The 72,089-nt window shown below is 39.4% G+C and overlaps 3 protein-coding genes across 3 annotated transcripts in view; 1 reads left to right on the top strand and 2 right to left on the bottom strand.

Moving 5' to 3' along the window:
• Window positions 1-12,865: 12,865 nt before the first annotated feature.
• fam53b (family with sequence similarity 53 member B) lies at window positions 12,866-50,944 on the bottom strand. Its single transcript, XM_026915619.3, has 5 exons — window positions 50,686-50,944; window positions 30,737-30,974; window positions 28,394-28,448; window positions 22,356-22,963; window positions 12,866-13,945 (listed from the first exon to the last, which is right to left on the bottom strand). Exons 2-5 carry the CDS (start codon window positions 30,824-30,826, stop codon window positions 13,676-13,678), a joined length of 1,023 nt encoding a protein of 340 aa, XP_026771420.3. The 5' UTR covers window positions 30,827-30,974; window positions 50,686-50,944; the 3' UTR covers window positions 12,866-13,675.
• Window positions 50,945-64,034: 13,090 nt separating this feature from the next.
• hpdl (4-hydroxyphenylpyruvate dioxygenase-like) lies at window positions 64,035-69,899 on the bottom strand. Its single transcript, XM_026914779.3, has 5 exons — window positions 69,192-69,899; window positions 66,878-67,044; window positions 66,304-66,455; window positions 66,091-66,212; window positions 64,035-64,429 (listed from the first exon to the last, which is right to left on the bottom strand). Exons 1-5 carry the CDS (start codon window positions 69,866-69,868, stop codon window positions 64,231-64,233), a joined length of 1,317 nt encoding a protein of 438 aa, XP_026770580.3. The 5' UTR covers window positions 69,869-69,899; the 3' UTR covers window positions 64,035-64,230.
• A 1,029-nt stretch (window positions 69,900-70,928) lies between these two features.
• The window catches only part of zranb1a (zinc finger, RAN-binding domain containing 1a), a 21,879-nt gene continuing 20,718 nt past the window's right edge, over window positions 70,929-72,089 (top strand). Inside the window, exon 1 of the mRNA XM_034309474.2 lies at window positions 70,929-71,198. The gene's annotated coding sequence lies outside the window, so the exon portion shown is untranslated. The remainder of the gene's footprint in view (window positions 71,199-72,089) is intronic.

Raw genomic sequence — 72,089 nt, 5'->3', positions numbered from 1 at the left:
AGATTATTATAAAACAAAATTAAGATTGTTCAAACTATTTCTAGACATTTTTAATTTCAAGCTTGAAATTGCGTCATTCATATTTATTTCTGCATTTCTAGAAAAACACAATTATCAGAACAAGACAATTTCAGCTTTAGATTATAATGGCTAGAAATAGGATTAGTAATTATATTTAGTTTTAATTTAATGATTATATTTATCATAATCTCTAAATGTAAAAATATCAGATCAGTTTGGCTTTATTTGAGATATTTTCACGTAGCTAGCGTCAGTGATACGATATTACGATATATTTTCTTGATACACTTTTCTGATTGGTATCAGTCACTTAAATTTACGTCTTATTAAAAGTCACCATTTTTGGGCAAATGTTAATTTTAAAAATATTTTAAAAATATAATTTTTTCTGAAATTATAATTTTATATAACAGGCTTTTTTGCGTCACTGTTCTGTTGTTAAGAAAACTTTAGCAATGTTGTATCATGGTACATATCGTCTATCAGAAAGATTTTTTCCAAGTATTCATATATAAAATATTAAATATATGCCGTGTTTTTGATAAATCGTCAACACCTACTGTGTCATCCTGGTAATGTTAGCTAGCGTTAGCTAGGTTTTCCTGTACATACAAGTTATTGTACCTTGCTATACTTTTCATTTAATTAAATAGCTAAATATCCAACATTTATGTACTTATTTACATAAGTGTAGCTGGATCGTTATTTAATATCAAGCTATGTAAGTTAGCTAATCATACAAAGGCAGATTAAAATTAATGTTCACTTTAAATGTTAGCCTTAAAATTCTTCTAAATTTAAAAAATGTGGTGCTTTAATGATGAACACCTAGTATGGCTGATTCTGACTGTATACATTTAGCTTTTTGGGTTTATTTATTTATTTATTTTTGTTAAACTCACCATTTTATATTCGCTTTCACAGCACGTTGGTAGAAAACTGATTTGTGGGCGGGGCTATGGATGAGCTCAGTTTGTGATGTCACTAAAAAGAAAAAGTTCTGCCGCTTTGAACCAATATGAGATTAGTTCAAGAATGCCTTTTTTTTAAAACCTGTGTGCTAATCTGGCTAGCTCGCGTTAGTAATAAAGACATGGTGGTTGTTATGGTAACGATACTGAAATCCAGTTTTTGTCAAATCTTACTGTGAGAAATGTGAGCTAGTTTACTAGCATTTGACTAGCCAGCTTTGCTAATTTTGCTAATGTTAGCGATACTACGCTACCTTGAATGGCAGGAGGTCACGAGGAGGTTTTCAAATTTGCATATTTTTGCATATTCAAAGTTTCTGTCCTTGTACAGACGGTCTTAAGCCATTTTTAGTCGTTTCTTGGGCAATGAAAACATTTGAAACAATTTTTCCCACAGCCTGGCTCTGGAGTGTGTGTGTGTGTGTGTGTGTGTGTGTTTCAGTGGGAATGCAGCAGAGACTTTAACACTGTAAAGAATGTATGTTAAATGGACTGTACCATGTTGACATTTTGCTTCCCTGCGTTCAATTCCCTGCAGCCAGATTAGATGTGAGAGGGAAATGTGTGTGTGTGTGTGTGTGTGTGTGTGTGTAGATGTAGTGTGTGTGTGTGTGTATGTGTGAGTGAGATATATATATATATATATAGTTCACCACAATGTTATGATTCTGCCTGGGGAGGTTTCCATAGCATGCTTGGTTTAAAAAAAAAAAAAAAAGAAAGAAAGAAAGAAAGAAAAAAAGCCTACATCTACTGTATTTTGTTGTGTGCTAACAGCTTCTGGAGTAAGAAAATATGCACAATAAATGTAAATGTTTTTTAATCTGTACACAGATTTTAGGTCCTTCTAAACCACACACATGAATGCGTGTGTACGGAAAACTCTGTCTCTGAGAAATTGTTCGTTTTTACGCAGATGTTCTACAGTTGAAGTTGTAAAGATACGAACAGTAACCCGTAACTCACCGGTCAGCTCGTATGTAAGGAATAATATCCAGTGTGTTGTGCCGTTATAGTAAAATAATCAACAGCGGGGCGGTGTGATGAAGCGTGAACTCGATTATCTTCCTATAACAGCACGTCCTGAAGTGTTTTATTCCTCTTACACCACAGCAATTCACCAACAATTACACTTTTTAAAACCAAACATCCTACTTTTTATCCGTATATAGTTACATTTAGTGTTGGGGAACTTCGGTGAAACAAGTTAGTTCCTGTTCTCACTTACGTTATAGCAGCTGTAAACAGTTGTTTCATCAAAATGTCCTGAAGATGTCAGAAAACTTAAAGTTACAGCTTTACCTCTGTCTGTTACAAAGCGCTGACACTGGAGACTCCTTCCATGAGTATTACAGGAAACTCCACCGTATCAACGATTTTTAAAATCTGTTCATGTGAAGCGTCCGCTGTGAATGAGCTGTTACCATAGAAACAATAATGAATATAAACATGTGGATTGCAGCTGCACTACTGTCAGAGCTGCTGTTATAGAAAATTAATCAACACCTTCTGACCAATCACAATCCAGAATTCAACAGCGCTGTGGTGTAAATACTTATTACAGATTGTGAATCCATGTGATTCCCCCTTTCACTTTTCTGAGACAAACACATCATTATGTCATTTCCTGTTCGGCTTCACCATAGCCTCTGGGAGATCACAGGAAGCTGCATGTTTGTGTGTGTGTGTGTGTGTGTCTCTGCCTGTCTGTGTGTGTTTTTTTCCAGTAACGGAGCTTATCTCTAACGTCACACTGTTTACAGTCAACAGCTAATCCACAATAATATCGTTCCAACACAACACACCTGATATTGTTGGTTACGCTAAGAACTAAATGAGAACGCGCACACACACACACACACACACACACACACACACACACACAAACCATTAACGGGATACGTGCACACATATCTGACCCCACAACACACATGGCAGTGTCTTGCTAACCCCTGCAGCTTCTGAAGGCTTCCTGCCAAACAGGAAATGTATGCGTGTGTGTTGGTGGAGACACACACACACACACCTGCATTTGGGAGAGGCAGGTAACCTATAGCAACTCTGAGCAGCTGGGAAAACACTGAGCAGTGTTAGAGACACAGATCAGGCATGTGTGTGTGTGTGTGTGTACATATGTGTGTGTTTTTCCAGCTATGTAGATCTATGGTTGTTAGAGGCCCAAGGATGGTATGTAAAAGCCCCATGCTGGACATTAGAAGCCCATGGATGGGCATTAAAAACCACGGGCTAGGTGAGAGAGGTCCCAGACTGGGTAATAGAGGCCCTGGGCTGAACGGAAAAACCCTCAGGATAGAGGAAAGATAGAGGAAACCCATGGCTGTAAGGGAGAGGTCCCAGGCTGGACAAGCAAGGCCCCATTATGGAGAAGAGAGGCTACATGATGGCTGACAGAGGACCAAGGCTGGACATTAGAAGCCCCAGGCTGGATGTTAGAAATCCCAGACAGAGCAGTGAAAGCCCCAGGCTAGATGGGCGAGGTCTCAGGCTGGACAAGAGCAGCTTCAGGCTGAATATGAAAAGCCCCAGGCTGGATGAGGCCCTGGGCTGGACGGAAGAAACAGTAAGCTGGAGAGACAAAGTCTTTGGCTGGACAGAGGAGACCCAGGACCCCAGGCTGGTGGGAGGGAATTGACAGGTCACCGAATTAGGGAGAAAAAGGCTCAATGGGAGAAGTCCCAGGCTGAACATGAGAGATCTTAAAAAGCCCAAAGCAAGAGAAGGACACAAGCCGGACATTAGAAGTCCTAGTCTGGAAGGGTGAGGTCCCAGGCTGGAAGGGATAGGTCCCATGATGGTTCTTAGAGCCCAAAGGCTAGATGTTAGAAGTCCCAGGTTGGACAAAAGAGGCCTCGGGACAGAGGAGGTCCTGGACTGGACAGAATAAACTGCAGGCTGGATGGAGATGGGAGAAGCCCCAGGCTAGATGAAGGAAGCTCTAGGCTGGACAGAGGAAGGTCCAGGCTAGATGTAAAACACCTCAGGCTAAAGGAGGCCCTGTTCAGGACAAGAAAAGCCCTGGGATGGATGATAGAGGACCGAGGCTGGGCGGAAAAAGCCCCAGGATAGACAGAATGGACAAATGAAGCACCAGGCTGGGCATTAGAGGGCTAAATGATTGTTTCAAGTTTGCACATTTTACATGCACACACACTCTCACACAGACACACACACACTGGCCCTGATGTGTGTGTGTGTGTGTGTGTGTGTGTGTGTGTGTGTGTGTGTGTGTGTGTGTGTACAGAAAGGAACTCCTCTTTCCTCTGTCTCTCTCTGCTTTTGTTTTCCTCTCTCTCTTTCTATTTGACTCCCACTCACTCTGTTTTTCTTTCTCCCACGTTTCTCTTTCTCACTTTCTATCTCCCTCCCTTTTGCTTTACTCTCTCCTTTGCAGTCTTCTCTCTCTCTCTCTCTCTCTCTCTCTCTATCTATCCCCACCTCTCTTTCTCGATCAGTTTAAATTTTAAAGAACCTTTTTTTTTTAATGAGTCCACTAAATACCAAGAAGCTAAATGTTAAACACCTAATGGGTTCTAGGTATTAAGAAGTTAGTGTGTTTTAGTGTGTTTTAGTGTGTGTGTGTGTGTGTGTGTGTGTGTGTGTGTGTGTGTTAGTTCTCACCTCTCTCTGTCTCTCGTCATATCTCTCGGGTGATGTTAGATTTCTCTCTGTAAAGTAACGGCTTTCAGGTAGTGAGTTCACACTCTTTACTATCTGTCATTCAGTAGGACGACTTAAATGCAACACACACACACACACACAGAGTGTGTGAGAGGTGTGACTATGCAGCATTTGTAATACACTGAGAATCTCACATTCAGACTTTCTCACACACACACACACAAACACACACACACAAAACACTCAACTATGCTTGGTGTTGATCTGTAATAAGGCAAACAGATTAGTGTGTGTGTGTGTGTGTGTGTGTGTGTGTGTGTTTCTCATACAGTCACTAATAGACACCGCGGTCATCAAACACATCTGTGATCAAACTTGTGAAGGTCATAACTGTGAGAGAATAAAGCAGAGCCCAGGCTAGAGAAAGCCCCAGGGTAGATAGGAGAGGTTTCATGCTGGACAGAAGAGGTCCCAGGATGGACATAAGAAGGCTCAGGCTAGAGAAAAGAGCCTGCAGAATGGACAGAAGAAATCCAAGGGTGAATAAAAAAGACCAAAGTCTGGTCAAAAGTAGACCCAGTCTGGCTAGTGAAGTGGAGGCCCCAGACTGAACACAAGTGGCCCCAGAATGGACCGAAAATACCCCAGGCTATATGAATGAAACTCCAGGCTGGACAGAAGAAGCCCTATTCTGGCTAGTGGAATGAAGGCCCCAAGATGGACAGAAAAGTCCCCAGCTGGACAAAAGCAGCCCTAGGCTAGAAAAAAGAAGTCCCAGGTTAGACAGAACAGGCTCCAGTCTGGTTAGTGGATTGGATGCCCAGAATGGACAGAAAAAAAGCCCTGAGCTGGACAGAAGAAGCCCCAGACTAGCCCGTAGAGTGGAGGCTATATGCAGAACAAAAGAGGCCCCATGATGGATAGAAGAAGACTGGAAGGAAGAACACCCACAGATCTACCAGTGGAGTGGAGGCCCCAGGCTGAACAAAAGACCCCACAGCATGGACAGAAAAGGCCCCAGGCTGGAAAGATGATAACCCTGGCTGTTAAAAAGAGGCTACAGTCTGGCTAGTGGAGTGGAGGCCCCATAATGGCCAAAAAAAGGCCCCAGGATGGACAGAAAATACTCTAGGCTATAAGAACAAAGTCCCAGGCTGAACAAAGGAGGCTCCGGGATGGCCAGAAAAGACTCTAGGCTGGACGTTAGATACGTCAACCTGGACAGAAGACGCTCTCATTCTGGATAGCAGATGGTCCCAGGCTGGATGGGAGAAGCCCCAGGCTAGAGAAAGAAGCCCTACACTGAACAGAAGGAGCCCCGGACTGGAGGGAAGAATGCCTACAGGTTAGCCAGTGAAGTGGAAGCCCCAGACTGACCAACAGACACCCCCCCCAGCATGGACAGATAATACCCCAGGCTGGACAAAAGAAGCCCCAGGTGTTAAACTTTGGATGTATTTCTAATTTAAGTTTCAAAGGAAAATGCTTTAAAAGCTAAATAAATTGAAGAAATTCTTAATTATGTTATGTCTTAAAGGAAATAAGCTTACACTACTTGCAAAAAATTAGGGCACTAATATGTATCTATGTTCCCTCCATCTCTAATTTTCATTTCTACCTTCCATCAGGATGATCCCCAAACCCGAGGAAGAACTTTGTGTCGTTTTTATCCAGAAAATCAAAGTTACTTTTATACTGCTGTGAAAGTCAAGCAGATGGTGCGTGGGCGATGAGACAGAGCATCAGTACGATAGCGAGCGCTGCAGGAAGGTTAAACGCAGTCGCAATAAGCGCAGTCGCAACCCTGAGACAATAACGCAGCTCTGTTTTGCGGTGATCTGTGGTCTGAATGTCACAGTGTGTGACGCAGCGCTGAAAATGCTACATTATCATTTCAGCTATGCTATAGACTGACATGACACCACCACACGCCCACTACACAGACCTCCGGCGTAGAGGAAAGCAGTGTGTGTGTGGGAGAGACAGAGATATAAAGAGTGTCAGGTTACACCCTCGAGAGCACTTGTTCTCCGCAGAGTTCCCCAAACCACAGCGCTTAAAGGACTAATAGTCTCACAGCTTAACAGGCTACATTCTGACAGTTGCTTCTTGACACAATGCTAATACCCTACATACCTAGCAAGTAATAAAACACAAACTCTTTTCCAAAAATACAGTGATGAGAAAAAGAAAGTACACCTCTTTCAGTTCTATGGTTTTATATATCCAGATCTAATAAAACGTCATCTGGTCCTCATCCGGCCCTAAACTTAGTAGTAGATCTAACATGAGGGAACAAACAGCATATAAATTCTACTGTGTCATTATTTATTTAGCAAACAAGTAGAAATTGACACCTTCTAGCTACTCTAGCTAGCTCCTTCTAGCTACTAATTTGGTCTCAGATACTTTTCAAATGTACCTTGCCCATATTCACATCAATGCTAAAATGTAGTCAGTAATGTTACGATATTCTCGTAATGATATCTCAGAGGGGTGGACGGACAACCCGAAGACCTAATGCCTTCACCTAGCGCAAAAATCAGCCCATATTGTATAAGCCATGTGTAAACATATACGTACACCCTCACTGCTTCCACATCAATTAATGAGGTAATTTGCAGCCAGGAGCAATGATCTCAGAGTTGCTCCATATCAGTCTGGGAAGGAATTTCAAATCCAACACTCTATATTGAGAAGGATTCTTAAGAAATGGAGAATGTTTAAGAATGCTTCCTCTGGAGTGAACGTCCCAGCAAATTCATGCCAAGGTCAAACCTTTTGATGATCAGAGAAACTCCAAAGAACCCAAGAGGGATCTCCAGGCTTAAGTTAATATCCTAAGTGTTGATGTTTATGACACTATTATGAGAAAAAGACTTAACAAGTATGGCTTTTATGGTCACCATAAGAGAACGCCTCTTTTCCAAGGTTTGCAATGTTACATCTAAAGAAACCTCAACTTTTATGGAACAATGTCCTTTGGACAGATGAGACAAAAGTGCAGATGTTTTGTCATCATGCACAGCCCCATGTTTAGTGAAAGCTAAATGCAGCATATCACCGCAAACACCTCATGCCTAGTGTCAAGCATGGTGGTGCAGCGGTGATGATTTGGGTGTGTTTTGCAGCCACAGGTCCAGGGCATCTTACACTCATTGTGGCAACCATGAACTCTTTATTGTACCAAAGCACTCTGTAGGCAAATATCAGGCCATCTGTCCAGCAGATAAAAGTACAGCTGAATGTCAGGTTGTGCACAAGAGAAGCCCCATGCTGAAGGTCTGGGTTGAAAAAGCCTGTGGTTGGATGGCTGGATGGAAGAAGCCCCAGGCTGGATGTCAGGATCAAAGACCCTCAGGCAGGACGGCTAGACAGAAGAAGCCTCAGGTTGTACCTGTGGCTTGACAAAGCCCCAAGCTGGACGGCTGGCTCAAAAATGGCCCAGGCAGGGTGTCTGAATGGTTGAAGCCCCAGAATGGACATCATGGATGATGGGATGGAAGAAGCTGAAGCCTGAATGGAAGAAGCCCCTTGAAGTACCTCTTGACTTGAAGTACCTCAGGCAGGAGAGCAGGATGGAAGAAGCACAAGGATGGATGGCTGAATGGAAGAAGCCCTAAGCCGAAAGTCTGGATCGAAGAGCCAAAGGTTGGATGATGGGACGGAAGAAGCCCCAGGCTAGATGACGGAATGAAAGAAGCTTTAGACTGGATGGCTGAATACAAGAAGCCCCAGGATGGTCATGTGGATAGAAGAAGCTCCACAAAGGACAGTGGAATGGAAGAAGCGCCAGTCTAGACATCTGGATCTAAGAATCATTAAAGGAAACATTGTGTACATTTGGTTTTTCACTGTACTGTTTCTTTAACTGGCCAGACAAAGTATGTGTGTGTGTGTGTGTGTGTGAGGGTCTTTATTTCCCCCACTCCTCTGAGTAGGGAGAAAGTCATCTGTAAGTGATTCAGGACACAGCCTCCCACACTCTGCTATCCCACTCCGTCAAGAATATCCTGCTTTAATCAGCACTTTGGTAAAATGAAAAATAGACTAATTATTTTGTGATCTTTATCTCACCTTGTGTTTCATTTTACTTCATGCTCAAAAATCAGTTTTACAACATATTCAACATGTCCACAAGGACAGATTTGAAAGCCTAAGCTGGATGAAAAAAGAGAGAGGCTAGAGAAACCCCAGAATAGACATCACAAGCCCCAGTCTGGATGGTAGGCTCCCCAGGCTCGATTAACTGGATTCTGATTCCATCAGACTTGATGGAAATGGCCCCAGGTTGGACATTAGAAGCCCAAGACTAGACAGAACATTCCCCAGGCTGGATATTGGTAGCTCTAGGCTCGATGGAATGGCTGGATGGCCCAAGACTGGATGGGACAAGCCCCAGGTTGGATGTCAGAAGCCCCAGGCTGGATTGGAGAGGCACTAGACTGGACGAAGGAAGCCTCCACCTAGAATTCAGAAGACCCAGGCTGGACATTGTAAGCCCCACACTGGATGGAAGATGCTCAAAGTTGGATGGAAGAGGCCCCCAGCTGGACATCAAAAGCCCCGGCTGGACATTAGAAGCCTCAGCCTGGATGTCAGATTCATCAGCCTGGAAGGAATAGGCCCAAGACTGGATGGAGGAAGCCCCAGATTGGACATTAGAAGCCCCAGGTTAGCTAGGTATGTTATGCCGCTACTGTTGAGAGATGACGTTAACGTTAGCTAATCTACAGGTTAATTTTAGCACAGCACTGCGCTTGGATAGCTAACCTAGCCAAACTGTTATGCTTAACTCTAAATACTGTTTTATGTTGAGTAGTATTTCATGCTAATGAAGAAAAAAAATGATTAGCTAAACAAATTTGGTTTAAGCTCCGCCCTTGTTCACCCAGGAACAGCTGTAACTCGGACCCCCGCCTCTTGAATGCAGATGAGAGAACGTTAATAATAAGATTGTTCATTTTGAACATCACAGTGTATCAGATGACTGATGACACACCAGTCAGGGACTTGGATCAGGAAGTACAAATTCCTGCAGGTTTTAAAGCAACGTTTCACAAACCTTTCATAAAATATTCAGTTTTCCACAAACATGCAGTGTAAACAGGCTGAGAGACCACGGTGGGTCTGTTCACTTCCTAAACACACACACACACACACACACACACACACACACACACACACAGAGAGAGAGAGAGAGGGAGAGAGGGAGAGAGAGAGAGAGAGAGAGAGAGAGGAGTGTATAGAGCAGCTGAAGAGTTTAGAGGCCTGTTTGCATATTTGCTCCTGCTGACCGAGTTCACCGGCTTTATAAAGGCTCTTTGTGCAGAGCAAGAGTGTGTGTGTGTGTGTGTGTGTGTGCATGTGTGTGTGCGCAAGTGTGTGTGAGAGAGTGTGTGTGTGTGTGTGTGTGTGTGTGTGTGTGTGTGTGTGTGTGGGAGCAGCCATGTTGTCTAGGAACTGGGCAGCACATGAGAAAGATCCCAATGGGTCAGGTTACATCGAAATCCTTGAGCTAGCTCAAAGGGAGGTCCTCCATACCAACACACACACACACACACACACACACACACACAGTTTTCTCCCTTAACCTAGTGCCCAAGGACACACTCCCACAGTGTGTAAGACACAGACATTAGGACTGAATAAGTCAGTTTTAAACATTTATATTATTAACGTATCATATGTTACATTACAGCTGCACCTCCGCTTCATCACACTGCCCTGTCGTTGATTATTTTCTTATAGCAGCACAACACGGAGCGTTTTATTCCTTATTTAAGATGTTTCCTGTCACCTCAGATGTATTAAATCCATATCTTTAGTATCTCTCATTTTAAAAATAAATAAATGAAAGCGGCAGGTGGCTAACACTAGCCTGATCATGTCATTTACAATTCGGGGCGATGTAACACTTTTTTTAAATTTATAAAATGTAATTAGATTAATTACGAGCTTTAATGACCCACAGACATCCTGTATATAAAACATCCCTAATACACAACTAAAAGCAACCTACATACTGTGCGTCCTTATATATCCCATAATCCTGTGCGTCAGCCGGACTGTAACTCTGGTTACAAAAGTAAAGACAGAGAGAAAGTTTGTGTAATTGTTTTTTTTTTTCCACTTAAGATTGTGTAGTAATAATATTCGCTCGGTGTTAAATAGACCATTGAGTTTAACAGATCGTTGGCGTATCTTAGCAACGTTGTGACGTATCGCTGATTTTAAAAGAGGTCTTGCGCTGCCTTCTAAAGCAAGAGAGCAGGATATCAAACCAGCTGCCTTTTATTACAGACAAATTTCCAGTTGACATTTTGTCCAAGTCCTGATCCACGCTACAGGAAAATCAGTTTAGGGGCTCGCGAAAGTTGTCCCGATTTCTGAACAATTATCGTGGAGTGTGAAGCGTTCAGCGTGCGATCTTACGCTCTCCGATCCACACACAGTCCAGTCACGAAATCATCAGTATTCAAATATTTACGTTCTATATTTTCACGACTCAACCTGTGATGTGGTGGTCGTCCGCCATGTTTGTTTTTTACTGTAAATTCTATTTGTTGACGGGAAATCCCAGGTCCCCAGGAGCTTAACGTTAAAGTGTGTTTTCTTCTGGAAAAATCTTACGTAAAGAAAAATCCACCCTGAACTCGCATATTAAACTTTTTTAATTAACATGATCTTCAGCAGGGTGCAAAAGCATTACATAATGAACTTCTAAGTCAGTTTTCGTTATTTTTTTTTTTTAATAAACGTCTTTCGTCGACATGTTGCTCTACTTTCACTTTGGCTAACAGTTTCCTGCCATTCGGCTACTTGCTGATAAAAGCGCAGAAGGATTCATGCTGCATTCGTGACCGAGGAGGAAGTTTCCGGAAAGATCTGTTTGAACGGCTCTCTAACTCGTAATTCCTACTCTGAGTTTTTCGAGAGCTACGGCTCCTCAGAGTTGCGATTGCGTGACGGCGCTTCAAGATGGCGGCTTTCATAGCGCAAAGTAAGAACAAGACATAACAGCAATATTTTAAGGTTTTTAAGCCGTCTTTAGTGATTTCAAATATGAACAGAAACTCGAAAATTGAAATGTTAATTAGTTTTCTGCAAGATTTCTTGATCAAACTGCTCTTTCGTGTAAATTTCAGCGCTATTAACAGTGAATCATCACATCCACTTTAAAAATAAATTACGCACAGAAAACCAGTTTTTAGACGAGATGAGTTTTTAGATAAGGAAAGGACACAGCCCTTAAAGGTGCAATAGCCAACTTTTTAAATTTCTGACTTGTACGAATAACCTGGACGTTACGTAAAACATGATGTAATATAAAGGTTTTAGGCGTGGCTTCAGCACAAGTGTATTTAGTGGCTGAGAAAATCCGTTTGGAAAACTTGGGTAGATCCTGGTGGGCGGAGCTTTGTGAACATCGGTAGAAAATGTTAAAAAATAAATAAATAAAAAATTCAAATGTCGACTCCACCTTCTTAACTGTTAGAAACCTAATCTTACCTATTGCACCTTTAATGCTTCATCTTTACCTAAAGAGAGTGATGCAGCGGAGCTTTTGTCCTTTAGTTCATGTTAATACTTTCATCAACATCGTCTCGCTTGTCACTCTGTAGATCGCTAACTAGCTGAGCCGAGACTCTGCCACCGTTCGGCACAACTGCTTCGTAGAGCTGCACGGCATTCTGGGACTTTGGGTCCAGCGTTTGCATCAATTTCGGGATTTCTGCGTCACATGACATCACTGATAAATGGCGAGTGAGAAAAGAAGCTCTTGCTCTTTTTGTTTTTAGGAGTTAAACTTGGCACCGAAACTTGAATGTTATCCCTTAGGTCCGAGTTAAACGTTTTTTTCTCTCCTATTAAACACCAATGTAACTGCGCTAGCAATAACAGTGACCCCCCTTATATGACATCCGCTAACTTCTCACATGAATAACAAAAAAAAAATAAAATAAAGTACAGAGCAAAAAATATTCACTATTAACATTTAAGTGTTTCAGGGCGGAGTTTAACTTCATGGACCACTCTTGTGTCTTTAATTAGCTTTTAGAGTAATATTTTAAAAGATACACGCTAAGAGTACCACTAGGGTGACAAGCAAAGGTACCGTTTAGTACCCTTTTGAAATCGGAATTACGGGAATGAATAATGTGTTTTCACACTCACACACACACACACACACACACACACACACACACACACATACACAAGTCTGCAGCCAGTTTACAAACACACTTTAAACGCTGTTTATTCATATAGAAATAAGTACATTTTACGTTACACTTCGTAAAAAGAGGAATTAAACTCTATTAGCTTGAAATTATCATTCAACGTTATTAAAACCTGAAACCCTTTCCAAGCTTTTCACTGTGTGAGGTGTGTGTGTGTGTGTGTGTGTGTGTGAGAAAGATGTGTGTGTGTGTGTGAGGTGTGTGTAATGTGTGCATCAATGCCAGTGCAAGTTCAACAGTAAGTCCTCGTTTTTTTTTACGGCACTCGGCTCTCAGAACCTTCTTCTGTTTTTCCTTTCCGTCCTTCTTCGTGATGCCGTGTACTTTCGGATGAACGGAGTAAAAAAAAAAAAAAAAAAAAAAAAGAAAAAAAGAAAAGAATACATCCTTAAAAATATAGATTTATATTTTCCCCCGTTCACTCCTCATTCAGCACAGACAGGCAGGTCGGACTCTGAGAACGTACGCCGTCGTTTCATACTTCCTTTAGAGAAGAAGAAGAAGAAGAAGAAGGAATAAAAAGCTACAATATCTGCAACAGAGCGCGAGCAGAACCCCGATATCCCAGAATCCACTCTGTTTTTTTTTTTTTTTTTTTCGAGATTCAACCTGAGTCATCCTAACGTCCCACATTTCCGTTTGTGTGCGTCCGTTTCTCCTGAGTCCTATTTCATCCCCCACTTCAGCTCCCTCCCTGCTCCAAAAAGCACGAATCGCTACAGGATGTAGAGGAACGCGAGAACCGAGGGTGACGAGGACATAAAGACATCCTCCTCCTCCTCCAAAAAAAAAAAAAAAGTCTCAATTTCTCTCGATCTGCTCGATATCGAGTTCTCCGCCCAACACGTCCCTCCTCAACCCGCACAGCTCCGCCCACGGAGGCTCTCGCTCCTTCCCGCTGGTCCAGTCGCCGTCCGATTCGTCGATGACGGACGAGTCTTCTTTAGGGCTGAGGGGATACGCTTTCTCGCCCTGGTGGACGGGGCTGTCGAAAGTGGGCGGGGTCTGGCTTGATTGACAGCCGTCATCGCTGTTAAAGCGAGGGCAACTGAGGCTCTGGAAATTCTGTTTCTGTCGGGGGAAAAAAAAAAAACAACAATCATGAGTTTAACATCACGTATCAGTACGATCACGTTAATTACAAAATAGCTGCGTATCAGTACGATCACGTTAATTACAAAATAGCTGCAAGTCGACTGGAACGAACCGTTTCTGAATGAAACCTACGTCTAGTGTAATGAAGATAATCGACGCTGTTACGAGTTAAAGCATCGAATTCGCTTAAATTTTTTTTAGTGCACAAAAATTTGCATACGACTTTGCATATAATCTTGCGCAGGAAGTACACTCTCTGTGGAGTGGTACGATCCAAACATGGCAGGAATTGGAGTGCTGTTGTGGGAAAATAATCAACGACACGGTGATGTGATGAAGATAAAACTCTAACCGAAACAGGTTATTGCATCATAAAAAATAACAGCCAATCAGGTTCAGTATGCAAATGTAATCCATATACATAAAACAGCACTTAATGAGGAAAAGTGGGCGGGGCATGTAAGGATTGGGTGTTTTTATTTTTGAACATATTATTTAATATAGAAAAAAAAAAGCATTATGGTCTTCAAAGCAGGTTATTTGTTTACGAAATCGTTAAAAGTCAGATGGTTAGGGCAATTAAAAAAAAAAAAAAAAAAAAAAAAAAAAAAAAAAAAGACTGACGCCTACGTAATTTGTAACTAAAACCTTCACGAGAATGCTTTCACTGTTGCACATCTGTTACGGCACACAGGACTGACAGGAAAAGCCTGCTCGCTAAGCTCTACAGGTTTTCCGCTTTTGTTCCACCTGAGCGCTTTTATTTTAAGTAGATTCATTAAGCTGGTATTTTTATTTTTTTTTTTTAAAGGGATGGTGCTGTGAAAGATGATTTACAGCATTTCTTGATCAGCTTCAACACGTTCGGTTTCTGACGATCGTTCTTATTTCTTTCTCCTTCATCGCTAACAAGCAACAGATGTTGCTGGTTTGTCTCGGTAACACCATTCATACTTAACAGCACTATAAATCTGCTTTAGGCCACGCCTCCTATAGGCATGATGCTACTCACATAGGTATATAATGATGTAATATTCGTATCGTGATGAAACTTTTTTTTTTACGACACTTTTCTGAGACATGGCAGATTTCGTGATATTCTTTTTATAGCGAAAATAATTAGCTGGAAATTTCTTCGCAAACGTGTATCTTGCATTATTGTGTATCATAGATATCGTAAGTATTGTGATATATGACAAAAAAAAAATATCGTGCACTTATACACAAAGGCGTTCGTGATCGTGCAGAGAATCTGTCGTGCGTGAGAGGAGAGCACTTCAGTTCTGCGAGCACTGAGTACTGAGACACGCCCACTTCCTTTCGCCAGCGTCTACACTGTGGCTAGTCGTCCACTGTACGCGAATACGCGAAAATTTTCATCCTTGCTTGTACCGCTGACATATAGTTCTATAGTCTGGACGCCATGGAAGAAACGTTAATAACCTCCACACCTTCTCGCAGCTAATTCTGAGCGTTTCGTCTGTGTATTTATAAAGAAGTACTGTTTTCTTAATATGAGTGTCTTTGGAAGTGGCTTAAATAAATAGACGAAAAATAACTAAAGAATATTTTCATATCGATTTCTATTATATCGAAGTCTATTATACGAAACTAAACCATTTAATCCCGAATGCCTTTTGAGAATTTTACGAGAACTTGGATGAAATAATTTCATCATTTATTTAAAATCCATGATTGACAGGTTCATTCACGTCCTGAATCGTAGAGAGACGCAACTGGCGTACTGGCAAAAGGAGACGTTTGTTGCCTTTGTACGCAATTTGTGCGACTTCTAGCCTTTGTGCATGAGGGTGGGAGGGGCTTACTCTCTCCCTCCCCTGTCAATCACAGCCCTAGTAGCGCATCATGGGTGTCTGTGAGTTCAGGTATGTGGAAGAGGGCGGATAGCGCTTGCGTCGGAGTGTGTTACGCCGCCTGGCTGGTAGCCTTCACCCTCAGCTGTTGTGTGAAAGGGGAGATCTGGCCAGTGGGTGAGAATCGGCCAAGATTAAATTATGTTTAAATTAAAATATACTTAAAACAGAAAAACAGAGGCGGGGGGGGAGAGATAGACCGCAACATCTTAAACAAAAAATAAATAAATAAATAAAAAATCAGCATGAGGAGTTCATCACTAGCAGCACATCACAGCAACGAACATAAACAGAGCTAAATAAAATGTCCCATGAGGCCCCTAACTGCTTAGTACCATGTATTTATAAGTATTTCATTTTTATTTATTGGTATAAAAAATGGTGTTGATGCATCTGTAATGATGATGAGTATTAAAGATTAGCATTTGATAAGAGGCGACGATACCGGGCCTGAAACTGAACCTTGAGGGATACCGTATTGTACTATTAAACAAAAAAAAAAAATCTGCATTTATGCAAATTGATAAATTCATTAACAAATTGCTAACGGTTACCCCGCTAGCCACATCCGTCCCGTCTGTACTAGCTCACGAGTCAGACCAGCGTAGTTCATTTATTGATAGTGATGCGAGTGAGAGGAAAGTGACGACAAGCCGCCATCCTCCGACTTCACCGCTGTGTACCGCACCTACACCGGGGAAAACCCTGTTCACAGGTCTCGAGAATTTAAATGTCCAAAACGAGGAACAGTAAAAACAAAACTAACACATCGGTCAGGATTACACAGAGAGGGTGCGTGAGGTCAGATTAGGTGAGAACACCTACACAGAGGTGTTTATGATCACTTTCAGGCATCCGGTCTCTCTCTCTCTCTCTCACCTGCCACACACACACACACACACACACACACACACACACACACACACACACACACATACAGTGTACTAGCTATGGTCAAGCTTCGTTGCTTCAGAGACAGAATATTTGGTTTGTAAATCAGGCCATGTTTTACCTCCACCATTCTGTCCCTTATACACAGAGGAAACACACACGCTACACCCACACACACACACCACACACACTACACACACTGTACACACACACTTTTATCGTGTGTAACGAGCATGACAGAGAGAGAAAGCAACAGCTGGAACGACAAGACAGCTGCCATCACAGAAGTGTCGCTGGGAGGGAAAAAAAAAAACAAGAACTACTGTACACTCATTCATTTTCAGGTTCCTCCGAATTTAATTTGCATATTCATGCATATTCATAAATCTTCCTTGAGTGTTTTTTTGTTGTTGTTGTTGTTGTTGTTGTTTCTTAGGACAGGAACACGTATTAAACAGTTAAAGAACATGGATTAAACAGAAGCTGTGAGAGCGAGCAGTTTTTACTTTACGTCAGATATGAAGGACAAATAAAGTCTGCGTTCATTTCCACGGAAATGTTCGTTCATTCATTCATCCATCTTCAGTAACTGCTTATTTTATATTTTGGGAAACAGAACTGAGTAAATATGTTAGAAAATATCCAGTAGAGGTGAAGTCAGACATAATAAGCGCAGGATTGGTCAATGGCGTGAGCTGAAAGCAGTAACATGAAGCGCTGGTGTGAATCGAAACATAACCTCATCAAACTGTCTTTAAATTTATAGCTGAAAAATAAATAATTAATGACATTAAAACGTAACTGTTGTCACCATTCGGTCACGTGAGTCGCTTATCCGGACTAACTAACTAAACAAGAACTTTTATCACTCAACATTCTCATATTTAAAAAAAATATTTTTTTTTATTTGAGTTTAGAATTTGAATAAATTAATAATGTTCAGTCTTAAGAACCAAAACCTGCAACACCGACTTTTCTCATCTTCTGTATTTCTCGCTTCTGGTCTCCTCTCATATCCTGAACATCAGCACTCCAGCTTCAGGATCTTTCCTACACTGAGTGATCAGCCACAGGTCGAGTTCACGCGTAACCTATAAAACCGTTTGACTTTAACAGACGCTCGGAGATTTGTTTAAATTTCTGAAGTGAAAGCAGATCTAGAACAGATTTAGCCGTCTGTGTGAATGCAAAAACACGACTTGCGCCATTAATATTGTTTTTTAGAACAACGCAAACCGTGAGGCGTGACTGTGTGTGTGTGTGTGTGTTTGATCTTGAAAATCTATATTTAAAGCCTTTAATGTTTAACATGTTTTCTGTGTTTCAGCTGGAAGAAACCAGGAAAAAAATTTCATCAACTGCCTCATGAATAACGTGAGACAGCGAGAGAGAGAGAGAGTGTGAGAAAGAGAGAGAGAGAGAGAGAGTGTGAGAAAGAGAGAGAGCGAGAGAGTGTGTGAGAAAGAGAGAGAGCGAGAGAGTGTGTGAGAAAGAGAGAGAGCGAGAGAGTGTGTGAGAAAGAGAGAGAGTGTGTGAGAAAGTCACAGCGTGAGAGAGAGCCAGTGTGTGAGAGAGAGAGAAAGAGAGAGAGAGAGACAGCGAGAGAGAGAGCCAGTGTGTGAGAGAGAGAGAAAGAGAGAGAGAGAGACAGCGAGAGAGAGAGGCAGCGTGTGAGAGAGAGAGTGTGTGTGTGTGAGAGAGAGAGCGTGTGAGAGAGAGTGTGTGTGTGTGTGAGAGAGAGAGAGAGAGACAGCAAGAGAGAGAGAGACAGCAAGAGAGAGAGTGTGTGTGAGAGAGAGAGAGAGAGAGAGAGAGAGAGAGAGAGAGAGAGTGTGAGAGAGAGAGCAAGAGAGAGAGAGAGACAGCAAGAGAGAGAGTGTGTGAGAGAGAGAGAGTGTGTGTGTGAGAGAGAGAGAGAGAGTGTGTGAGAGAGAGAGAGAGAGAGAGTGTGTGTGAGAGAGAGTGTGTGTGTGAGAGAGAGAGAGAGAGAGAGAGAGAGAGAGTGTGTGAGAGTGTGTGTGTGTGTGAGAGAGAGAGACAGCAAGAGAGAGAGAGTGTGTGAGAGAGAGAGAGACAGCAAGAGAGAGAGTGTGTGAGAGAGAGAGAGTGTGTGTGTGAGAGAGAGAGACACAGAGAGAGAGTGTGTGTGAGAGAGAGAGAGAGAGATTAGAGGTCACAGGCTGTATGATGGATCTGAGTATTTCAGAGAGAGAGAGACAGAGAGAGAGAGAGAGAGAGAGAGAGAGAGAGTGTGTGTGAGAGAGAGAGAGAGAGAGAGAGAGAGAGAGATTAGAGGTCACAGGCTGTATGATGGATCTGAGTATTTCAGAGAGAGAGAGAGAGAGAGAGAGAGAGAGAGAGAGAGAGAGAGAGAGAGAGAGAGTGTGTGTGAGAGAGAGTGTGTGAGAGAGAGAGAGAGAGAGAGATTAGAGGTCACAGGCTGTATGATGGATCTGAGTATTTCAGAGAGAGGCAGGGTGAGAGGAGGAGGAGACTGCAGTGTTGGTGTAAGAGCCAGGTGTGTGCAGCCAGGTGTCACCTGTATCAGGTACATCAGCAAACTGGGACTGAATATTTCCACTCCATCACAAAGTGTGTTTATCAAACTGATCCTCCGACTAATCCTGTATATTTACACGCTAATTTTCACACATGATATTCCTGTATCAAAGCCACGCCCACTAGCACATTAACACCATCGCTGTACCTCATACACTTACACCACAGCCACGCCCACTTTCTCAAAAGTAACACAATTTAACAATACAAGTTAAAAATTAAAAATAAAAGACTAACTCGATGATACACGACCGAGAAGATGGCGAGCGGTAAAATAACAGTCAGGTATATTGTCAATATTTTGCTGCATGATTAGTCCTAGCTGTAAAATAGCACTTGGTCCAGCACAACTTGCGTTTTTTTTGTTTGTTTGTTTGTTTGTTTTTTAAATATATATTGTGTGTACAACTTAACGAAGTCATGGGTCACGTAATGTGACTGGCCAAATTAATAAAATAATTAATGTTTGTGTTAATTCGATTTGGAGAAGAAAGTCATGATATCAGCTATTACGTAAAAAAAGGTTACCATATTTTGAGAAAAGTCACATGATAAGCTTACTACAAGAAAAATGTCGCAATATTTCGAGGCGTAGCATTTTGAAAGAAGTAGTCATATTACAAGAAAACGAGTTGCAATGTTTCATGAAAAAAACTATAGCTGATATTACCCCAAAAAAAAAAAAAAAAAAAAAAATAAAAATAAAAGTCGCAATATTTTGAGAATAAAGTCGTAATATCTGATACAGCAAGGTTCGCGTGTTACAATGAGGGACGTCGAGGATTTGGTGAAGTTATACTTTAGTGTTGGTTTTACAATTTAAAAAAAAAAAAAAACAACTTTATTGTTAAAATTTAGCTAAACGCAACTAAACTAAACGCAACGTGTGTCATGGTCTAGTATCAGCTCAGCGCAAACAGCGTGTGAATGAAGCCTCGAGGCCCGAGTTTAGTCTCCACGCTTCGGCACACGGTTAATATTTACACTGACTTATAAATCAGGGACGTACGGCGGCTCGGTACACGAACGATCGTAAGCCCCGTCAGTCGCTTGCTGAATGAAGGAAAAAGAAAAAAAAAAAACACACACACACAGAGAGAAACACAGAGGAAGAAGCGCACTTGTGATGTGAAAGGTCGGGATGTGGCGTGCACACAAGCGTGCAACGAGCACTTCTGCCTTTCATACTCACTTCTTCCTTTCAGGTTTGGGTGTGAGCTCAATACACGATGCAAAAGAGGTTTCTGTTTTAATCAGAGTGAGTCAAAGCGGAGGGGGAAAAAAAAGATCAAAATGCACAGGCAGTTTAAAAAAAAAAAAAAAAAAAAAAAACCCACACACGGTTTGCAAAAACATTTCAGATTTCATATTCTAGATAATATATTCTCTAGATAACGGCGTGGAAACGATGCTGATGATATAATGCTGTAAGTTCACAGCTGTATTACATATTCGGCTTGGAAACGTAGTTAGTGTTTCATTTCCTAGCTAGAAAACTAGCAAACTTCCCTCATGAGCCTCTGGTTTTAATCTCCTGAAGTTAATAAGACTGAAAAAAAGAAAAAAATGAAGAGAGAGAGAAAAAAAAAAATGCAGCTTTTGTTACAAAGGAACCGCAAAGAAGCGGAAAAAAAAAACTCCTCTGTCTTAAAACTTACAGCTTTACCTCTGACTGTTACAAAGCAGCGCTGACACTGGAGACTCCTTCCATCAATGTTAAACAGACGTTAAATGTTAAATAGATCAGCGATTACGTGCTTGTCCCTGTGAATGAGCTGTTGCTATAGGAACGGTAGCGTATTAGAACGAGTGCGTTAATATAAACCTGCGATTTGTGGCTTCGCTACTGTCGAGAAGAGCGGTATCTAAAGCATGCAGATGGTGACTCAGAGTGACACACACACACACACACACACACACACACACACACACACACACAGGCATGGTAAAATATCATACTTTATGATACCCTCTGCAGTTTTTACACGTCTTCAGTCTTAGCCTCACCAGTTAACGCGTGTAGTGGACTGTATTTAGGCGGATACTCGAAAACGCGGTCGGCCATTTTGAAGCGTCGTTACTCGGATACCGTAATGACTACTCGAATATCAGACAGACAGCGAGCAGTAAAAATGAAAAAGGAAAGCATGACGTAAGGAGCAGCGTCGTTTTTTTGTGAAAAGTGTGGTCAGATATGAAGCTCGCCAGATGCCACAATATATATATATAGAAATAAACACATAAATTTTTTAAAAACGAGAGTGTTATGCGTAATTACACTGTTATCTGACGTTGTGACCAACAACAGTCGAATCCGAGCAAGAATGAGTTCATCGGCTGTGAATTATATCTATGACGTCATGACGATTTGATAAAAAAAAAATAAAAAAAAAATAAATAAAATAAAAAAAATGAAGCAGAAGTTGTACAGCAAGATAAATTTCAGGTTCACACAAACATTTCTCTTTAACGGTTATTCAAAATATCATCATGCCGCTAATGTTTTAGCGAACGTCGTTACTCGGAATAACATCGGTCGAGTTCAGGTACGCACGTGTCTCGTAAACGTTGACTTTGAAGCTGCAGATATCGTCAGAAAATGTTCCTGGTATCCTGATATGTTTAAGAAAATACAGCTGTTTCACGAATCATGAGGTAGCTAGCATGTCTGTTTGTTTACGAAAAAGTGTTGTTCAGCTAAGACTAAAATTCAACACTGATTTTAGAAAGCTAGCTGTAAATGTATCGCTCACAACTGACAGCTGATGAGGCTTTAGTTTTATAGCTGAGAAAGGCAACATTTGGATTTTTTCGTTTTCTTTACGTTTCTTTCTTACGCATATTTAAACACCAACGTGGACTTCTGCTTGAAAAGTTTCCTGATCTAAAAAAAAAACTCATCTGTTATAGTTTTAGAGTCGCTTGACTCGACGATTTTGGCTGGAATTTGTCAACCTTGATGTCGATAACAGCTGCAACCAAACATGGGCGGAGCTTAAGATTGAGAACATGAATATTTAGTAGCGTAACGTGAAACTTTTCAGTAAAAGCTTTAAGCTCACCTGGGTCATCTTAGCCAAGTCAAGTGAAGGCCTCTGTTTGTGGGGTTCGTCCTGTCGGCGGCGCTTCATCCCAATTTTCTGGTCGTTCAGTACGCAAGGCTGCGACTGGCTCCGTGCAAGTCCTACCGCCTCGGAGGCGGAGTCTGGAGAACCGGTCTCTGGGGCGGCGTCGATCTCAGCCAGGCAAATCCTCTCGTGAGAATAGCAGAGTGGGCGGGTCGGGTCGAAAGTCACGGCTGTGAACGATTGAGGAAATGGCGTCTCTGGAAGGTTGGAGCGGGTGGGGAAGCTGAAACTGGAGCTTCGCTGCATGCTGGAGAAGATGGAAGAGGATGAAGACGAAGACGAGGGCAAAATGGCCCCCCCGCTGTGGCAGCGCCGTTTTTCCACGGTGGTCCAAAGCCGCGAGGCCTGCGGACGCCACGGCGAACGCCAGCTCAGCTCGTCTGAGCAGGACCGCGAGCGGCACTGGCGCTTGCTGGGTGAAGGCGCTTCGCTCAGGCTCAGGTCCCGCAGGAGGCCGCTGATGGAGCTGGCGCTGCTCGCACCCGAGTCCCACAGACTCTCCAGACTCGAACCCACAGGACGCTGGCCAACGCTAACCAAGTCTGAAAACAAACGCAGACAAGGAATCAATAAGGACAGAGGGAGCAAAGTGTCTTGCATTGTGTAAGTTATCGGCTTCAGCTAGTCAGAATGTTCTGGTAAAATTCTCAGTACGGTTTTTTTGGTGTATATCACAGCTTTTTGTGTTTTTAAAGCAAAGAGAAGACATGGTTTCTTCTTTAGTCCTTTAAAGGAGTGTTTTAGCCACTAAACTTCAAACAACCTCAACTTCTGGAAGGCAGTGAGTCTACAACCACCACAACAGGACACCATCATCATCATCATCATCATCTCAACTTTTCCAACATTTGGAGGCGGGGCCTGTGGGAGACGTGGCTGTAAAACGTTACCAGTGAAACCCGCGACCACCGAGCAGCCAGTTTGTTAAAAAAGTACTAGTTTGGGTTTTTTTTGCCGTCCTGCAATCAACAAGATGGCCGCCTCCGTAACATAATTTCTCAGTTCGAACCATTTAGTTAAAATTTTTTCTCCGAGGTTGTTCTGAGGTTACAGCTTAGGCATGTGGATGGAGCTTTGCTTTTTTCTCAATCATACAAATCATACAAATCATCTCAGGAGTATAATGTTCAATATTTCACAGCTCTTTAGTGATAATTACCTGATAGGCAAAATAAATAAATAATTAAATAAATGTAGCAAGAATGCAAACCAGAGCACATGGAACTGTTCTCTTTTTTTGTTTAGTTCAGATATTTGTCTCAGCTTGTGCTGCAATTATCGATTTCGCTGCCTGGGCTACACCTTCCGCATGCGGACAGCGTTTTAGCTTCTTCAGAAAATCTGAATCATAAGCTGGCACGGGTTAGACGACATAGATTCCAGAGTTTGCTCCTGACAACGTGTCATTTATACATGTTTTTCATGTAAGACAACACTTCGCCATGGTAATACTCATAATAATGGAGAATTATCCAATATATAAACATGACATTGATGGATTAGGACAATCGTTACAGTCAAAGTTAACGCCCTTTAAACAGGAAGCCAGGAATGCTCATGAGTCTGGTGTATAAATCCCAGCACTGAGTCTGTGCAGTTACTTTTTCTATTCATTTTCCTGTTCTTCATTTTATTGATTTTCTTGTGTATTTTTTAAATGACCATTCTTGTTTCTCTTTTGACTCCTTTTTAAATTTTATTCCCATTTCTACTCATTTCCTGTTGAGATTCTATTCCAATCCTGTTTTCCTATTTCTATTCATACTCTATTCTTTCCTAGTCTCTTTTTGTTTATATTTCTATTCTTTTCTATTTCTATTTTATTCCAAATCTATTTTATCCTAATGTGTACTGGCATATTTCATTCCTATGTCTTTTTTTTAAATTAATTTCTATTTCTTTTTCTGTTCATTTTCCTGTTCTTCATTTTATTGATTTCTATTTTTATTTGTTCTATTCGAACAAATAAATAAATGAATAGAAAAATAAATGAATAGAAAAAGGAAGAAATGTTCAAATCTTTTAAGCTAATAAGAGTTTAGTCATTACAGTGAGATCATTAGGATACTGATCATGGTTAAGTTAAAAAAAAAAAGGAGTGGTTCATGTGCAATATTCTTTAGCTATTATCAGGTGAGAACTCTGATAATAGTGTTATTCAATGTCAATGTTCTGATTATGAGATCATTATTAACTAATTATTAACTAATTATAGACTTTTTTATGACATTTTTACTGCACTGGCTGATGACTTTACTTCTGCCAACAGACTTCCACCAAATTGATCTGGACAGATTAGAATGGAAATAGAGCAGAAATACATTAGTAGAAATAGAAATAGAATAAAAATATAAATAGAATATGATAGGACAGAAATAGGAATGGAATAGGAGAGCATGAAACAGAATAGAAATATAAATGGGAATAGTGTAGGCCTGAAGAGAATAGGGTAGAATAAGATAGAAAAGAATAGAAATATAAATAGGATGGAATACAACAGAATGGGTTCGAATAGAACAAATAAAAAAATAGAAATCAATAAAATGGAAACAAGGATAGAATAGGAAAATGAATAGAAAAGGAATAGAAAAGAAATAGAAATAAAATAAAATGAAAAGCAATACAAAAGACAGGAATGAAACACAATAGGATAAAATAGTTTTGGGATAAAAGGGAAATATAAGAAGGAATAGGAATGGAATAGAAAATAATAGAAATATAAATAGAAAGAGATTAGGAAAGAATAGAATATGAATAGAAACAGGATTGGAATAGAATAGCAATACAATAGGAAGCGAGTAGAAATAAATAGAAATGGGAATAAAATTTAAAAAAGGAATCGAAAGAGAAACAGAACTGGAAATTTAAAAATACAGGAATAGGAATAGAATAATATAGAAATAGAATAAAATTTTGGGGGCAGAGAAACAGGAGCTATATCAGGATGTTCTTTGCGCTAAGATATCGTTTTTGCTGCGTATAAACTTTAAATAAAATCGCTGAGCGTAATGTTGTTGGACGTTTATGAAGTCTCGGAAGATTTGGACATGATTTTGGGAGACTTTTTTTTTTTTTTTTAAATAAAATATTGAATAGAATAGAATAGAGTAGAATAAGACAATAGAAATAGGAAAGAATAGATTAGAAATATAAATAGGAATATAAATAGGATGGAATACAACAGAACAGGTTCGAATAGAACAAATAAAAATAGAAATCAATAAAATGAAGAACAGGAAAATGAATAGAAAAAGAAATAGAAATTAATTAAAAAAAAAAGACATAGGAATGAAATATGCCAGTACACATTAGGATAAAATAGATTTGGAATAAAATAGAAATAGAAAAGAATAGAAATATAAACAAAAAGAGACTAGGAAAGAATAGAGTATGAATAGAAATAGGAAAACAGGATTGGAATAGAATCTCAACAGGAAATGAGTAGAAATAAATAGAAATGGGAATAAAATTTAAAAAGGAGTCAAAAGAGAAACAAGAATGGTCATTTAAAAAATACACAAGAAAATCAATAAAATGAAGAACAGGAAAATGAATAGAAAAAGGAACAGATAAGAAAATAGAAATAAAATAAAATAAAAAAAAAGAGACAATGAAATAGAAATGAAATATACCAGTAAAGAATAAGATAAAACAGATTTGGAATAAGTTAGAAATATAAGTAGGAATACGAATGGAATTAAAATATCAATAGAATAGAAATAGAAAAGAAAAGAATAGAAATATAAACAGAAAGCGATTAGAAACGTTTTTTTTTGCTGCGTATAAACTTTAAATAAATGGACGTTTATGAAGTCTCGGAAGATTTGGACATGATTTTGGGAGACGTTTTGTTTTTTTAAAATATAAAATAGAGTAAAAACACCTTCATTTCTACCCCATTAGATCATTCAGAGGAATGTGAGGCTGAGAGAGACACTGAACAGCAGAAGGTTCTCAGCCGTGTTGTTCGCTCGCTCTTTCATTAAGAGCTGCTCGTAAACGTGAACGTGGGGGTTGGAGTGCGAAAAGGAAGAGTCTTTAAAAAAAAAAAAAAAAATCAGGCCGGATTTGTGCGAGTGAAACCGAGGCGTTACGAGACAGAAATAGCTGCGTCTGATTGGTGGCAGGCTGCCAGGACCGGAGGGAGGCCTCGTCCCAGTACGCGCCACAACATCTGTAGTAGTCTAGACACGTGAGCTTCACTCGCAAACGCCGCCCGATCGCTTGCACGGAGATTGAAACCGACGTTAGCGGAGCAGCACCTGGAAAACGTCAGCGCAACGTTAAAGCAAAGACAGAATGCTCTCCTGGTGAAAGTAATGCTTCTTCCTGTTTTTTTTTTTAAAAACCACAGACGACTTGTTGACGGACTGGCTTAGCAGAGTTCCCACTGAGGAAAACATCTGCTTTTATGACTTCTGCACGAGACACGATGTTCTCTAGGTCAGGGTTCAGCAGCACAAGGTAGTTCCTCAAGCTTAAATCTCCTCGCTAACGTCAAGCAGGAAATTAGCGCCTCACATTTTTAACTCAACACAAGGAAGGGTGAGTGGAGGAGGAGGAGGAGGGGGAGGAATTTTTCTGAAGTCAGAAACAAAAATGCCCCTGTGCTGGCGGACGTGGGGGTGAACAATAAGCGCCTGCGAGAGCACACGGCGACGTGGGCGTGGCGTTATGCACTGGCGTTCGTCTGCGTGGCTAGACGCTCGCACAAAAACGAAATGGCGTCATTCTGACCTTCGGTTTGTTTATTAGCTTTTCACATCCACATGCTCATATTTCACTTTCATATCCATCATATGCAATCTATACAGAAAAAATAAATTACGTAATTAAATGGCAGGATCTATGAATATTCATAAATATACAGTCTAATATCGGCTAACTCAGCTAACCGTCTAACTCTCATTAGTCACAGGTCGACATGAGTAACCTACAATACTGTTAGTCACTAATATTAACCAGATTAGCTAGCTAGCTAGCTAGTTAGCGTGTAGGTTTTGTGGCCAAATGTTTCCAGGTAGCACATCATCATCTGATAATCTGCATACTGGATGTGATTGGTTCGAAGTGGTATAGCTTATTTTGTGACATCACTAGCTGAGGTCATACGTAAACCCCGCCCCCAAATCAGTTACATACGTACATAAGTATTCAGAAAGGTTTAGAATAGAAAAACAATTACAATTCAATCAGGATCCGAGAAAAGTTAAAAGATTTAAACGTTACATATTTGAGTACAGTTAGGGATGTAACAAAGGCGTGAACCTATTATATCCGATATGCAAATTATTAAAGGATGCCAAAGTAATATATACAATTTTAGCCACAGAATCTTCGGAATAAGCTAGCTAGCTTTTTAACTTGGTGTTGTGGTTGCTATAGCAACCTCATATTTTAACAGGATCGGCTGCTCTTAAAAATTACAGAATGAAAATTACGATGCAAAACAAAACTCCGAAATCAGGTGATTTGCGAGATTCGTGAGGACGTCCTAACTGGCATATTGTTCACGCATATTCATGGATGTTTAATGAATGTGAAGTTTTTACTAGTTTCTTGGGCATCAAAATAATTTTTAATGGTTTACAAAGTGATGTCAGGAGTGTTTTCTTAGAGGCAGCAAATTCTATCCACTGCACTGAAGCAACTTTCACCTCAGGAGAACCTTATCGGAAGTGGTAACATCTGCGACATCACAGCGTTAAAGCTAACCGCTCTCAGGTGACAGGGCCAGGTGTTCAGTGTTCAGGGAGCCAAACAACACCGCACTTTTTATTTCAGGCTTTTCAGAGAGGTGGGGAAGAAAAAAAAAAAAAAAGTGTTCGTCTGTCCATTCCAGTGATCCGTCAAGCTGCCAAGCACGCGATTAAGACGCAGAGTGGATGCTAAGATGCTGGGATGTTGGACAACGATCAAAAAAGCAAGTACGGATGAAAGGGTAACACGAGAAACAGTGTTCCACCACTTACCCATGATTCCGCAGGAGAAGAGGGCCGTTCCCTGGCTCATGGTCGACGGCTCGCGCTGTGGAAACAAAACGTCCATTTTAGAAAACGGTTTAGAAAAACCGCCAGAAGGTTATGAGGTCAAATCCACGGACTTGCCCCTGAACCATCGATCCCAACCCCTAAACTTTTGACATTCTCCAAAGGAACCACACAATGGCTGAGGGTGACCTCTGACCCCAGCTTCCTTACAAGTCAGAACTTGTGAAACGCCAATTGTAGTTAATAAAAAGAGACAGCGTGAACAAATGGGACGATGTACCCGGCTAGGACGGGCAAGCGAAACCCCTCCGCCGTGGTGATGGTGATGGTGTGTGCACAATGAAGGCAGGAAACCGAAGCCTCCCACCCGCCGTTAGGTTCTGAAAAGCTCACAGCCAACAATGACGAGCTCAAGCAAACCACAATCGGCTCTCAGCCCGTGGAAACTGGTGCACTGAAAGCAGATGCTAGCTAGCAGGAGGAGAGAGACGCTCACTGGGTCTGGGGCTCGAGGTGTAGTTTTTGGATTAAATGCTTCACGTTTGGCCACGGTTAAAAGAGTCGTGGTTAAAGGGGGGGGGGGGGGGGGGGGGGGGGGGGTTGACTTGTATACATGAAAGAAAGTGCATACTGCAAAAATAGTGTCTTTTAATCTCCATTTTGAACACTGCGATGCGTTCAGGTTACGTTTGCAATTCCAAGATGGCAGCTCTGTGATTTTACCTTGGGGCTTAACTCCTTCCAAACCGAAAGTTGATATCGTCTGTATATTTCTTAAAAAAAAACAAAAAAAAACCCCAAAAAAACGAAAGTCGACATCGTCTACGTAATTCTGATTAAACTAGCTTAACTGTGGAAAGTGCCGCCATGTTTAGGTTGCGTTCATTTATAACGTGACCTCACAGAGCTCTCGATTGGTTTTTAGGAGTTCAACGAAAGACGCGAACGCTTCTTATAAACCGAAAAATCGTAATTAGTTAATTAATTTCCAACCATCGATTTTAGAACGAATGCCAACATGGCTGCCGACGTTAGCTAGCTATACAACAATGTCGTGCACGATATTAAAGAACTGACGAAAAACGTGTCGAGGGACGATTTTACTCATTATGTGTGATGAGAAAACAGAAATAGCACAAAAATAGCGTCTCTATAGCAGCTCTGCGATTGTATTCGGACTTAGCAATCGGGAATTAGTTGTTTCCACGGAAACGCGACCCACCATCTTAAGTTCTTTCAAACCGAAAGTTGATATCGTCGGTATGTTTCCTATGCAGACGATACTGTGCCATTAAAAACGACGTATATCCTGAGGTCTAAATGAGGTTTAGTAGCTAACAGCATGTTTCAATTGCTAATTAAATTGCGGAGTTCTATTTTTAATCATTATTATTGCGAAGCTGCTTTATAAAGATTGTACGAACCTTGTGTCAAATACGATTTACGCATTTTGAGCACTTTTTCAAACTTTATATAGGTCTTAATATAAGTCAAACGGCTTTGACGTAATTAGCTAGATAGCAAATATTATGATTTTGTAATGTACGTTATTTTATTTCAGTGCTTAAAAACGCTTTCTAGGAAGTTCGGAATGTTTTATACAAGGCAAGACCTAGTCGGTTTCTGTCTTACAGTACAGCAGCTAATTTGACGTTAAATATAACGTTAAATTTTTTTTTTTTGTCCAGCGTTGAGATCAGATTATAACGTCTAACAGTTAACGCCTTCATGGACACAACAAAACACGACTAAAATTTGTTACGGATCTATAAACACGCACTCTTATATCCAACATTGCACACATTTCGAATTTAGGAAACGAGAAATAAAGCATTTTTCAGACGTTCAGTTATCTGTATGAACCTTGTTGACACGTTTTAATCAGTTTCTCATTTTCCAACTGACTGGAAGTCTTGTTTGTAAGATTTCCAGGATGTGCCTGAGGCCCGAGTGAGTAATGAGTCAGATTGGTGTGGCCCAAAAGAAAGCACCATGTGATCAGGATTTCCAAAATTCCAGTCACTAGATGATAACAATTGCACTTATTACAGTGCAATCATGGCAAGCTGTTACAAAAACATGCCTTCTGTCCAACACAATATAAGCACAACGTAAGCAATTCCCACATCACTTCCTGTGGCTCGGGGCCTGTGGTTTTTCCCAAGAAAGTAAACTCTATTAGTGAAAATCCTTTGCAGTCGTATCTGCTTGTTCCTGCGAATTCCCTGAGGGAAATGAAGACGTCAGCTGCATGCAACGCTGTCTCATCATGTCATTACAGAAACATTCGTTAGCAATGGAGCGGTTCAGCCGCTTCAGTCTTACCAAGTCAAAGGTCGACTCTTTGGAGGTTACATCATCGACACCCTTCTTTTCCAGTGTTTTAGTGTGAATGATCACCATGGCCACACACATCTTTGCGAAAGCCCATTTCAGCGAGTGGAAAATCTACGAGCGTCCATCTTTACACACACACACGCACACGGCAGTAGATGATTTGCTTACGCTCCCATCTGGCCCCCTGGTACTTCTGGAATGTTCTTCGAGAGGAGCCCTCTTGACCCTGCGGACACAAAAGAAAAAGACGCGGGTTTAGCGTCCGGCTTCCCACGCCGCCATAAAAACAACAAAAGAAGGACCAGATCCACAAGAGGCTATGGCCTAAAATGTTGTCTCATTTTTTTCCCCCCCGCTGAGTGATACTTCTTGAGAGGAATAAAGCGTGACAGGGTGTGCTATTATAGGAAAATAATCAGTTCCGGGGTGGTGTGAAGAAGTGGGGTTACGGTTACCACCCCGAAGGTTATTGTTTTCCTATAAAAGCACGTCCCGAAGTGTTTTATTCCTCTGACACCACAACAATTCGTCGACAATTACAACTTTTTATTAATTAAAGAATGTCATTTTTTTAATCAGTTTATTGTTACGTTAAATGTTGGTGAATGTCCAGGAAACAAGTGTGTTCCTGTTCTCACTTATGTTACAGCAGCTATAAACACTCGTCCCCTTAAGACGACACAGTTCATCATGTTACCGATAAACCTAAACTCCTCCGTCCTGAAAACTTAAAGATACGGACTGTTACAAGGCGCTGACACTGGAGACTCCTTCCGAAAACGTTAAATAAACGTCTGCGTGCAGAACAACGAATACGCTCATTTTTTAATTCGTTTACGTGGCGTGTTCGCTGTGAATGAGCTGTTGCTATAGAAACGATGACGTATTCGAGCGAGCGCATTAATATAAACCTGTGATTTGGATTACTACTACGTTAAATCAACACCTTCTGACCAATCAGAGCCAAGAATTCGACTGCGCTGTGGTGTATAATATAATAAACTCATTTTGTTTCAGTCATTTCAGGGAATTTTTTTTTTGGAGATACAGACCTACTGTTTAGCCAAATGTCCATCAGGGTTAACTAAAAGAAACCTCAGTATCCTAACTGAAACCAAAGGTACTAAAAGCACTTTTAAGTCCTATCAAGCCTTTATGACAATGCCATAACTCAGTAAATACACCCTGACAGTCCACGATCTCGCTTGCTCGTGTAATCCTTCTTTATTGCGAGCCGATGTCCAGAGGTTAAGGCCGAGTCGTGTAATCAGCTCATCGGGACACGGGCTGAGAATAGCACTGACCCTGCGTTTATCAAAACACACACGCTTTCCTCAGTGAACTGAACACTCCTCATGCTGTAACCCTGCTGATTACTGCCATATGTACGTCGAAAGGTTCAACAATCACTCGGCTGTTTTCAGGACCGCCGCTCGCCTCGTCTCGTCTCGTCTGGTTACATCACCAAACGTTCGGGCAGAACCGGTCTTATTGAAACGTTCCAGCAAAAATACATACACACGCAGGACGTGATCCAGAAGGGTAACTGTTATGTAAACTTGGCATACGATGAATGATTTGAGCTTTCAAAGGAAAAGCATAGCGTGGAATAAATACTGAAATACACAACCAGGTTACTGGATAATAAACTCCATACTACAGCACAGCTACTTAAAACACGCCGACTAGCAGTAATGATCATATCAGGAAAATAACTGGGAATGAACATCAGGTTTACTGACTCTATACTGTAGGTTTGTGGAATTTTAAAATTAGTTACCAAATATTTGCGAATAAGTGATTACGTAATCATTCTGACACTTCTAGTTCGACGTTGCTGCTTTTAAAAAACACACAAAAGAAGACATAATTGAAGTAATAAAATAACTCAGGTGTTCCTTCGGACTCAAAACGTGTCACACCGTGTACACAGCTACGCGAAATCACGAATAAATAAATAAATACAAAAATTACGTCAGGATACTAGAGCAACAAAACGTTACTAGAAATAATGGATGCGTAATTAATTATAAATATTCTAGAAATAAATAAAACAGCAGTTCGGTGGCACGATAAAACACGCTGGTTTTTAACTCGCAGCTCGTAAAATTATTTGTCATGCCATTCTACTAACAAATGAAAGTTTTAAAGTTTTATCATTTAAAGTTTATGTACGTTGTTGACTATCTGACTTTTGCTTAAGTTAACAAAATCAAAGATTTAATGACAAAGTGCGAAGTCAAACTGACAGCGCGACATCGACGCGTAGTAACGTGACGAACTTCAGACATTTCTAACGGACGTTTGCGTAATGCTAAACTAGCTATATTCTTCCCTCGCTTGTTAGCGTTCAGACATTAAGCATGACTAAAAGTGATCAACTACATTTACTCAGAAATATTATGCACTTTTTAAAACCTCTGCGTGAACTCGAGTGAAGTCTGTGACGTCTTGATTGGCTCGTGATTGGCTCTGTTTACAGGAGGGGAGGGGCTTATGTACTACAGCCACTATGTTGAGTGTTACGTGTTACCTTGTTACTATCGTCTCTGGCTGAACTTTCCCAGAATGCACTGCAAGCTGAGGCACTTTTTCTTTTCAAAGCTTTCGAAGTAACTTTAGTATAACGTAATATATTTAAATATTTTGATACCTTTGACTGAAATTCGTTCAGACTGGGTTTTACGTAGCTCAACAGTCCATCTGTAGACGATATCCGACGTATATCGCGTTACTATGTCAGACCTTCGTGGTCAATGATATCGTGGTCACGATACTTGAAGACATGCGTATCACGATATAAAAGTTTGCTAATAAACTGCATTAAAAAAATGTAAAAAAAAATGTTGTAAAAGCAGAAAAGTGTTCGCTCGATTGTCCAGAGATTTGAGCCACAGCCACAATTTGCCGTGCTCTCTGGGTGGGCGGGGCATTCTCTCTTTCCCCTGTCAGTCACAGTGACAGCAGCCAATCATAGGCATCCGTGAGCTCATGTATGTGGAAGAGGGCAGATGGCTGACTTCAGGTGTCTCAGAGGAAACCGGATTGGAAAACCGGATTCACCCTCGCGGATTGGTAGCTGTCGTGTGATAGCGGAGATCTAACTGGTGGTTGATACTTTTATTTAACGTCTATAAAAAACAAATTATTCAACAAAACTTTGCAAAACTCTCTTTTTTTTTTTTTTTTTTTTTTTTTTTAAAGATTCAGACCAGTACAAACCTAGCATCTAGTCAGCTTCTTTCAGTCAGAGTTGATAACAATTAGAAAATTACAAATTACAAAATAGATCTCAGAAGTGCACATCTGCGATACAGTGACGTCATTTCGATATCATCGTTTCAGCCCCAAACTTGGCTCTTTAGCACAGATTTTGAAGCAGGTTTTTCCCCTTCAGTGATGTATAATCAGGAACATTCCAGTCTCCTGGCTGAAGCCGTTCATACATCACCGATAATCACCGCTGAAAACCGACCACCCAGTCTGAGTGACGCTTCACCCCGAAGGAGGAAACAAAACGGACACGGCGTGGCCTCGTTAGCCACAAGGAAAAACCCCCCAAACGCAAATACGCTACTCGAATGACACCTTTAATGAAACGCTACCAGACGTGACTTTAAATTAATCTTTAATAATCTCTGGGAGATTACTAAGCTCCAGTTTCTAAACCTCATCACGCCTTACAGGAGCCGAGTCTAGACGATGAGTTACAGAAGGAATGTCTTAGCGTGCCATGGTGTAAACATCTGGAATTTTCCGCTGAAACACCTCTAACGTGCGCCGTATTAGGGACAGGAAGGTAGAGGTATGACGATACGATATCGAGATTGTGATCGTTTATGTCACGATACACTTTTCTGAGATATCATCGGTATTATAATATTTTATTTATTGATTTATTTATTTTTAAATAATTACAAACAAAATGGAACCAAACAGAAGCAGCTGGATTTTTTTTTTTCTTTTAATTTTTTTTCCTTGTTTTCAGTTGGAAATTTTTTCATAGGCATTACATAAAACTCTCATCAAACTCAGTTTAACAGTTGTGAATTTTTACAGTTTTAACGCAGCACTTTTTGTTCGTTAAATGATATATCGTATTGTATATATATATATATATATATATATATATATCATGCAACAGTACGGTGATAATATATTTTTGTAACATTATAGGGAATTTGACGCCGACGCGTGCAGACTTTAGAAACATAAAACACACAGAGTTCTCGGATACAAGTGGTAGAGCCGGGAGCGTATTTTTATTTTCCCCTTCCCTTTTTGTTTCAGTGGTTAAACACATTCTCATGATCAATACGCAGCGGTGAAATAATAACCGTGAGCGACAGACGCTTTGCCTCCAGGATGAGTGCGTGCGTTCGATCGTTCGTCTTTGTTACACCTGAAAGGCGTAGGACACGCCGGAGCCTCGGAAAAAAACAAGCCAGAGCTCAGCGTTTGCATGTGGAAAGCCACAATGGGAGCGTGGCGGCTTTCACAAAAAAATAAAAAAACAAAACAAAACAAAAAACACATTTGGACAGCAGATGGAAAGGAGCGTGTTCGGGTTTTTGTCAGGAGTTGGGGCTGAGTAAACACGGACGCTCCAGAGAGAAAGAAATAAAGACAGCGGGCGATGTAGAGTCCGGCGTGAACGCTCTGCTAGTGCAGACTTCTTCCAAAAACACTCCTTATCTCTCAGAAAGTGTTTTCTCAGTCGTCTGTGTTAAAATTGATCGTTTGACCAAAAATTACATTTAGAAGAACAAATGTCTTTCTTTACGCCAGATGAAGTCAATCAGCCAAAACAATGTTCAGTGTGAAGTTTGCTTTAGTTTTTCACTGTAGCTACACGACGAACGGCGCTGACGCGAGTGAGCAATACGACAAAATTATTTATATTACACAACTTTTTATAAATAAAAAGTTATATTAGTAATGATTTTTTTTTAAATGCATTTCTTTAAAAGTAGCATTATTTTAAAACAAGTAGTTGTTAATAAAAAGTTAAGTAAAAGTTATATTTTTTTTGTATTTTTAAAAAGATATTATCTTTAAGTTACTGATTTATGTATAATTCATTTCTTATATATAAAATGTTTGTTAGAACTTTCCAGAAGTAAAACAAAAATACTTTTTAAAATGTTTTTTTAAATAGCATTTTTTTTTAGTTTCTTTACAGTGTTATTTTTAAAAGGTAATATTTAATGTTTTTTTTTTTTAGTTTTTTTTAAGTTATTTTAAAAGGTTGTATTATTTAAAAACAAAGTAGTGTTATCTTTTCAAAGTATTTTTAATATCTTGTTATTTTTTATTATTTTTTTTTTTAATGGATTTTTCCCCAAAGTAGTGTTACTTTTTAAAAAAAAAAAAAGAAGTACTATATAAAAACATTTTTACTAAATGATACTTTTATTAAATGTCTATAACAATGAATTACTTATGCAGAATATGAAAACTATATCTTTTTCTATGTTATATTTTAAATATTAACTGTATTTCATTTATTGTTATACAACAGCGAGTTCCAGTCCATGAATCTGATTGGTCGAGTGGCGTTCACTCCGCTCGTCTGTGCTCACTGTGTTTCTTAGTTTCGAAACGGTTACTATGGTTACGAAACTGTCTCCATCGTCAGCGCATACGACAAAAAATACTTTTTCATGAAAATAACGTTTGATTTAAAATCAGATGAAGATGAAAAGGAAAGTACAAAATCAGCGTGAGCTAGCTAGCTAGACGACGCGCTACAAAGTGGGTGTGGCTTCTTCGGGATCTATTTCCACTAATGGAGCAAAAAAAAAAATAAACAAAACATTCAGCCATAGTTTCTGAAATGTCACTTAACTCGATGTTGTTTATAGAACATGATTAGCTACGCTTAATCGCAGGCGCGCCGGTATTGCTTAATTATAATTTTAACATTTCAATCCGAGTTTGTAATGTTTATTAAAAACATCGACGACACCAACAATGTCTCAGGAATAATTCATCATGAAGTCGACATTATATTGCTTCGGCTCTAGTACGAAATAAATAACAGGTTTATAGCTACCGTGTTAAAAATTAAAAATCCGAAACCAGATCGTGCGAATCACTTCTAACGTAACGTAATTCTAAAGTCCGCCTTCCTACCGGAGTCTGAAAGCACTTCAGATGAACATCAGGTTTCCAGATGAACAATCACTACTGTAAATGTTTATGCTTTTATGTTACTCTGATTTAAAAAAAAAAAAAAAAAAAAAAGGAGTGAAACTCGTTACAGCTGAAATGAAACAGAAGTAACACGTCCTTAAGCATGAGAGAGAAGTGACTCACAGCCGTGCAGGTGGATTTCTGAGCCGCGCGCTTCCACTACGATCGGCTCCGTACCTTTATGTGCGTTATTTTTGGACGGTTAAAGTCACGACTCTCGTCCCTTAGGTGAAGTAAAAACTTCCAAAGACAAGAGAAAGGGAAAGAGAGAGCAGAAAGGATGAGGACGAAGGTGTTACACGGCTTTATCTGAGCCAGAGGCAATGACAGAGCAACCGTACAGCATGTCAGTCTGTTAACACACACAAACACACACACACACACACACACACTTATCTGCTTGCATGCTAACACGATTAGTCACATGACCACGTTAATATGACACATTACAACACCGACCTTAAACTTTTCCCTTCACCTGTACCTGGTTTTAAGCAGCATGTAAACTTTCATTTAATAAAATTGAAATAAAAGTGAAAACAAGGACTCTCGGGAAACTCCCTGGAAATCGCAACTTAGCACTCTAAAAATCCCTACAAGTCCCAGTCCTACAGTAAACCTCGTATTTTTTAAAAAGTTTTTGCTCTTTATTCGTTCACGCCCCAAAATGTCTGTCTACAGTTCGCCTTCTATCGCTTATGCTAGGCTAGCTGTTGCTCTCTGGAGTAGCCTTCGCTCGCTTGGGCAGCTTCAGCTTGCTAGGTTCGCTTTCGTTCACTCGGCTAGCTTTCGTTTGATCTTTCAGACTTTACATCTTTACCAAAAAAAAAAAAAAAAAGGGTGGGGGAAGAAACAATTCAAAACTTGCGGAATACCTCAAACTTTCCATGCCACGCTGGAGACTGTGTGATGACACGTGGGTTCTCCAGCAGGCCGTAATAAACAGGTTACAGTCGTATAGATAATAACCTCGCCATTAAACACAAACCTTTAATCAGCATGATGTGTTGCAAGATCCCAGTTGTGACGGTTTGATTATATCACAGAATCGCAGCACTCACGCACACTGGCTCTTTACTACGAGGAGGAATTTAACGCTTTGGGGGAAATTAAGCTCCGCCTCCTTTTTTTTACGAGTCTGTAGCCACGAGGCGCACACACACACACACACACATACTCACACACATACTCACACACATATTCACACACATATTCACACACATATTCACACACATATTCACACACATATTCACACACATATTCACACACACACACACTCTGTGTCGACATGCTAAAGGCTGTTTTTCACTGCAGTCCTACAGACACTGAAGCCGTGGTGAAGACAAGCAGGATGAGGAACTGGGAGGACGAGGACGAGGGACAGGGAAGGACGAGGTACAGGGAAGGATGAGGAACAGGGAGGACGAGGTACAGGGAGGATGAGGAACAGGGAGGACGAGGTACAGGGAGGACGAGGTACAGGGAGGACGAGGACGAGGTACAGGGACAGGGAGGACGGAGTGGTTTAGAAAACACCGCGCTGTGTTCAGAGAAACAGAAGACAGAGGAACTGGAGGTTGCCGTATGAACAGATTCCAGTAAAGTTCAGAGGAATAAACGATAAAAATGAGATAAAAATCAGGAGACACACGAATCAGAGTTTAACAAAAACATTCAGGATTCAGAGCTGATGATGAAAGTGTGGAAACAGATACCACCTTCTACCTGTCTGTCTGTCTGTCTCTCTCTCACACACACACACACACACACACACACACATACGCACACACACACACGCACACACATACGCACACACACATTCTGTGTGTCCGTCTTCTTCTCTCTCTCTCTCTCTCTCTCTCTCTCTCACAGTCTTTATTGGCATGCCCGTGTACATGTACAGTGCTGCCAAAGCATTACAGGAAAGAGAACAACTGTTTATTAACAAACAAATTACTTACAACATGGAAAACAGAAATTAAGCATTAATGCAAATATTGGCAATCTTAAAAAAAAAGATCTCTCTCTCCCCCAATCTCTCTCTCTCTCCATCTCTCTCTCTCCCCCCATCTCTCCCTCTCCCTCTCTCTGTCTCTCCCCCCATCCGTCTCTCTCCCCATCTCTCTCTCCGTCTCTTTCTCTCCCCCATCTCTCTCTCTCTCCGTCCGTCTCTTTCTCTCCCCCATCTCTCTCTCTCTCTCTCTCTCTCTCTCTCCGTGTGTCAGTGTTAGTGGTAGCTGAGAGGTTGGTGAGTAAATGAAGGTGTAAACTCCAGTGTGTTTGGTAATGACCCATAATGAGTCTCGCTTTAGCAGAAACAGCCATTTTATGAGTAAAGAGGCATTTGTGGTGTTTTCTGAGCGGAGCTGCAGGTGCACTCGACCCTCACGGCCTCGCTCTCGGCGTTCAGAAAGAAATGCACTCGCACTCGCTGCAGCGCTGCTGAACACCGTCTCAGCTGCAGTCATCGTAAATCACTAACTAAAATAAGTTCAGAAAAGCAGAAACTCCTCGCCCTCTGAAACAGTTCGAGTTTCAGAGCAGGTGATGAGTCATTAGGTTTGTTTCCAGCCACATATTTTCAGTTTAATTTCTAAAAAGGCATCGATCGAAACTTTTGGACAAACTGAAACACACTCTTGCTGCGTCATCATTTATTCCAACCACAACCGCTTGTACACCACAGCATCGAAAACCGTGCACAGGATTTCAAATCCGTAAAGTCTTCTGTAAAGAGAAGTTTATTTAACGTTTATGGAAGGAGTCTCCAGTGTCAGTGCTTCGTAACAGTCAGAGGTAAAGCTGTAACTCTAAGTTTTGCGACATCTTCAGGAACGTTATCGCTTCTTCTCTTTATCCACGCAGGAGGGGCGTTTTGATTATCTTGAGTTTCTCGTCAGGTTTCCATCTGAGTGGGAGGGACTTCCTCTCGCTTCCATCTACCAAAGCGACACTAGCCAATCACGGGCATCTGCCAACTCACGTAATAGAAAAGCGAGCAGTTAGCGCTCTCCTGCTGTAACTAAACATACAGCCTTTTTGAAAGACATCTAACTTCCTGTCTCATGTAACCCAGTGAGAACTAAATACTGGGGTGGAGGTGACTGACTTCAGACACTTCAAAAACTTCAGACATTTTCTGCATGCTTTAACTTTCACATGATGGGATCAAACAAACCGAACACAAACTGTAACGCAACAATGCGATACTGGTATTACGATAAAAGTGACGATGCAATATTGATTTCACGCTAAAACCGACAAATGGATGTTGGTATCGTGCTAAAATCAATGATGCGATATCAGTATCGCGATAAAAGCGACGATGCGATATTTGTATGTTTAATAAAGACGTACAGACGTTTAGGAAAAGCGTACAGACGTTTAGGAAAAGCGTACAGACGTTTAAGTAAAAGCGTACAGACGTTTAAGTAAAAGCGTACAGACGTTTACTAAAAGCGTACAGACGTTTAAGTAAAAGCGTACAGACGTTTAAGTAAAAGCGTACAGACGTTTAGTAAAAGCGTACAGACGTTTAGTAAAAGCGTACAGACGTTTAAGTAAAAGCGCACAGACGTTTAGTAAACGCGTACAGACGTTTAGTAAAAGCGTACAGACGTTTAAGTAAAAGCGTACAGACGTTTAGTAAAAGCGTACAGACGTTTAGTAAAAGCGTACAGACGTTTAGTAAAAGCGTACAGACGTTTAAGTAAAAGCGTACAGACGTTTACTAAAAGCGTACAGACGTTTACTAAAAGCGTACAGACGTTTACTAAAAGCGTACAGACGTTTAAGTAAAAGCGTACAGACGTTTACTAAAAGCGTACAGACGTTTACTAAAAGCGTACAGACGTTTAAGTAAAAGCGTACAGACGTTTAAGTAAAAGCGTACAGACGTTTAGTAAAAGCGTACAGACGTTTAAGTAAAAGCGTACAGACGTTTAGTAAAAGCGTACAGACGTTTAAATAAAAGCGTACAGACGTTTAAATAAAAGCGTACAGACGTTTAGTAAAAGCGTACAGACGTTTAAATAAAAGCGTACAGACGTTTAAATAAAAGCGTACAGACGTTTACTAAAAGCGTACAGACGTTTAAATAAAAGCGTACAGACGTTTAAGTAAAAGCGTACAGACGTTTACTAAAAGCGTACAGACGTTTACTAAAAGCGTACAGACGTTTAGTAAAAGCGTACAGACGTTTAGTAAAAGCGTACAGACGTTTACTAAAAGCGTACAGACGTTTACTAAAAGCGTACAGACGTTTACTAAAAGCGTACAGACGTTTAAGTAAAAGCGTACAGACGTTTAAGTAAAAGCGTACAGACGTTTACTAAAAGCGTACAGACGTTTAGTAAAAGCGCACAGACATTTAAGTAAAAGCGTACAGACGTTTACTAAAAGCGTACAGACGTTTAGTAAAAGCGTACAGACGTTTAGTAAAAGCGTACAGACGTTTAGTAAAAGCGTACAGACGTTTAGTAAAAGCGCACAGACGTTTAAGTAAAAGCGTACAGACGTTTAGTAAAAGCGTACAGACGTTTAGTAAAAGCGTACAGATGTTTAAGTAAAAGCGTACAGACGTTTAGTAAAAGCGTACAGACGTTTAAGTAAAAGCGTACAGACATTTAGTAAAAGCGTACAGACATTTAGTAAAAGCGTACAGACATTTAGTAAAAGCGCACAGACGTTTAAGTAAAAGCGTACAGACGTTTAGTAAAAGCGCACAGACGTTTAGTAAAAGCGTACAGACGTTTAGTAAAAGCGTACAGACATTTAGTAAAAGCGTACAGACATTTAGTAAAAGCGTACAGACATTTAGTAAAAGCGTACAGACGTTTAGTAAAAGCGTACAGACATTTAGTAAAAGCGTACAGACGTTTAAGTAAAAGCGTACAGACGTTTAAATAAAAGCGTGTACATCTGGACGTTGGTGGTATGAACGTGAAGGTCACGGGCACGAGTGCAAACCTGTCAGCTCACGCAGCACTCGGGGGCAAAGAAACACCAAACACACAGCTTTCATAAAACACACACACAGCTGCCTCGTGTGTTTAGCATATACACAAAAGACCTGGATATCTTACAGAGAGAGAGAGAGAGAGAGAGAGAGAGAGAGAGACAGACGAGGCCATTTCCTTCATAGAGGACAAGACCATTTCATTTAAAACCCACTACAGGCTCCCTCTCTCTCCATCTCTCTCTCTCCATCTCTCTCTCTCCATCTCTCTCTCTCCATCTCTCTCTCTCCATCTCTCTCTCTCCATCTCTCTCTCTCATGTGTCACATACACTGCACCTGGAGAACAAAACAGCTAAAACAGCATTTCTGCAAAACACACAGACACACACACAGACACACACAGACACACACACAGACACACACACAGACACACACACAGACACACACACAGACACACACACAGACACACACACACACTCCTATAAAAACCCTGCATGTGTGTAGAGTCTGTGCAGATTAAAGATCATATGGAAAGTAAAAGACAGAAAAAGAGAGAGAGAGAGAGAGAGAGAGAGAGAATGAGAGAAAGAAAAGGATGCTGAGCAAAAGAGAGAGAAAGAGAGATTGGTAGGACTAAAAACGAGAGACAGAGTGAGAGAAAGAAAGGGGGGTGACAGAAGAACAAAAGAGAGGCGGAGGTTGAAGAACAAGAGAGAGAGAGAGAGAGAGAGAGAGAGATGATGGAGAACAAGGCAATCATAAACAGAAAGAGAGACAATGTGGACAGGGGGGGGCGAAAAATGAGAGAGAGAGAGAGAGAGAGAGAGAGAGACGGGGGAGGATGAACGATAGAAAGACAGTAAAACAAGGAGAGAGAAAGAGAGAGAAAGAGAGGGTATTGTAGTCTTTTCTCTGTAATCACTTCATCTTCAGGATGTGTGTTTATCACGATGTTCTCAGTCCAAACACTCGTTCCACAGAGCTGAGGTAATTTCACAGCGCGGCGTAACACAATCTGAGGAAAGAGCTATCCGCCCTCTTCCGCATACAAGAGCTTACAGACGGCTGTGATTGGCTAGTGCTGCTGTGATTGACAGGGGAGAGCGAGTAAGCCCCTCCCACTCAGAGAGCACGGCCGATTTTGCTCTCTTAGACTCCTGATCACAGACGGCTGTGGCAGCGTCGGGATTCAAACTCGTGATCTCTCGACGAGAGCGCGAATGATTTTCTGTTTCTATGGCAACAATAGAAACGCGCAGTGACACTGTGGTTTTGTTCTTAGCTAAGCTAAGAGCGTATCCAGACACCGAGGACTGCGGGATGTCCGCCATGTTTTTTTTTTTTTCAAAACTTTTCACTAAAGCTGCACAGTATATCCAAATTATCGAAATATCGCAAATGTAAATATCGCGATATGCAAATCGTAAGAGCTTGCGATAACCGAATGATTCAAAAAGTTATGAAAAGTCAAAGTTTCCGGGCGACGCAGATGGCAGAGAATGCTTTCTTTTCCTCAGAAGAACATGAAACGTGTTTGTTGTGTATGTCATTTTCAGTTTTTAAATATAGAAATATGTACAGAAAAATAATTTAGATTGATTTTACACACTTACAGCATTATCGTATCGCATATCGCATTATTTAACAAGTTCTCGCATATCGCATTATTTAACACCGCCGACAAACCGGCGGAAATTTTACTACAGAAAGCGTCGTATAAATCTGCGAGAACGTCACACCATCAACACACCGGCTGAAACGAAGAGCGTATCCAGACACCGAGGCATACGGCCACGTCCAGCAGAGCGACTCGGATAACAGCTCACGTGTGCCAAAGTCTTGCTGGTGTTAATTTGACGAGGATTTTTTTTTGGATAGATTAAATCCATGGTCTTGGACAGAAATATTCACGTAGGAGCTCATTGAGCTGTCAAAATACACATCTCTAGTATTTACACAACCCTGTCGAACACGCTGTCATTCGACTGAAACTAGGTTCACACACACACACACACACACCCACACACACACATGCACATCTGTTTTCACACAGAACTTGTCTGACCCTACAATCCTCACACACATTTCATGCCACTGTATAAACCCGGATAAACGATGATAAAAGCTGAACTTCTAAGCGAGGCAGATGTGGCCGTGGACCACCGACCTCCCAGCCGTGAGGTAATAAAATCTGTAAACGGACAGGGGAACTTCCAGTCTAGGTGGGGTCACGCGCTGGAAACAGAATGACCTAGTTAACGGCAAAGCGGCGGCTGTAAAACACCAGAGCCATGCGCGCTAGCACGCAGCCTCCCGGAGCCTCCAGAGTACAAAGGCCTCCACAGTATATCGGAAACTTAATAAGGCCGCGCTCGGCCATGTGTGAACGTCTGATAACTCGCTTCTCTCTCGACGCTTTAATCTGCACATCGCAGACGGCGCTTCTGTGAATCATCATAAAGTCAAAGCTACATTACGGAGGTTATGATAATTAGTTATGCAGTGTGTATTCTATATACTCATTATACATATATATAATAATCACCACAACTACGAAGCAGTGTCGCTACGAGGACATCGACCTTCTAACAATTCCTTATTTTCGGAGAAGAGAATCATACTGAAGAATAATGCGATATGCGAGAACTTGTTAAATAATGCGATATGCGATACGATAATGCTGTAAGTGTGTAAAATCAATTTAAATTATTTTTATATACATATTTCTATATTTAAAAACTGAAAATGACATACACAACAAACACGTTTCATGTTCTTCTGAGGAAAAGAAAGCATTCTCTGCCATCTGCGTCGCCCGGAAACTTTGACTTTTCATAACTTTTTGAATCATTCGGTTATCGCAAGCTCTTACGATTTGCATATCGCGATATTTACATTTGTGCAGCTTTGGTGAAAAGTTTGAAAAAAAAAAAAACGAAAAACATGGCAGACATCCCGCTGTCCTCGGTGTCTGGATACGCTCTTAGCTTAGCTAGTTTGTCGGTGTTTTAAAGTCAAAGCTCTGGACTAGAGCGAGGGATGCTCTCAGATCCTGTCTGTAAGATCAAAGGAGCCCCGCCCCCCAACACTGTAACCAATCAGATCACAGGCTCCACCCACAGTGCCACTGTAACCAATCAGATCACAGGCTCCACCCACAGTGCCACTGTAACCAATCAGATCAAAGGCTCCACCCACAGTGCCACTGTAACCAATCAGATCAAAGGCTCCACCCACAGTGCCACTGTAACCAATCAGATCACAGTTTTCTTATCTTCAATGCAAATGGAACAAATTAAACCTGCACGTTTCTATCGTTGCCATAGAAACAGGAAATCATTCGCGCTGTTGTCATGAGATCTCTCACACACACACACACACACACACACACGTGGCCTCCTTTATCAAGCTTTGAATAAAGTTGCGAGTAAACGTTTTCATACCAAGGTTTCTGATTTTCTTCATAGTCATGTGCTCACGCTGATAAATAATAATCCAATCGGCCGTAAATGACCAATCAGGTTCAAGGCACGTTTACACGTTTACATAGCCACACCCACAAAACTCCATAAAAGGCAAAAAAGTAAACCATTCCACTGTGTTTTCAACATATCGGTAAAATAATCTATCCAACATAAACGTAGCCGACGAGTGTTTCATGTAGACACAGTGAGCGTGAGAAGCATCCGGAATATCAACACTGACCTCGGATCTGTTGTTAATTAGTACGAAAAAACTCCTAATGACTAAAATTGCGCTGTAATTACGCCTAGCATAGGCTTAGCCTGAACTAGCCATATTGCGCAAAGTCAACGCCGCGTCTCTCACTCGTAAATTAATTTTTATCTTTTTAAAAAATTTTAATAACGGTGATAAAATCTCTCACGCTTTTTTTTTTTTTTTAATATAAAGTCATAAAACGTCAACTAAATCCAAATTTCCAGTCAGTTTGTAACTTCAATATAATTTTAAAAATAATACATTAAAAAAACAGAGTGGGGAAAGTTAAACATATGACATATTACTACTTAAAATAAAACACGGTTGCTAGGCAACTAGGTACCAAGAACCCCACAAGACGCTTCACTGTTACTACACTGTTACAATTTAGCTAGCTAGCTAGCACGTAGCTGATAACTGTTTTACACAGTCAGTGTGAGGACGCAGTAAGAGCGAAATCAACAGGGAACCTTCCAGAATAATGCCATCTTACTAATTATTGGTTAATTACGCTATAATTACGTTTAGCCATACTCAGTCACGTAAATATAGCAATAACTTATGAGTTATTTGTAAAATGGAACAAAAATGGTGGTAAAAATACATACTGTTTAAATATAAAGGTGTATAAACATTTATACTGGCACATCTAGTACTAGAAATATCGTTCCTATTATTCGTAGGATATCTGAGTATATAAATCAAAGCCCTGCTCCTTCGAAAACAATAAAGGGAAAAAAAAAAAATCTTGTAAACATGCATGGAGAGGTCGCCTGGTCTCGTGCCAGCAGGAGAAAAAAAAAAAAAAAAAAGAAAACGCTGTTGGCTTGGATTTCTAATAAGCGGCAGTTATTCGATGCCAGATCCATTCTGTGTGCACTTGTTTCCGACGTCTTAAGAAAATTAGGCATATTACCAACTTACACACCCAAAACCTCGCTTCAAAAAAAAAAAAAAAAAAAAAACAAAATAAAAGTCCTGAGAAAACTTTTTGCCCCAGGATAAAAAACATTACTACGAAAATTTCTTGGCCTACAAAAAGGAAAATATTTCAACTTTCAACAAAGTCATTGACTATCAAAGAGTTACGTGGAGTAACATGGGCTTCGTTCCTGACTAGCTAGTTTTCGTATAAAATGTCAGACATTTTAAAAATAATGCACAGAATTTGTTTTAACAAGATTTCCTGTTTGTTATTGTTTTTTTGTTTTTTTTATTATTATTTGTCTCGCAGTGCAAAGTGTACGTTATAACGTAACGAGTCGGTTAAATGTAACAGCTAACTTTATGCTTTATTTCATTATCTTACTATGTTATTTAATCATACAGCTAGACTTACCTCAGGCTAATTCAACTAATAAGCATGTTAGCTAGCTACTAAATAAGCTACGATAGTGCGATAATAATGTAATGATGTTCTCTATGTTCCCTTCATTATTCAGCGTTCGATTATTCGGCAGTATACGCAATAAAAAACTATATGGACAATCCCAAGCTACTTTGTTTTTGTTTTCTCAACGACCGTTATTTCGTAACAAACATTTACATGAAAGAAATAAAGCGAAACACCGTGTCTTCACCTACGCTGATTACTCATTTATCAAGCTGGATACGAACGGATTTATGTCTAAATCAAAATTTGGCGTTCATGAAAATCCTGTAAATTCGGAAAAACGTTCGTATCCTACTCGTGCTCCTGAGTGTGTGTAAATTTACGCGTAAGAAAACTAACTAACGTAAACCTCGACTTGTTCCAGTTCAAATCATATCATCTGCAATGAGTTACTGCACTTTTATATATTTAAATTGTAAATTTTTATTACGTTTACAGCGTTAAGCAGACGTCCTTATCCAGAGCGACTTATAGAAGAGCTTTGGAGTCTCGATCAGAAACACATCCTCAAGCTAGTTCACTCGGTCAGGGACTCAGAGCTCCATCCAGAACGTTCAGTGAAACCCAGTCGTTATTTTTATAAAAAATATAAAAAAATAAAGAAAGTGAGGCAACACAAACCTATGAATTAAGACAAATAATACTAATCATTCAGTTATGACAAAAGAAATGGCGGCGTATAATCGGAGGACGGGCCGCTCTGTCTGCGCCATAAACTGTAAATAAACGCTTCAGCTAAGAGGAAATTTAATACTTCCTTTTTATTATTATTATTATTATTATTATTATTATTATATTAAACATTTTAATTGGCAAATATACTAATGAGTCAAAAGAACTTCCACTTCTGTTTTTCAGGCTTTACTCCGATTGTTCATTTCGTGCTCCAAGCTGTCTTGACCTTTTATGGAGTTTTGTGGGCGTTGCTATATGCAAATGAGCTATGTCAGGAACATATGCTTTGCACTTTACGGCTGATCAGCATACGCACGCAAAAGTTATTCTCATAATCACACAAAAGAATGCTTCCAACTTTAATTTTCAGAATCTTAAACGTTTAAGTTTTTATAAATTTTAGCCCCATGCGAGTGCCTTCTGGAAAAATCCGCATTATGCTGCGTTCAACTAAAGTGTCTGGAAGTCGGAATTTCCAAACTCTGATTAGGAAAACCCAAAGAAAACACTTCCTCAGCTTGGAATTCCCACTCAGAAACTCTGGAAATTCTTCTCAGCGTGTGACGTTGAATCAACACGACTTCTAACATCATCGAACAATCAATAAAGTAGCACTTTAAGTGTTTGTTCCGCAATTTGTAGCTCGAAAATAACATAATTCCGAGCTCCGAAATCCCACTTCCGAATTAAATCGAACGCAGCATTAGTCTCCGCCTCAGACGCTCCACCCGTCATCCGCGGACCACCTTGCATTTCTTTTACACTTTTCTGTCCACGAGATTCAGAATCTTAAAAGCTGCCATCTGATTGGCTCTCAGCACTTCCAAGCGCTAGTCTCCAACGGGGAAACTTTTAAAAAGATAGAGCTACTCGATCATACCTTGAAAATGACTTAAGATTTTTTTTTTTGTTTATTTTAAAACGAATCATGATCACGTGTTTCGGGTAAAGGTCTGCGATTGGTCGTTTAAAATCTCAGTTAAAGTGGAAACAGCTGTCTCACTAGCTCGCTATTTTTTTTTTAACGTAACCTTTTTTAACGGACAGAAAATTGATGGTTAAAAAAAACATCATTATGTTATAATTATATAATAGATTTATTTTATAATTATATCGTTAAAGGGTTCTCTCTCCATTTTTCACTTTAATATAAATAAACATAAATGTTTAAGAATGATTAAATTCGACAATATACGGATTAAACCTAAAATTGTTAATAGGATACGATGTTCTAACGACTGTTGCAAAACAAACTGCGCTTTCAGCGACGTTCCTTAATCGTTACAATCCTTAATCTTTAATCGCTGTTGTTGAATTCTGGATTCTGATTGGTCAGAATGGTGCGGATTCATTTCTATAACAGCCACTGTTCTGATACGTTATCGTTTCCATAGTAACAGCTCATGCACGTTTTCAAAAATCGTCGATATGGTGACGTTTTCCGTAAGGAGATGTTTGTGTAACATTTATGGAAGGAGTCTCCAGTGTCAGTCAGAGGTAAAGCTGTAACATGACAAGCTGTGTTTTTTTTTTATTTTTATTTTTTTTTCTTAAGACAGAGAAGAAAGAGAGGCTGGTGAGGGAACGAGGGAATGTTTACAGCTGCTATAACGTACGTGAGAATGGGAACTAACTTGTTTCCTCGACATTAAATATAACTCTAAATGGATAAAAAGTATTTGAAGGTGTACTTTTTTTTTATATATATATAAATTAAATATAATAAAATATAAAATATCACAGGCACTTTTGAAGTCGTAAAACTTCGTAATAAGCCACTTCGGGAAGGTAGCCGTGAGTCCGCCTCATCACGCCACCCTGTCGTTGATTATTTTCCCATAACTGCGCGACACGGAGAGTTTTACTCCTTAGTTCTTTACTAAAAGTAGCCCAAGGACACTCATCACGTGTAATCTGTGTCGTAACAACGTAGTGTTTATGCAGATCAGAATCTGGATCACGAAGCCTAACCAGACGGATAATTGATGTTAATTTGCATGCGTGGTTGGAGATCCTGGTCCGACAAGAAAAGAAGTTGCGACGTTGCCATGCGTGCACGGCCTGCTCATTAGCCCCGGCGTGGTTCCTGCTGCCCCCTACGAGAGGGATCCAGACTTCTCTAACTTCTCTGTGGGTTAAACAAAGACTAATCTGCTTTAACATGGAATTAAAGGTGATGTCTGACCTTAATTCACTACTCTGCTCACTCTTCATCAATGACTCACATACAAAGTCACCAGATATTCCTGGTTTAATCACCTGATTGAACATTTTACACTTTTAAAAATGAAAGAGTGCATGCATGCATACATACATACAATATAATACAAATTAAAATAATGCACTTTAATAAGAACACTTGCACTAGATAAGAGGGATAGCTAAATAAACTGGATTATTAGGTCTACATTTAGATATATATATATATATATATATATATATATATATATATATATATATATATATATATGTTTATGTATATATATATGTATAATAATAAACCTTCTCTCTTTGTAAATTTAACGAGATCATAATTAAATAACATTTAGATAAATCTTTAAATCCAACATTACAGCTCAAATTGTTTAAATAAACTATATATATACACATATACAGATATATATTGTACACACAGGTTCAAAACATGCCTTGGCAAACAATGGCTTCAAGTTAGCCTACCACTAGATGAAGGCTGAATCCCAAATCGCTGCTCACTCCCTGCGCATGCGCACTACCTAGTGTGTATAGGTAGTAGGTAAGTACGTAAGTAAGTGCGCCCTACATAGTGCACTACATATCAATTCGGAGCGGTTTGGACAACTCGTGAACATAGTGACGACAAAAGTAAAAGTTTATCCCAGCAGCCAGGGGCTGACATGAGGCGTTATATGTTAGATTAGCACCTAAAGAACTTCATCTTGGTTTAGATGTTATCAAAACAAGAATCTGAGTTTGTTCTTGGCCATTTTAAGACAATAATAAAAAAGTTACTCACCAAAACCAAACATCTTTTCAGGCTGATCGAACAGTCGCACAACATCCACAACTCAGCCTGGTGTTTGTTTGTTTTTTTGTTTACTGCATACTGTACTAAAAAGTTAAAAAGATTTTGTTTAAAAAAAAGCCACACACAGACAGACACACACACATGCGCGCACACATACACACAACCACACACACACACTCATACGCTGCTGTGTTTCCTTATTGCTGCATGTTTCCTACTAAACATACACACACACACTGGGCTCATAGCGCTAATGTGCAGAGTGGAGACTCGGACCAACCATTCGCAACTCCACGCAGGGGTGTGCGTTTTAATCAAGAAGCCCCATTTCCAAATAAATCCAACACAATGTGATAATACAAGATATTATAATGAAATTCACAACTAGTATAAGAAGTTAGGTACATAAAATATTCGAGTTGTAATATTTTCTTGACAAAATAATCGTACAGAACAGACACACCACCCTGTCCGAGTGGTACAAGCTCACCGGGATCAAAACTCTAACACAAATGAGGTTGAAGAAGCGATGACGCAGTTTAAGTGTTACGATGAGGCCGGGTTTTTTTTCTAATGGCATGGGATTTTTTTTTAGTAATATACTTTTTATTTATAAAATACACATAAAATTATTGTTTTATTTTAATTTATGAGGTTTGAGATTTGACAGCGCGTGCTATGGCGACCGTTAACATATGAGAACGCGCGTGCGAAAAAGTATTTGAAAAATAACGGCCGTTATTTTGAATTCATTTGCATTATTCCTATGCTTCAAATGACAAAATGAATAAAAAAAATATATTATATATAAAACTATATAATGTGTAATATAATTTATAATGTAATAATGTGTATTAAAAGTTTATAAATAACTTAACACATACTGTATATATGTATTTTTAAAGAAAATGACTAGCAAACAGCCAGAAGTAAACCAGTATGTAAACAGAAGATGTATTTACCAATGAATTGGTGTATTTATTAATATACTTTGTTTTTTTGTTGATACCTTTGCATTTTGGTAGCTGAAACATCCTTAGCTTACATCCACAGTTACACATACTGTATGCTGGACAATCCACAGAATCTAAGGCTAATAATAAACAGATTTAAACAACATGCTGTTATTTAACAAAGAAAATCATTCGATCATTGATATGCTGAAGTTTTCTGTAAGGCGATGTTTATTAAATGTTTATGGAAGGAGTCTCCAGTGTCAGTGCTTTGTAACAGTCAGAGATAAAGCTGTAACTTTAAGTTTTCTGACATCTTCAGGATGAAAAAAGAATGACTGGTGAGGGAACAACTGTTTATAGCTGCTATAACATAAGTGATAACTTGTTTCAGTGATATTCCACAACATTAACTATAAAAAGATTAAAAAGTATGTCGTTCTTTAATAAATAAAAATTGTAATCGTTGGCAGATTGCTCTGGTATAAAAGGAATAAAACACTCAGAGACGTGCTGTTATGGGAAAATAATCAACTTCAGGGTGGTGACAGTAACTCTGCTTCATCACACCACCCTGTCGTTGATTATTTATATATTATTTGCATTTATAATATAACAGCATATCCTTAAGTGTTTTAATACTAATATATATGCTATAATATTAATCATGGAATAATGGAATATATCTGTTGAGCATAGAAGCTAGGTAATATATAAGGCTAACAATATAACTAGCTAGCACATCACTTTTATATGCAAGTCTTTCATAAATAAAATGTAAAGACTCTGTATGACTAATATTGCTTTCTTTAAAAGGTTATATGGGTTCAGTCATGTTGAGAAACACCAACGTTGAATCGCATACTCATGAACTGTCATAAAAGTTCAAGTTAGGCAATCATGAATACCACAAAAAAGTTCACATCATAAAAAGGGTGAGAACATGACAATATTTGAATATAGCATCAGTAGCAAAAGTGAGGCTCCCATGATATGATATAGTACTTCTCATATATTATAATCCAATTTAACAAGGCTTTAAGAATTAAATTGAGTAATATGATTGCCATAGCTTTCTCAACCAACTCGAGAAACCAAAAAGAGGAATGTGGATTTTTCAGTTACCCAATCCACATTACGTCAACTGATCCACCTGGTGTACATGTCACATATCATGTAAGCCATCGGTTTAAGGTGTTTCAGAAGGGCACAGGCCTCCGGTTCACGTTCGGTGAGGACAACAGAGCTTATTTGTGGGTGTTAGCGCTCCGGTCACACCTATCAGGTATTCTGTGACACTTGAAGCTTTAGATGCAGTTTAGCAGCATGAGGAGTGCATGAGGAAGTGTGAATCCTAGGGAAATGGTGTAATAAAAATGACATGTTTAATAGTCACAGAGTTCCTCTTTTGGCTGTAACAGCCTTTAGCAGTGACCTACATCGTGTGTGTAACTGTGTCGTCAAACAAAACTTGTGGTCAAGGTTATGTGGGTTGCTAGGCAACTGATAAATATGTATGCCAAGTAATAATTTAGCTAGCTATCATGTAGCTGTTATGTTTTTATACAGAGGAAAGGTGTATTGGCAGTAGAAATGAGACAAAATCATCAAGAATATCAACATTTACCTCAGATGTGTTTTTAAATCAGTAGGAAAAGACCCTATATAAGTATAATAACATTCTAATTCCAGCTAGCATCAACTGATAGCATGATAAACAAATGAATATAGCAGAACACCCAATAGGCTTACTGTTTAAGTCACGAGAATGCTAGCTGATAACTAAGACTAATAATTTAGCTAGCTATCATTTAGCTGTTATGTTTTTATACTGTGTAAAGGTGTACTGGCAGTAGAAATGAGACAAAATCATCGAGAATATCAACATAGTAAACAAATGAAAATAGCAGAACAGGAACAGAATATCTTACTGTTTTTAGTCATGAGAATGCTAGCTAATGACTAAGACTAATAATTTAGCTAGCTATCATTTAGCTGTTATGTTTTTATACAGTGTACAGGTGTATTGGCAGTAGAAATGAGACAAAATCATCAGGAATATCAACATTTACCTCAGATGCGTTTTTAAATCAGTAGGAAAAGACTCTATATAAGTATAATAACATTCTAATTCCAGCTAGCATCAACTGCTAGCATAGTAAACAAATGAAAATAGCAGAACAGGAACAGAATATCTTACTGTTTTTAGTCATGAGAATGCTAGCTGATGACTAAGACTAATAATTTAGCTAGCTATCATTTAGCTGTTATGTTTTTATACTGTGTAAAGGTGTACTGGCAGTAGAAATGAGACAAAATCATCGAGAATATCAACATAGTAAACAAATGAAAATAGCAGAACAGGAACAGAATATCTTACTGTTTTTAGTCATGAGAATGCTAGCTAATGACTAAGACTAATAATTTAGCTAGCTATCATTTAGCTGTTATGTTTTTATACAGAGGAAAGGTGTATTGGCAGTAGAAATGAGACAAAATCATCAAGAATATCAACATTTACCTCAGATGTGTTTTTAAATCAGTAGGAAAAGACCCTATATAAGTATAATAACATTCTAATTCCAGCTAGCATCAACTGCTAGCATAGTAAACAAATGAAAATAGCAGAACACCCAATAGGCTTACTGTTTAAGTCACAAGAATGCTAGCTGATGACTAAGACTAATAATTTAGCTAGCTATCATTTAGCTGTTATGTTTTTATACTGTGTAAAGGTGTACTGGCAGTAGAAATGAGACAAAATCATCGAGAATATCAACATAGTAAACAAATGAAAATAGCAGAACAGGAACAGAATATCTTACTGTTTTTAGTCATGAGAATGCTAGCTAATGACTAAGACTAATCATTTAGCTAGCTATCATTTAGCTGTTATGTTTTTATACAGTGTACAGGTGTATTGGCAGTAGAAATGAGACAAAATCATCAGAAATATCAACATTTACCTCAGATGTGTTTTTAAATCAGTAGGAAAAGACTCTATATAAGTATAATAACATTCTAATTCCAGCTAGCATCAACTGCTAGCATAGTAAACAAATGAAAATAGCAGAACACCCAATAGGCTTACTGTTTAAGTCACGAGAATGCTAGCTGATAACTAAGACTAATAATTTAGCTAGCTATCATTTAGCTGTTATGTTTTTATACTGTGTAAAGGTGTACTGGCAGTAGAAATGAGACAAAATCATCGAGAATATCAACATAGTAAACAAATGAAAATAGCAGAACAGGAACAGAATATCTTACTGTTTTTAGTCATGAGAATGCTAGCTAATGACTAAGACTAATAATTTAGCTAGCTATCATTTAGCTGTTATGTTTTTATACAGTGTACAGGTGTATTGGCAGTAGAAATGAGACAAAATCATCGGGAATATCAACATTTACCTCAGATGCGTTTTTAAATCAGTAGGAAAAGACTCTATATAAGTATAATAACATTCTAATTCCAGCTAGCATCAACTGCTAGCATAGTAAACAAATGAAAATAGCAGAACAGGAACAGAATATCTTACTGTTTTTAGTCATGAGAATGCTAGCTGATGACTAAGACTAATAATTTAGCTAGCTATCATTTAGCTGTTATGTTTTTATACTGTGTAAAGGTGTACTGGCAGTAGAAATGAGACAAAATCATCGAGAATATCAACATAGTAAACAAATGAAAATAGCAGAACAGGAACAGAATATCTTACTGTTTTTAGTCATGAGAATGCTAGCTAATGACTAAGACTAATAATTTAGCTAGCTATCATTTAGCTGTTATGTTTTTATACAGAGGAAAGGTGTATTGGCAGTAGAAATGAGACAAAATCATCAAGAATATCAACATTTACCTCAGATGTGTTTTTAAATCAGTAGGAAAAGACCCTATATAAGTATAATAACATTCTAATTCCAGCTAGCATCAACTGCTAGCATAGTAAACAAATGAAAATAGCAGAACAGGAACAGAATATCTTACTGTTTTTAGTCATGAGAATGCTAGCTGATGACTAAGACTAATCATTTAGCTAGCTATCATTTAGCTGTTATGTTTTTATACAGTGTACAGGTGTATTGGCAGTAGAAATGAGACAAAATCATCAGGAATATCAACATTTACCTCAGATGTGTTGTTAAATCAGTAGGAAAAGACTCTTTATCATTAAAATCAGTTAGCAGTGACATTGCTAGCACAGTGAACAGTTGAATATAGTCAAGAGAATACTGTTGCTAGGTTAGTGGAAAATACAGATGCTGTGTTTATGTTAGCTATTGACTGAAGATAATGTTTTAGCTAGCTCACACATATCCATTAATTCCAGGAACACCAAAATTTCCCTCAGATTTCTTGGTGAATTACAAAGTAATACAGAAATTCATGTGGGTTTTCTTGTAAAACAAGGTAAATGCATGCCACACTTTGAAGTTACCACAATTATTACAGCATATTATGCTGAGTTTAGTGAAGCATTATGCTAAAACATGCTAATTTTTCTAAATAATGCCAGAAAAATCAAGTGTATGCTACTGAAAGTCACTACAGTTTGGTTGTATTACTGTGTCACTATGATTTAATTTGTGTACTTTATGAATTTTACTTCATGGTTAATATGTGAAAAACCTTAGTACTTTATAAGGAATAAAACACTTCAGATCATGCTGTTATAGGAAAATAATCAACAACAGGTTGCTGAGATGAAGTGAACTTACTGTCACCACCCAAAAGTTGATTATTTTCCTATAACAGCACATCCCCAAGTGTTTTATTCCTCTTGTACCACAGCAGTTTGCCAATAATTACAATTTTTCATTTATTAATGAACGATATGCGAATGTTTCTGTCTATTGAAATTATATCAGTACAATATGGTGACCTTTAAACGTTATTTAGCTCCACTGGAGACTCCTTCCATACATCTTAAATAAACACATTTCTCCTTCATCATATCAACATTGTAATTGTTAAAAAGAACGATACATTTTATTTTGTTTATAATTCGTCATAGATTATGCAGAACGTCTGCTGTACAAATCCATATGAATGAGTTGTTACTATAGAAACAATAACATATTAGAACGAGTGCATTAATAGAAACCAATCATTTATGTTGATTATCGATTAATAATCGATAATTTCAGATTTGAGAATCCAGCAGCGCTGTGGTATAAAGTTGTTTGATCATCATGTTTATTGTGATTATGTCTTTCTTTTCTACTGTTAAAAAAAACATGGCTAACACAGTTATCATGTTGTTGTTTTTTTTGGGTTTTTTTTGCACCATGGTTAAAGGTGTAAGTTTCCATGCAGTGTGTGTTAAGTAGGTCAGACTGTCAGTGAAGTCACTCTTTTGCTTACTGAGCAATAATCAGATTGCAATCAAGGTCAGTTTGAGCAGTAACTATAAACAAAGGTCTGATGACTCACCGATACAGCCTTGGGAGTGTGAAGACTCCTGCTGAGTGTGTGTGTGTGTGTGTGTGTGTGTGGAGTGAGTGACCTAGCCCTGCTGACCGTGTGTTAATCTGGTTGAAACATCTGCTGTGAGTCAGTAATCCATGTACATATGCAGGAGACACACATTCTGCTAACTGCTTAGCGATGAGCCGTCACTTTAGGTTCTACAGGAACTCTAAAATTAATTTGAACCCTTCTCCTGCACTGCCTCCACACTTTTCAGAAAATACAAGCTGAAAATCACCTCCAAATCACTTCATCATGATTCTGATTTCTCACTTATTTGCCATTCTCAATGCAGCACGTCACTGCAGGTATACCTTTACTAAATTTCTACGCAAAATAAAAATATAAAAATTAAATAAAATATATTGTACTAGATGTCACTGAAAGCCTTAGCATTTTTTTATGAAGATTTTATTTTTACCTCGGAAATCAGCCAGCTGCATCATGCAACAGTCCTAGAATATTGTCAAGAATTTTACTATATTTTGTGAAAAATAAATAATTAAATAAACAAAATAATTATAAATAAAATGATATTGTCTATCATTTTGGTCTTCAACCTTAAATATTTTAGATCTGAATGACAATAACAACTATATTGGAAGATTTTTTTTTATTTCTACTATAATGTTTTGTCTTTTTTAAAACCATTTTTAAAGCGTTTGTACACATGAAGAATCCATTTTAGAAAAACTCAAAATTTATATGACATGCAATTTAATATAATCGCTTTTTTAAAAAAAAAATCATCTAAAGAATCTGGATATGATTTAAAATAATTTAGATAAAAATGTTATCCAAAATTCCTTCTCTTCATCTCACTTGCGAGATGCTCTTCACATGATTAAAATAGCTGGATATTAGTGTATTTTTTAAAAAATGAATAAATAAAAGATTGTCCAGCACATAAAGTTTCATGTTGAGGAAAAACAATTTCTATTATTGTTTTATTACAGATGCGATTTGCAAAAAAGAAAAATTTGCTTAACGTCAGCTAGCCTGTTAGGAAACTTAAGCTATTTAACTATTAATTTACACGACAAAGTAGCTCACTTAAGATTAGCTAGCCTACTCCTTTTAATTACAGAATATAATAGTTAGCCTAATATTAGCTATCCTTGTAGCAATCCCATTAGCTAAGCTAACTTGTAAGCTAGATAACATTAATGAGGTGCCATGTTCAGGGAGCTGGCTAGCATAGCTAATGCTGCTAAACTATTAGGGCTATATTATGTAAATAATCATGTAGCTATTAAGTCTTTTATACAGTGTAAAGGTGAACTGTCAGTAAAAATGAGACAAAATCATCAGGAATATCAACATTTACCTCAGAAGTGTGGTTAAATCAGTAGTAAAATGAACTAAATTCACATTATGACTACACTTAGCATTGACCGCTAGTGAACAATTTAATTTGAATTGAATTGAATTCAGTATAGTAGAACACATGATACTCCTGCTGTTCAAGTCATGAGAACACTGTTGCTAACTGGAAACTGGAAAAAGAACAACGCTACATAATGTTGCTAAACTTTACAGTATTATGCTAAGCTACCTAACACACCACTGCACTCATGCTAACTAGCTTACTAGTTAGCTTAGCTAATGCGACCTCAGGAGGTGTCTGGCTAGCTTAGCTAATGTTGCTGAATTATTAAAGTCAAGTCAAATTTATTTATAAAGCAGATTTAAAAATGTGACCAAAGTGCTGTAAAGAGGTAACTTAAAGTCTGAAGATTACAAAGATTTTAAAAACTAATAACACTAAAGTAAAAAAAAGACAATACATGAACTAAATGAAATAAAATATGCTAAGCAGTACATCAAACAAATAAGATGAAAATAAAGGCTGTTGTGACATCATGTGATCAAACTTGTGATTTTCATTTTTAATTCAATTTAACTTTGCAGATTTTTGTTTTTGTGATGTAAAAGGATGTAATCTGCTGTACTTTGTGGTATATTTTTAAGTTACTCAAACAGCAGCATACTCTAATGGAGGTTCTCTATTGTTTTCCCCCTGCGAATAATTGACAGGAAGTGACATCAGACGTCTGGCAGGCGGCTGTCAGTCGGATAAGGGCGTTTCGGATAGCGTGCTATTGGGTCGTTCAGCACACTGAGACTATCATGGGATCTGTCTCACCCGGTAATGAGGTCTAATCGACTCGGGGCCAGCCTCGTTAGCCAGGCGTGTATCATAGCTGTATCAGTATTCATGCTGTAAACACAGCTGTTAGCCTCGGCAAACTCCACCTTAAAACACAAAACACTCTCCTCTGGACACGCTAAGAGAACACAAATCTGAAATAAAATCTGATCATCAAATCCAATCAACTCCTTGGTGGCCTGTTAGCATGTTATATATCATACGATCAGACTCTTAAATATCTTCCAGTAGCAGATAATGTTGGCTTGACACAGAAATATACAGGAATACATGCGCTTGTGCTTTTGGGACAGATTTATGGTTTTACAGATTTAAGGTTTCTGCGTAGCAACGAGTAGAAAGTATGTTTTTCCCCCATAAGAACACATAGGGAATGTTTCCTTCTCATGATTTGAGGCCTGTGTTAATTACAAAATACAGAAAGGAAAATAAAACTCTATTGGTTTGCCGACTAACACTCTGGTAACCTTCCGGAATACAATAGCAACCACTTAACCCGTTAGCAACCACCTGTGATACCATACCATAGAAACCACCTAGCAACAAACTAGCAACCCCATGGGATAGCATAGCAACACACTAGCAAGCACCTGGAACACCATAACAACCAATTAACAACACCCAAGCAATCGTCAGGAACACCAGCAACACCATGGCAACCACTTAGAAACACCATAACAACCACTTAACAACATACTAACTACAAAACTCATAACCAACTACTAAAAAACCTAAATGTTTTAAACTGGAAAGTTTTAACATTTTAAAGTTAATAACAATGAAACGTTGTAGTATTACATTGTAGTATTGCAGTTTAAATGTTTTAAACTGGAAAGTTTTAACAATTTTAAAGTTAATAACAATGAAACGTTGTAGTATTACATTGTAGTATTGCAGTTTAAATGTTTTAAACTGGAATGTTTTAACATTTTAAAGTTAATAACAATGAAACGTTGTAGTATTACATTGTAGTGAACATTGTAGTATTGCAGTTTAAATGTTTTAAACTGGAAAGTTTTAACAATTTTAAAGTAAATAACACTGAAACGTTGTAGTATTACATTGTAGTATTGCAGTTTAAATGTTTTAAACTGGAATGTTTTAACATTTTAAAGTTAATAGCAATGAAACGTTGTAGTATCATTGACTCAGCTCTTTATGTGTGCTTAGCGTGCTCTGTCAAGCCAACACAAAGTTCATTCTCAAACTTTACCCTTCTAGTTTAACTTCTGTTACTTTTTGTAGAAGCCCAAACTAAACCGTCTTTTAATGTTTATTGATGATTTATCTCAGAATGTTAACTACATTTTGTAGTGTTACAACCTGGAGCTGAAATGAAATTTACTTGGATTTTATGTGGTGAATCTACATTGAATAGTCCATAATATTGAAGTGAGTCGAAATCAATATACAGTAGATTACAAAATTATTTACGAATAAAAAAAAAAAATTTGTGATTTGCATTTGTGACATTAAATCCATTATTAAAAAAACAAAAAGTATATAGCAAAACCGTGACTCTGCCTAGAGGAGACCATCCATCAAAAGTCAGTGACCGAATAAAGAGGGGATTAATCAGAGAAACACCCAAGAGGCCAAGGATAAAGCTTAACCTGATGCTGCCACCACCATGCTTCACAGTGAAGATGGTGTGCTGAGGTGAAGCAGTGCTAAGTTTCCGCTAAACGTACAGCTTTTGTTCCAAGGCCAGAAAGATCAATTTTGTTCTCATGAGACCAGAGAACCCTTTTCCACGTGTTTGCCGAGTCTCCAACATGCAAACTTCACACAGGATTTCATACAGTTCACCACTTTTCCAATAAAGCGCAGCAGTCAGGCTGTGGTTGAAAAGTTGAATACTTTTGCAAGCCACTATAGTTATGTTGAGAGTGATATTTTTGGAACAGCACTGTATTTTAGTGTATTTTTAGTAAAAGACCTGAATTAGTAAAATATTTCACGCCACTTATGTGTTCGATTGTAAAATTGTGGTTTGAAAGATTGCTGTAGTTTTCCCAGCTGCTGTTCGACAAGCAAGTAGGACCAACTGACTAAATAATTTAACTATGTTTTAATATTTTAATATTATTTAGCAAGAGAGTTAAAACTACAATATTAGAAAGAAAGAAAATACCCTTTGCAAGTAAGTTTTATTTCTCTTTCAATATGAATCGTGTCCTGTGAATAACTTCAGGCGAAATCAGAGGACACAAGAAAGTAAAGGTGTTAAAAAAATGCTGCTTTGAGACAATACAGTATGATGTTAAAAGCATTATACTGAACAAATACAATTTAATTTGATTAAACTTATAAAAGCGACATGTCTCATATTCATATTCAACCCTTATGTACAGTATGTACAGTGGATGTTTTATACATATTTAATCATGGGAATTTTACTATGATAATATTTTAGTAGTTACAGAAAGTGATATGGGAAAAAATAACTTTTATAGCCACAGTCCACTCTAACACAAAACCACACACACTAAGGTCAGTGCCCTCGGTGAGTTCTCAACAATGATATCTCACGCAAACAAATGTTGAAGAGTTTTGTTTCGGTTTCACAGCTGTGTGACCAGTTTTCATTTGCTCTCATTTATCAGTTTGGATGTTAAAATGATGTCTTGATTCTCTAGCTAGCTCGTAAGTGTTTCTTTGGAGTAGATTTAGCAAGAGCTAGCTTTCTGTCTGGACAGCTAACTGTGACAAAATGCTTTGGAACGACTTTGGCTTATTGCATCAGTGATAATGTGTGAAATAACAGGAAGAATACTTTGTACAGGATGAGAGGTATCATAGCTATAAACATACAGCGCTAAAAAAAAGAGTTCAAAAGTCACATGAAGAAGAGCGTTAGAAAGGGGGTGTTTACATTTCTATCAAATTATAATACCTACTTTAACCCAAAGTGTTTTATTCTTCTTATACCACAGCGATTTGCTATATGCGATTACGATTTTTTTATTTGTTAAAGAATGTTAAAATAGTTCTTATCTGTTTATAGTTACATTTAATGTTCCTGTTCTCACTTACGTTATAGCAGCTATAAACAGTCGTTCCCTCACCAGCTTTCTTTTTTTCTTTAATAAGATTAAAAAAAAAAAACGCAGCTTGTCATGTTACTAAGAAACTAAAAAGCGTAAACTCTTCCATCCTGAAGATGTTGAAAAACTTATTTTCCTTTCTCGTAACTGAACGATATAAATGTAGCAACCACGCTGTTTTTTTTAGTCTCCAGTCAGAGCCCACATTTTGCTACGTTAACTTCCGAGTGTTTAATTTTTCTTAAATGTGAGTTTAATTAAAACATTTCCATGCACTATAGCATAATAATTTCTTTTCTGCATGTTTACAATTGTTAGTTCAATTGCAAAATTAGCAAGTTTATACCAAATATAATTGAAAATATCGTCACTGATCTTGCTGTCAGTGTCAATAAAACATTTGTGGAACATTTTTACATCCTTAATGTTGAAGCTTTTGTCTGTGCAGTATATTTATATAGATATAGCAAATAAACATGATTATTTTTTATTGTAATTATGTAGATTGTTTTAGAAATGTAATGTCATAACGTTGTACGCAAAACAAATGAATGAAGCAGAATCACAGTGTTGTGATACAAAATTGAGTGATAATGTAGTTTAGCACATCAGAGTGTTTTATTATCAGTTGTGTAGCAGTAGTGTGTCTCTAAGTGTGTACAGTTAATGATATGAGGTTAAGAGATTCGTTGGAAGTTTGCAGTCGGGGTTCGTGGTTAAACCTGGTTTTGTTCTGCTCAGGAAATGAAGACTCGAGCAGATGTGAGGTGGGAAACTCTCGTTAGAGAGACTTAATGAATTACACACCTCCATCTAGTGGAAGGATATAAGCGTTGGAGGAGGTCAGGTCAAGAAAAAGAGGTTTTTAATCATAATCTAGTGAAGGAGTCGACTCTTAAGTGAACACTGAGAGCCGACTCACGTACATGAGATTATTTTTGATCAATATGCTTCCATGAAAATCTGTTTTTAACATCTTAACATCCGTCTACACTGTAGAGCCTCGCCGATTTAATAATTATATAAATACTTATGTTAATATGTTCATTAGAATGTACAGTAAGATTTCATGAAACATCAACAGTCATAGCTAGGCAATGAAAGAACATGTGGTCAAAATATTGCAAAGTTGTCTAGTTTAGATAAAATATTGCAAATGAGTCATTTAGGAGCCAAACGAATCGACTCTTATTGATGAGCTGAATCAGACATTATTGACTCTCTCATTGAACCTAAATCAGAATCTCACGATGGACCTGTGTGATATCTATCTATCTATCTATCTATCTATAGCTAGCTGTCCACCCACCGTATATAGTTATGTACAAAGGTTTGCACTCCCTTAACACATAATTAATCCGTCTACTTGGAACTTCCCTCGATGTGAACGAGCCGTTACTATAAAAACAGTAACGTACTAGACGTTTGCAGCTGCACTACTGTCAGAAAACACCTTCTGACCAATCACAATTCAGAATTCAGCAGCGCTGCGGTACAAAAAGGTTCACGCAATCTTCGATTCAGTGAAATTTGAGTACACTGACTTTATAGCTTAGATTGTATACAGCGTTAGACACACTGTTTTTCCCCCGATTGGATTTCGTTGGATTTTACTGTGAAACATTTTTCTAACATTTACAAACCGTATACACACACACACACACACACACACACACACACACAACTCAGTCAGTCAGTGCAGCTTGGAGAAAATTTAATTTTTACTTCTCAAAAATGAAATACATATTAGAGTTTTACAAAAACAAGAGTTTAACCAAAACCACACAGGTTATTTTTACAGGAGTGTCAAGTGCCAGAGTTATAAATAGAGAGCATGTCCTGCATAAATTAACATATTTAATTAATCTGATGAGGTGTTCACTTGGTCAGACCTCAGTGCTGTCCAGTTTGCTTGCTTTTAGTATTTGAGTGCCCCTGATCACCCTCGTTCTTCTCCATGTAAGACTGAACGGATCTCCATAAAGCTCGGATGTTGCCCTCTCCGAACCCGGTGGCTCCACGGCGCTCGATCAGCTCCAGGAAGAATGTGTCCTCGGAGAAGATGGGCTTGGTGAACACCTGCAGCAGGTAGCTAGAAAAAGAAAAAGAAAAAAATCTAGAAAAAGAGGCTCCGCCCACCTTATCATACTTATATACGGCCAATCAGGGAGCTCCAATACGTATTATTTACATACAGTTCTCTGATTGATGCAGGTAAAGCCCTAGGAGATATATATTTCATGAATTCACAAATTTATGAATTTATAGATAACCTACACCACATTTATTGGGTATATTAGGCAAACTTACAGTAAAGGTCACTTTTTAGCAAGAACAAACATACTTCCTTCATCCAGTTTAATGTTTAGAATTCATTTTTATTTATTTTTACGCACTATAATGTCGTCTTGTTACTATTCAGCTCAACTTTCCATTTTTTCAGAACACATCGTTCTGGTAAAAAATAAATAAATAAATAATTCCTGATTAGGACAAATCCTAAATGTCTTTCTATTCACTTTGCTTATGTGCTACATAAGGTATGATGTGTATTTTCAACGGGAATTAAAGTATTGGCACCCTAAAGTATTGATTTGGTCTCGTGCTCAGTGGATGAACAGCAGCACACACATTTTAACATCGAATCAGAGACATCGAATATATATATATATATTTCTAATTTTCAGTGTATTACTTCTTGTGCCTGTTATTACTCACCACCCTATAAATTCCAGAGGAACTGTCGCGGGCAGCATTACGTGATGGACTGACACACACACACACACGCTCACACACATACACACACATACACACACACACCACACGGATAGTCCTGGGTTCTGATTAGTTCCTGAGCCACACTGTTCTCTGAACACCGGTTTCTAACGCTAGTTAAAGCTAAATTAAATAACACACTACTATTTTCACACCCGACAGTCTCTAGAGTTTCCACAGAATGGTGCGAAAAACAAAAAACATCCTGTGAGCGGAGGGTCTGCAGGCTGAAACACCTTACTGATGAGAGAGATCAGAGGAGAATGACCAGACCGGTTTGAGCTGACAGGAAGTCTATAGTAACTCAAATAATCACTCTTTACAACCGTAGTGAGCAGAAAAGCATCTCAGAACACACAGCACATCAAACCTTGAGGTGGATGAGCTACAACAGCAGAAGACCACATCAGGTTCTTCTCCTGTCAGCCAAGAACAGGAATCTGAGGCTCTCATGGGCACAGACTCACCAAACTGGACAGCTGAAGACTGGAAAAAGACCAGGTGTTTTTTTTTTTTCTTCTAATCTTCAGCTGTCCAGTTTGGTGAGTCTGTGCCCATGAGAGCGTCAGATTCCCGTTCTTGGCTGACAGGAGAAGAACCTGATGTGGTCTTCTGCTGTTGTAAACTCTAAAGACTGTTGTGTGTGAAAATCTCAGGAGATCAGCAGTTTCTGAAACACTCAAACCAGCGCATCTGGCACCAACATCCATACCACGGTTAAAGCCACAGAGATCACACTTCTTCTTCATTCTGATGTTTGATGTGAACATTAACTGAAGCTCTTCACCTGCATCTGCATGATTTTTTTTTTTTTGCATTGTGCTGCTGCCACATGATTGGCTGATTACATTACTGCATGAACGTGCAGGTGTACAGGTGTTCCTAATAAAGTGGATAGTGAGTATTGTATTGTATAGTACATATACATATTAGCATATAGAGTATCGTACACCATGTGAGACGTGTCGTTGTCCGTACCTCTTACTGCATGCGCTCGGATCATCGCCATTCACCCGGAGGTCTGTGTCTAACAGGATGCCGTGCTGCATCAGCGTTTTCGGATCATGCCCCGCCTCCTCGATCTCCTGCTGCCTCCCCACCTGATGGAGACAAAACCACGGTGTATCCGCTACAGCAGTGTGGTGACTTTAACTGCAAAGTGGACTTGATAAACTGGGGTTCTAGGAGCACCTCGGTGTAGTAGGCCGCAGGAGGAGAGAAGAACTGAACGCCGGCGTTGGCCATGGTGTGTGCTGTGGACACGATGTCCTGCGTGAACAGGCCGATGTGCTGGATGCCCGGACCGCCATGCTGCTCCAGAAACGTGTCCACCTGATTCCTGCCTGAGTCACACAAACACAAACGCTTTTTCACCCACTACATTCCTCTAAAAGAAGGAAAGGATTACTCAAGAGTTGCCACAGATACAAAAAGAATTTCCGAAAGGACAATAAACTAAATAAAAAAAAACTAAAAGCTGCTAAACATATTTTTACATATAACGTATATTTATCTGCTAGATTCTATTCTATTTTATTTGTCTATTTTATTCATTATATTTTATTATATTCTGTTTTATTATGCATTACTGTTGCACTAAGGAGAAACATTTCACTACATTCATACATCACATGTATGTCATATGTACACTGCTGAAATAAAAATAAAAATAATTATGACGTTATTCCATGCAGGTGTGTGGAATGTTTTTTCTTTTTACTCAGTCAGGTCATGTGATCAGTTCTGATAAACCGTGACGTCGTACCCTGCTCAGGCAGAGATTCAGCGATGACGAACTTGCAGTCCGGCTCCTTCCTGTCTTTAAAAGGGAGCTTGATTCCCGTCTCGCTGCATTTCCAGTACTCCATGGCGGTCAGACGCAGACCGATTCCGTCCTCATCCAACACGTAGCCTTCCTCTGCGTCCTCCTTCCTGCTCGGGGAAACGCAAACAGTACAGCACACGTGACACGCTTTGTAAGATCAATAATCTAATCATTTAATCGACTTTATTATTGGCAGATCAACAGGTCAGTGACTGAAACCCAGACGCAAACCTTCGCCCTATCAGTGATATACCAAAGGATTATCTTATCTTATCTTATATCGGTGATGATCATGAGTGAGCAATGACGATATACGTGACTTTTTTTTCTTCAGGTACATGGAAACATTAGAAATTAAATTCTTTATTTTTATTCTCCAGACCGAAAGCTGTGAAAACGTATCCAGGAAAACGTCTTATCAGCATCTGCACTGTATACTATAAAATACTATAAATGTACTATATAAAGGATAAAACACGTTGTGTCATGCTGTTCTAGGAAAATAATCAATGACGGGTTGGTGTGATGAGTTACAGATGATTAAGATGATTAATCTCCTCATGTGTTTGATTCCTTCCTCTAAGTGGGAAGGAGGAAAAGCTCAAAGCGCCCCCTGTTGGACATGACGAGTATAGAAACATTGTGTAGTATACAGGGACAGGCTGCATAGAGGCATTTAGGATGCGTACGCTACACTCTCAGAAAGAAAAAACGGGTTATTTTGGTAGTAAAGGTGTGTTAGATTCCTAAAGGGTTCTACCTGGAACCATATCTAATGGTCACGTGGTACTGTAGGGTTCTACGCACTGTAAAGAGACTGTATGTAGTTTGGGTGACACGGTGGTGCAGCGTGGGACAGCTCCAGGGTTCTGGGTTTGATCCTGAGCTCGGTTCCTCTGTGTTTGGGTTTCCTCTGGGTTCTCCGGTTTCCTCCCAGAAGAGAAAAAGGTTCTCTGAGGGTTCTTTTGATAGTTAAGCGGTGCTAGTGTCCTAAAACAGCGTATTATAAAGTTCTACACCAAGGGACAAACTGAAGCGCTATGAAGAGCTCTAGATTTTAATTTCCCCCTTTATGTAGTGTTCATATAGAGGGTAGGGGTTAGAGAAATTATATAATATGTAGCTCCCCTATGTAGCACCCTTATGCAGGACCCCTATGTAGCACCTTTATGTAGCACCTTTATGCAGGACCCCTATGTAGCACCCTTATGCAGGACCCCTATGCAGGACCCCTATGCAGCACCTTTATGTAGCACCCTTATGTATCACCCCTATGTAGCACCCTTATGCAGGACCCCTATGTATCACCCCTATGTAGCACCCTTATGTAGCACCCTTATGCAGGACTCCTATGCAGCACCCTTATGTAGCACCCTTATGAAGGACTCCTATGCAGCACCCTTATGCAGGACCCCTATGTAGCACCCCTATGTAGCACCCTTATGCAGGACCCCTATGTAGCACCCTTATGTAGCACCCTTATGCAGGACCCCTATGTAGCACCCTTATGTAGCACCCTTATGTAGCACCCTTATGTAGCACCCTTATGTAGCACCCTTATGCAGGACTCCTATGCAGCACCCTTATGCAGCACCCCTATGTAGCACCCTTATGTAGCACCCTTATGCAGGACCCCTGTGTAGCACCCTTATGCAGGACCCCTATGTAGCACCCTTATGTAGCACCCCTATGCAAGACTCCTATGCAGCACCCTTATGTAGCACCCCTATGCAGCACCCTTATGTAGCACCCTTATGTAGCACCCTTATGTAGCACCCTTATGTAGCACCCTTATGCAGGACTCCTATGCAGCACCCTTATGCAGCACCCCTATGTAGCACCCTTATGTAGCACCCTTATGCAGGACCCCTGTGTAGCACCCTTATGCAGGACCCCTATGTAGCACCCTTATGTAGCACCCCTATGCAAGACTCCTATGCAGCACCCTTATGCAGGACCCTTATGCAGGACCCTTATGTAGCACCCCTATGCAGCACCCTTATGTAGCACCCTTATGTAGCACCCTTATGCAGGACCCCTGTGTAGCACCCCTATGCAGCACCCTTATGTAGCACCCTTATGTAGCACCCTTATGTAGCACCCTTATGCAGGACCCCTGTGTAGCACCCCTATGCAGCACCCTTATGTAGCACCCTTATGCAGGACACTTATGCAGCACCCTTAAGCAGGACCCCTATGTAGGGAACCATGTGGGACTTTAGGACACAGCCCACACTGCACCTCTCCCTCTCACCTGCTGATGAAGAACCTCCGGAAGCCGAAGTTCCTCTCGTACCAGCGCATCACCTCGGCCGTGCTGCGTCTCGGACACGCGTACGTGACGTGATCAAAATGCGTCACGGGACACCGCGTGTCCTCCTCCGCCTCGGCTCCGGTCCCGACCTCACAGAATCCGGGCAGAAAGGGCCCTCGGTACCGACTCGTATCCACGAGCGTGTGGCAGACGTTGCCCACGATGGACTTCACGACCGAGTAAGTCACGAGACCGCCGTCGTCATGGACGCGCGTCGGCGGCACGAGCAAGTCGCAGCCGCGCGCGCGCAGCGACTCCGATGACCTCTCGACGTCCTCGACCTGGAAGCACACGTTGCACGCGGTATCCACCGAGTAGTGCGGCTGCACGTCGTACAGGACGGTACCGACGCGTCCCGGACCGACATGGTCCCCGTGTGAATGAGCGAGCCGCCGGTTCCGGTGCTCCAGCAGCAGCGCCGCCTCTCCGCCGCAGCGCGGTCTCTCCGTGAGCACGAACACCGCGGCTCCCTTGCGGAAGGCGAGCTGCCGAGCTCCGGCCGTCAGTCTGGCGGCGAACACGCTGAACTGGAGCTTAGACACCAGGTCCTGAGCCAGTTTATCCACGTTAGAAACGTGCAGTGAGATGTGGTGCAACCGGCTCAAGTATGCCGCCATGTTGGATGACGCAAAGCAGAGTGGGCGTGTCTTCAAGTATCATCAGAGTCGCAAAAAAAAAAAAAAAAAAAAAAAAAAAAAACACGGAAGCGTTCAGAGATAAACAGAATATCTATCTATCTATCTATCTATCTATCTATCTATCTATCTATCTATCTATCTATCTATCTATCTATCGGCTTATTCTATAAATACATAAAAATAATAAAAAGAAATACACATTTATTTATTTATTTATTTATTTATTTATTTATTGTCAATTATTTTGCTTCTTTCTTTCTTCTCTTATTCTTTCATTCCTTCTGTTCTGTCTTTCTTTCTTCACTGATTTCTTATTTTCTTTCTTTCTTTCTTTCTTTCTTTCTTTCTTTCCTTCCTTCTGTTCTGTCTTTCTTTCTTCACTGATTTCTTATTTTCTTTCTTTCTTTCTTCTTTTATTCTTTCCTTCCTTCTGTTCTGTCTTTCTTTCTTCAATTATTTCTTTTTCTTTCTTTCTTCTTTCTTATTCCTTCCTTCCTTCCTTCCTTCCTTCCATTCTCTCTCTCTCTCTCTCTCTCTCTCCCTTTTTTTATTTAACATATAAATAATTATTGCTATTTGTTTTTTTTTTTTTCTCATATCAAGGGTACAGTGTAAAATTGATTTAGCTCTCTGACTGACCCAATAAAATTTTCAAAATTCTTTCTCTCCCTCCCTCTCTCTCTCTCTCTCTCTCTCTCTCTCTCTCTCTCTCTGTTATTAGATATTGTAGAGTGGATATGATGGATGCTTGTCCTGTTATTGCAGAATCTCTGTATTAAAGCTGCACTCTCTAATCCACACTCTCCCTGTTCTAGTGTCCCTTATTAGTGCACACTCCACAACCTATCTTTTATTTCTTCTAGATTTATTATTATTATTATTATTATTATTATTATTATTATTTAGATATATATTTATTTGTAAATGTTCCAGTCCTCCTCTAGGTAGTGCCCACGCCTTGTGTTTGGTCACGTGACTGCCGGAGCCCCGCCCCCTGCCGCTGCTGCTGAAGGTTTATTTGGGCTTCCTCTCTCTCTCTCTCTCTCTCTCTCTCTCTCTCTCTCTGTCTCCACACGTCGCCGCCATTAAAACACATTTACACAAACTAGCGCTGCTTGGACATGAAAAGCGGCTGTGTGAAAGGCTTTTAACCCTCATCCAGGACTGAAAATCGGGATTTACATGTGGCTTAGTGTTTTTGAGAGAACAGATAAGATGTAAAGTGGAGAAAAGAAGCGGCTGGCTTTGTTTTGGTCCTCAGTGTCCCAGAGAGAAGAGAAGAGAAGAGGAAGAGCAGGAGCAGGGGAAGGTGAGGGGGATTTATGGCAGTTTTCAGCTTTTATACACTGAATATTTCATGATATTCAGTAAACACAGACTTCTGTAGTTGACTGGGTGTGTGTTTTGGACGTGTTGGTGTAAAATGTGAGGTGTAAATGTTGTGTAAATAGTGCCACAGCCTCAGGAGCCCTGAATGTTCATAACATTCACAGATACACTGTTAGTTCTGTATCTAATAAGTAACACGCTATTAGTTACTTATTAATTACTCAGGAGAATCCACTTTCTACTAATTTAGAGGTGTTTTTATCTCTTCTGTGTGAGCTGGTGTCTTATTTATCCCACTTTGTCCCTGGAGTTTGTTTACTCACCTACATAACTCGTTATTCTGCTTTATTTTGGATTGACAGCCTTTGGTTTAATTGTAGTATATATATTTTTTTATTCAATACCTTTTTTTTTTTCTCGAGAATTCAGAAATGGGTGTGTATTCGAGTAGTCTTAGCTGGAACGATTATTTGGGTGTAGTGTTTACTTCATTTTTATGAAGGGTGCCAATAATTCTGCACAGCTCTATCTGTGTAGTTAATCGCTTTCTTCCTAATCCAAACGCGTATTGTATTATATGGATTATAGTTTATATAACTGAAATATCTGGATCTAATGTGTTTACTCTGATCTGATTTTCCTTAATTTCGTTAATATTTTTGTCACATTTTATTTAGTTAGATAAGAACAAGTCAAAGATCTGGGTTGTTTTGTTTTTAAAAAAAAAAACATATCCTGGCCTTTTTAGGAATCTGACTTCTTTAATACGGGATGGAATTATAGATGATTATTAAGTTAAGTACTATTTGGACGGGATTAGTTTTCCGGACATGTTGAGTAATGTCTCCGGAGGCCGTGTTTAGTCATTCTG

The sequence above is a fragment of the Pangasianodon hypophthalmus genome, chromosome 12 (genome assembly GCF_027358585.1).
Source record: "Pangasianodon hypophthalmus isolate fPanHyp1 chromosome 12, fPanHyp1.pri, whole genome shotgun sequence".
NCBI classification, from domain to species: Eukaryota; Metazoa; Chordata; class Actinopteri; order Siluriformes; family Pangasiidae; genus Pangasianodon; species Pangasianodon hypophthalmus.
This window is presented reverse-complemented; position numbering and strand designations above follow the sequence as displayed.

Coding starts and splice junctions, on each gene's coding strand:
- hpdl (XM_026914779.3), bottom strand. CDS start 69,868: ATGGCGGCATACTTGAGCCGGTTGCACCACATCTCACTGCACGTTTCT. Junction 66,456..66,877: donor TGAATCTCTGCCTGAGCAGG/GTACGACGTCAC, acceptor TGTGTGACTCAG/GCAGGAATCAGGTGGACACG. Junction 64,430..66,090: donor CCGAGCGCATGCAGTAAGAG/GTACGGACAACG, acceptor TTCTTTTTCTAG/CTACCTGCTGCAGGTGTTCA.
- fam53b (XM_026915619.3), bottom strand. CDS start 30,826: ATGTGTGTGGCCATGGTGATCATTCACACTAAAACACTGGAAAAGAAG. Junction 22,964..28,393: donor CTTCTCCTGCGGAATCATGG/GTAAGTGGTGGA, acceptor GTTTGTTTTCAG/ACTTGGTTAGCGTTGGCCAG. Junction 13,946..22,355: donor ACTTGGCTAAGATGACCCAG/GTGAGCTTAAAG, acceptor TTCCCCCGACAG/AAACAGAATTTCCAGAGCCT.